The 72,089-nt window shown below is 34.6% G+C and overlaps 1 long non-coding RNA gene across 2 annotated transcripts; it reads left to right on the forward strand.

Annotated features, from left to right (window-relative positions):
- The first annotated feature begins 17,796 nt into the window (after window positions 1-17,796).
- LOC109120660 (uncharacterized) lies at window positions 17,797-36,268 on the forward strand. 2 transcript variants are annotated; one of them, XR_002028122.3, is made up of 4 exons: window positions 17,797-18,348; window positions 19,980-20,016; window positions 31,301-31,364; window positions 36,054-36,268. It is a non-coding gene; the product is annotated as an uncharacterized lncRNA (long non-coding RNA). The 2 variants fall into 2 exon arrangements; XR_002028121.3 differs by having other exon boundaries at window positions 17,797-20,016.
- The last annotated feature ends 35,821 nt before the right edge of the window (window positions 36,269-72,089 follow it).

Raw genomic sequence — 72,089 nt, forward strand, 5'->3', positions numbered from 1 at the left:
AAGGTTGGTTCTTCTTGAATTCAACTATGAAAGATATGGTACTTAGATAGTAATGCTCCTATGTTAGATGTGTGGTTGTGATGTTTGTAACAAGAATTCCTCATCCCTAAATCTTGGCACATGAATTAGCTATGAAGTATGTAGGCGTGTTATGATATGATTATTCTATGATTGAAATTTGTTCTCATGATTATAATAAAGTGATATGTGAAAGGTTTACTCAGTTGTATGGGGTTTCTAAAGTTAATGGGTAGTTCTGACTTCTGGTTACCTATTAGCTATTATGATGAGATGGTTACATATGAGTCTACTACATAATAATGTTAACTTGCGTAATAAGTAAAGATGATTACAATAGGGAATAAATACTTAGCACCTAAAGTGCATGTAAATGATATGGGGGTCTCACGTTTAGTAAGTCCGGATCCCCACATGGGTTTCCGCACGATTAGTATATTTTATGTCCCAAATTTTGTGTTCTCTCATGATTTGGAGATCTCCACGTCTACCAAGTCATGTTTCTAGTAACAATCTCCTTGAACTTTAATTATGTGCCCACATAGGAATCTAGCTTAGTGGATCAACCTAGATAGCTATGTACGAAAGGTGACACCTTAGGCAAGTGTTAACCCTCCCTTTTTGGTGTGGAGTTAAAACTGTATTCTATGTAGCTCACATGGTCTAATGTTGGTTATTGCAACTCTTTTCCTAATATTCAAGTAAATGAACAAGATAAGTGTATGAACTCTTATTAGGGCTTTTCATAAGGGAATTTACATCGTGTGGGGGAGGGCATGATACTTCTATGACACATTGCACTTGTGCGATGCTAAGGGATGGACCTATTAATATTATTGTATGATTAAGTTGATAATACGTTAAGTATGTCAAGTTATATATGTTCTTTTTGAATAAAGCATGTCATGATGAAATATGAGGTTATGTAATATGTATGAAGTAGGTGACTTAATGTGATACTAAACCTTGGATATAATTATAGGGTTCTATTCATTGAATAGCATAAGTATTCCTTTGGGGTTGCTTATATGTTGGGATAAAATCATGTTGGGTTGACTTATGACGTTTCATTATATGTGCATGTTAAGGTTATTTGATACTAAGCATGGTTTTGACTAAATTGTCCCTTTTCTAATGCTTGATGATTCTTATGCATAGAAGTCATACTTAGTATGTATAGTTTGTACTAACCTATATTTGTTGCCCTTTCCCCCCAACAATGTAGGTATAGGTTATTGAGGAATCAAGATCACTTTCCAATGGTACTTGGGACTTGCTTCACCAAGTTTGTGAGTCCTCCAATCTGGGGACAAAGCCACATATTCTAGCCTTATTAGTATTGACTATGTCTAAGACAATTGTTCTTTCCTTATTTTTAAGAATTTGTTTTAAGCCTATATGTGACATATTGTACTAGTGTAAAGGCTATGCCCAAATATTCTGATCCTATTGTAGATGGTTTACATGTGGGAAAAAATTAGACTACTACATACAAATTGACTATGTTGGTGATTGAGAAGTCTACGTACACTTCATAAACGAGAAATCTATGTAAACTTCACATATATATAATGATAAGCGAGAAGTCTAAGTATACTTCATATGTAAATTTTTTTAATTATTCCGCATTATTACCTGTGATGTGAAATGATGTTTGCCAAGGGCTTGTATAGGGGATGGTCCCTGGTCGTTACAAATAATGTGGTTACGACAATTGATGTAATTGATGAAGTAATGCCTAATGTGATCCATTTGATGTGTATGAGTGAACCTCTTGAGGTTGTTCTTGCGAATTAAGATGAGACTGAAGTTCAAGGGTATGATGAGGTGCTAGATTCTCATTTGGGATTTAATGAAAACTCAAGGAACCCATTAATGCTAGACACCCTTTCTAAATAGTCCACGGAGGAACCACCAAAGTTTGAGTTGAAAGTGCTTCTTTCTCATCTTTGATATTCAATATTGGGGAAACATAACACCTTTACCTTTATCATTTGATCTTACTTACTTGAATGGCATGTACAATTTCTTGTTGATGTATTAAGAAGGTATATCAAGGCTATAGGGTGGACTATCACTGACATTGTGGGTATTCCATCTTGCATTTTCACTCACAAGAATCAACCTGATAGTGAGTGCTAACAAATTGTCAAGCATAAAAGGCTATTGAACCTACCAATGCTAGAGCTGGTGAAAAAAAAGATAATCAAGTTGTGTAAGGCAAATATAATCTACCATATTGCCGATAGAAATGGTGAGTCAAGTGCAATGTGTGCCCAAAACGTGTGGCATCAAGGTAGTCCCAAATGAGAAATGGGAACTAGTTTCTATGAGATCGGTAACCGGATGGCGAGTATGCATATATTATAGGAAGTTAAAATAAAGGACAGAAAAAGATCACTTCCCCATGCCTTTTATGGATCAAATTCTCAATCGACTTTTGAAACGTTGATGGTATTGTTTTTATGGTTATTCCGTGTATAACCAAATCTCTACTGTATCGGAAGATCAAAAGAAATTTACTTTCACATGAACTTATTGTCCTTTCTCTTTCAAAAACTACCTTGCGGTTTGTGTAATGCTCTGACAATGTATCAACATTGCATGTTGTATATTTTGATGATATGGTAGAATATTAATTTGAACTATTAATGGATGACTTCTCAGTTGTGGACAATTCTTTTAAACATGTTTGTAACAATATAGCCATGCTCTTCAAATATGTGTAGAAACCAATCTATTCCTAAATTAGGAGATATGTTCTTTGAGGTTAGGGAAGGTATATTTTTGGGTCACATGGTATTACAAAAGGGGTTACAGGTTTACAAGGAAAATATTGAGGTAATTGGGAACCTACCAACACCAATCTCGATAAAAGGAATTCGTAGTTTCATGGGGCATGCCGGAGTCTACCCAAGATAAATCAGACTTATAAAAAATTGCACTTCCTTTGTGCAATATGTTGGAGAATGAGGAGTAATCTTACTTTGATGGTGCATTTATTGAAGCCTTCAAGTGTTCCAAAGAGAAATTAATCTCTACACCGGTGATTATTATCCCAAATTTGGCAGAACTATTTGTAGTGATGTGCGATGCAAGTAGGAATGTTTTTGAATTGTTCTGGGAAAAAAATGAAACAAACTATTGCATCCAATCTATTATGGAAGCAAAACATTGAGTGGTGCCAAATTAACTACACTGTGAGGGAGCACGATTTACTTATGGAGGTATATCCATTTGAGAAATTTCGGACATACTTGCTAGGCAAGAATTTTGTAGTTGACACTGATCATACAGTCTTGTGGTACTGAATGGAAAATAAAGATGTTAAATCACAGTTGATAAGATAGGTATTGTTATAAAAAAAATTTTGACTTTGAAGTCAAGGATAGATGAGGTTTTAAAAATCATACGGCCAATAACCTTTCTAGGTTGGAGGGAAAAAAGAAAGATGAGATTGAGTTAGACATAAATGAGTCATATCCAAATGACAAGGTATTCATGGACATTCCCATGCTGACTCATGATATGCCAATTTTTCTAACAATGTGGTATGTGGCCTAATGTTGGAAGACCTACATTTCTATGAGCAAAAATGGTTCTTATTCAATGTCAAAAGATATATATTGGATGAACTATATCTATTCAAGGAATGTGAAGATAATGTTATTCGACAATGTGTCCCGGAAGAGAAAGCCAACAAAATTCTAAAGACTTGTCATTCTTCTTCAATTGGTGGTCATCATTGCGATCTATTAACAGCCGCTAAAATTCTTCAAAGTGGTTACCATTGGGAATCATTCTAATAAGATGCTCATGAATTTTTCAAGAAATACATATAATGCAAAAACAAAGGTACGATGTTCAAAAGGCATAAGTTTCCTTTTAAGCCTATTCTTGAAGTTGAGGTATATGATGTGTGAGTAATAATTTCATGGGGCCATTTGTGAGATCTTTTGGTAATAAGTATATTTTAGTAGATGTGGGTTATGTTTTTATATTGGTGGAGGTCAAAGTTCCAAAAATGAAGGGAAGAGTGTAGTTCAATTCTTTAAATGCTACATCTTTACAAGGTTTGGCACTCTCTGGCTATTATTGGTGATAGAGGTTCACATTTTTGCAATGGATTGTTTGCATCCGCATTAAATAAATATGGATAAAAACATTAAATTGCAATACTATATCATCCTCAAATGAGTAGACAAGTCGAGGGTTCAAATTGAGAGATTAAGAGTATCTTTGCTTAGACCGCGAATGGATATACGAAGGAATGGTCTTGAAATCAAGATGATGCCCTTTGAGCATATCACAGTACTTACAGAAGACTAATTGGCATGTCTCCATATACGCTTGTTTTTTCGAAATTTTTTCACCGCATTATGGTAATTACAAGCATTAAATCAAGATTGGGAAAATGATTTTAAAGGGGGAGTAGATCATTTAGATGAAATATATGAATTCAGGTTGAAGGTATTTTGAATGTTGAGCTCTCTACAAGTAGAAAATTGTGAAATGTCATGATTTTAGAATCCTTAGGGTAGAATTGCGAGTCGTAGACTTTGTGTTGCTGTACAGTTCTCGACAAAGACTCTTCCCACGAAAGCTCAAGTCGAAGTGTTCTGGTCAATTTGAAGTCACACGAGTGTTCATGAATAGGCCATTGAAGTGAAAGTAAGGAAGTTCCATCCTTCAACGTGAATGTGAAATACTTGAAGTTACATTTTTGGTAATGACATGAGATTTAGCGATTGAAATGTTATACATAAAAGATGGTTGAAATTTTTTTTGAGAAAACTAGCATGTGGAATTGGCGATCATGACTTTGCTCGTGTTTGTGGCATCAAAGGATATATTAAATAATAGAATATTTGGTGATGTATACATATTACTCGGTTATGCGCCGAATATATTAGGTGAACCCAACTATATTTGCCCTTTCCACCATCAAGCATGGTTACAGTTTAAAATTGTTTAGCAATATTTTGCACCCACTAGGTGATGCCCCGATGATATTCGGCGTACCCAATATTGATCTCCCTTTGGAAAAAATTGATTTGGTTGTATTCTTGGTATTTTGGAAAGTTACATGTAGTTTGGTGGTACATCGATCTGTTAGGAATCTCTTTACCCTTTGCCAAATGGCCACCTAGTTAAGGTTTCTTCTCACCTTACTTTTTTTGGTTAGTGCTAGGATTCTTTTTATTTTGTTTATTTTTATTGTCTTTCGTTTTTTTTGTTGTCTTTGTATTTTGATTATGTTTAGGACAATGTTGATTGCTTTTGGTGGGGTGGCTACTTCTTGTTGTCTTGCACTTTTAAGTGTTGGTTATGGTCATTACTCATGACCCGTATAGTGATCTTAATTGAACTATATAATTATGTGGATAAAATGAAAAAAACAAAGTTAAATAGGAAATAAATGAACATTGAGCATCATATTGTGACTAGTTGATTGTCGGTGAAGTCTCTTGTGATGAACATTGCATGCTCTCTAGAATCTGTTGGTTTTTATTTGATACTTGTATCAATTCCTTGTATGGTAAGGTCGTCTTGAAAATATTATTTTATGACACCTAAATTTATCCAGTTTGTCCGATTGATTGAGTGAGGCACGCAATTGAAATGATCTTAGGCAAAAACATTCAAGAGTAAACCAATCAGACAATATACCTCTTTGTGGACACCTTTATGAGAAGTGTGAATCTTGTTTGGCAACCACTGAGCCTCACCTTCTCTATGATTAGAAATTGAACAAGTGTGACTTCTTTTTACCCATTAACCCATAACAATAATCAAGTATGGTTTTTTTAAATAGGCAACTTAGGCCAAAATCCTAAGTTGGGGGTGTGGTGAAAAGAAGGAAAGTCAAGAAATGTGAAAATCCCCCCTTTTTATCGATTTTTTTTGAAAATATGGAACCCCTCCATCTAAAGAAACCAACAAACAAGAGAATAAAAAGTCTAAATAAGTTGTGAAATAAAGTAAGAAAAATTACAAAAAAATGGGTACTCGCTAATTCATATGATGTTTAATAATGGGTTTGATAAATAGCATATTTGAAATGATAAAGAAAACAAGAAAAGTCATGTTTAAGTGATACTTCATGAAGGTAGAATCCACTATGTCTAAAAGAACATACCTTTACTGTCAATCCAGTTTCAAGCATTGAAAAAATAATTGTGATCTTTAGTAATCTCAAACAAATGTTGATTGGACAAGAAGTCAATCTTATAGGTGAAGCCATGTAGGTATTCATCTTTGTGAGTGTGACAGTTTTCTGTGATTTTGGGACTTTGAATTATTGAGAAATTTTTTGTATATATAGAATAAGTTTTGTTATGTGGTCATCTGAATACCTTTGTTGACCTGGAACTTGTATTTGAACCAAGAATTGTGAGGTTTAGTACTCTTGATAATTTTGAGTCACAATTTAAAACATTGAGTGCACAATTAATCATTGTATTAATAATTTGAATATTATTGTATGCATTTAAGTTGAGTGATATGCAACGCTATTTGTAGACATCCTTATTGAAATGATGATCTTGAGTTTTATTTGAGGATAAGAAAAAGTTTAAGTTTAGGGTGTTGATCAATCAAAGATTTTGTCTCGTTTAGAGATTTGGTTTGAAAGTATAAGTTTCCTTAAATGCCTAATTTATACTCTAAACCAATGTTTAAGTGTTGATTTGTAATTTATGAAGGCTAAGGAGCAAGGCAAGGACATGACTGGGTAAAAAAGAGTTAAAATGATGAAGAAATATAGAAAAGTGATCTTGGTGATGACTAACACGAATCAGTGAACCACCAAGTGTCTCATCATTCTGCCCAACGTTCTAGTATACCAGCTGTGAGGATCAGAGAAATTGGGCAAGGCACAAACCCTATCATCAAAGCACCGATTTGTTTGACAAATAAAGGATAGACAGCCAAAAGTTACATAATGCACCATAAAGATGCAAGTAGATTGTCAATGAATAATGACGGGTGAACATGTTGTTCATCAGTAACAACAACATAGATAGCCTAAAGGTACAGTGAATAATGGGATGAAAACATGAAGTTTGAAGGTGATGGACATTGGCATTTGGTGAGTCGTCGATCAGTCGGCAAAGCCCCACTTTGTCGATATTCCCCAAAAGTCCAAATTTTGGATCAGTCTAAAGTTATATTTTTAAGAAATAGAAGGGAGCAAAACATTGAGAAATTCTTAGTATAACAAAAAGACATTGTTTTTTCTCATTTTTAAAGCTTTCAAGCAGATCTTTTAGTTGAGTCTTGTAATTGAATTCAAGTTTACTCATTTTGATTTCTTGGAAACCAATACCTAATCATGTATCATGTAATAGGTATTGAATTTTAATGTTGACAATCTAAACCCAATCTTGGGGGTTTTACCTTGTGATTAATTTCTTAATCTAGCTCATGGGTGTTAGACATTATTGATCATTTTGCTAAATCAATGTTGGTCTGATTTATTGTTGATTTGATTTAGTTGTATTGATTGTTTAATTCATTATTCCTAGTGATTCATGATTGCTTGAGAAATAAGTTTAAAACAAAGGCTATAATTTAATACTCGTAGTGATTGGAATATTGTGGGTTCAGACAATGAATCTTAAGTCTTGTTCTACCTATCTATCTCGAGAGAGTAGATAGAGTGAGGTTGTGGGATGATTCTCATGTTTCGTCAATTGAGGTTCGAAAGTACTCAATTGAAGTTATGTAGTATTTTTAGAGAAAGCTACTTCATCTAGGTTCCATTCGATTTGTAAAGATTTAATAACTTTTAGTAATTACCCCTTTAGCGTAATTGGCAGTTGATTGGTCATTCCCCTAAGTACCCCAAAATAATTTTATCATCCTTGTTATTCGTTGTTGCCATTATTTCTAATTGATATAAAATTCCCCCACCTGACATTTGTGATTTTGATAATTTTGATTCCTATTATTAATTTAATCATATTTACGACATTATAATTGAAACCAAACATATACTACTCCCTTTGGGTTCGACCCGAACTCTTAGTTGAGTTTTATATTAATTATCATTCATTCACACCTATAATCAAATGAGGTGTACTTGAGACACTAATCACAACCACAACTCTCGAACCCTACATTTGGGGAGAACATGTTTTAGTACAAAACAATGTACAAAGATATAGCTATGCATAAACCACTCAATCAATACTAAAATAGGACATTTCATGACATGCAATTGACCAAGATAAAATATGATAAAAAAGGTCTAGTAAACATAAGTCATAAAACATGGTAGCTATCATCTATAAAGACTTTGAACACATAATTACTACTTCTTTAAGTAACCTTAGTTCATTGTTATTGTGGGAATTTAACTTAACCGACATAGAGAGAATTTGAGCTATAACACGATCCTTGGTGTCTCCCATGCCGGATATGGTTATTGATAAATCTCAACTACACCTCATCAAATACTGTGTGTAGCCAATCACAATCTAGTATAAACCCAACAAAGAGTTGGGGTTTATCCCAAAGGATGTGATAGAAGTTAGAATTTAGTTACAAAGTGAAAAGTATTTTCTAATCAATTGTAGTAATAGAAACAATTAAAATCATGATAATAAACCAAAGTGGTTTGAAACAAGTGACACATAGGGGGTGGGGGTGTTAAGGTTTGTCAATTTTCAACTATAAAAAACAAGGAGTAATTAAGTAGAGAAAGGATACTTGAGGATGTGATTGATTAAAAGTTAATTTTGCTATAGTAATTGTAATTTACTAACAATTTTCTAATGTTAGCGGGTAGGCTAGAAATGAATGTAATAGCTTTATCTCGAACAACTATTACGACACAAGCGAGTTCTCTCAAACCTCGACAAGCATTACACCATAAGTAGCCAAATACCTCAATTTATATACTCTCTCGAGATAAATAGGTAGGTTCGAGTTTAGATTCACTCTCTCGAGCGGAACCCACAACAATCAAATCACTAAAATAATTAATTAATAACCTTAGTCCTGAAATCTCTTTCTCACGATAGCCAAGAACAGTAAGTTAGAATTACATATACAACTACAACTCATGCGTTATAAAAAAACTACCATTTGAACCAACTTCAAATAGCTATTTAAATTAGCAGACAATAATACCAAAAAGCTCATTGTATAAAGTAATCATACGATCACACCCCCAAGAATGACGGTTTTAGCACACATCATTAAAAGAAGAAACCACTACCAATTACTTTTTCCATAATCTGGGTATTGCAATCCATGTATTTACAATTACCCAAATTGCTAAATATCAAAAAAACGAACTCAAAATGAAATAAAAACTCCTTAAGCAAAGTAAACCATTTCTCCAACGAAAGCTCAAAGTTCTATAGAGAAATAACTCAAGTAAACAACTCGATCCTTTTTTTTCTTTTTGAAATTCAATTTATACACTTTAAAATTTTGGCCTTCGGTATCAAGTGGTGAAGTTAGTCGAGCGATGCCGACCAAGTCTTAGATAAGCTATAGCTCTATTCTATGATCAACTTGCCTTGGATCTTCATTCCATGGACCTAATAACATTAGGTAATCCAAGTTTGTGTTGCCCATGGGCTTGACAGTTTGGCCAAGGTCGAAATCCATCGCAACATTTGTTCCCCTTATGCCTTGAAGTTTGAAACATGAGGCATGCTAAAGTACAAACGAGTTGCCGAGTGGGTTTTGTGTTTTTCAGTTTTTACTATCTTTAGGCTTTTCATTTTTTTCGCTCCTTTTTTCCCGATAAAGTATTTTCCTTGCTGGTTTTCCTATTTATCTAAAAATTAGAATTAAAATATTACTTTAGAGAACAAAATAGTCATCGAGGACACTAAATCTATGAATAACAAGCCCTAGATGAGTCAATATCCCAACATTATCATACCAAGGTAAGGATCATAAATTTCTAGCGTAGGTATCCCTAGATAATGCCTATCTACATAATAATCCTATAGGGGCACATAGGTAGGGGATAAGGGAATTGCTACTTGAAACACGACATTTACTAACGGGATGACTTCCATCTCAATATCGAGTCACTGCCTAGCATTAATCTCATGAAAAGACATATCTTTCTTGTTTTTATAATCCATGAATTGAACGGTCATCTTGCCAATCCAAGCTAAGTCATAAGTCATCGATTGAATGGTATCATTCAGTAACTAATCAAAGCTAGATTTCATGAGGATAGCGAGAAGACCTCTCAATTATAGAATCCTTATTACGTGAGAAAACATTTCACTCTCATGCTTTTTTGTACATCTAAGAAAAGTCCTTTCAACATCACAACAAAAAATCAGCATTGATACTTTATCTCAAAGCATCCTGAAAATATTTACATAGATTTAAGAACTATATGCATGATTCCATAATATACCTTTCAAGGTTCACAACCCACTTCCAATCATCAACATTAATAAAACATGGGTTAGGCATGGATTTCATCATATAGTCATGTAATTCAATCAATACATGCTTGATTTCATAAGAGACTTCCTTTCTATTTGAAATCCCATATTATATGATCATAGTTTGGAAACATGCAGATTATATGGATTCATAAAGGAATCATCATAAAAACATAGCATTTTAGCAATTCATGCACCAGAGATCATAATTTAATCATTTAAATCAATTATCAAGAGAACCCATGGAAATTGAAGAAAACCATAACTTGATAAGGGATTTCTCACTTCCAAAAATAAGAAAATTGGGAACTCCATGAATGGAAGGAATCCATTGATGAAAAATAGTCATACCTCTAAGCCAATTTCTCATCTTCAATGGAGGTATGGATACTTGACTTGAAACACTTGTTTGAATCCTTCTTCTTCAAGATTTCTAGAGAGAGAAATATTTTTGAGAGGAGTCTTTTTTTTTAATTTGAGAAAATAATTTGTCTTGGTGAAATTTGAGGGTTAAAATACTTATATTAGGGTCTTAGTGAAGGGTAAAACCAAATAGTATTAGGCTAGACTAATTTGAAAAATACCCAACTGCACCTGAAAATAATTCTCGACCTACCATCGATGCCCCTGACTGACAGAATGTGGAGTGACTGATGGTCTATCCTTCATTTAATCATCCATGGTCATAAACCTTATTTAGGGGTTCTTACCTACGAACCCTGAACCACGAACTGTGGATCCACTGACCGTTAGTTGGTCAGGCTGTGGTTTAAGGCTTCAGAGCTTTAGTTGGGGTTACCAACCATGGAGACACCTATGGTTCGTGGTCCCATACATATACCATGTGTGGCCTCCGTCAGATGACACTAACACCTTCTGAAAGTTGTTACTTTTCCTTTTTCAAATTTAAGATTTTACAATATCTTTCCATTGGGATCTTTCGTCCTCAAACTAGATTTAACCTAGTACGAGAAGCGTAAGAGAAAATAGAAAACCCCAATCATCAATGCCACCTCATCTAAATGTATATAAATGAGGATGTATCGACTCCAAACTAGGACATAATGAAAACATCATAAGCAGGTATATCTAATAGCACATCATGCATGCAATATATATATTCGAGGAGGAAACATGAACACCAAGCTCAACACGTTACAACATATCACATATTTAAATCTATATGCAACTCCTTCTCAATGCACATAAATATATTGAAATCAATAAAATTGAATCATTTTCTCAATAACTTAAACCTTTCATAAATGATGTTTAGTAAAGAAATCATGGAAACATTTAAGGCAAACGAATTCAAAGATAAAGAACAAACCGTGAAAAACATGAGGATATCAGGACTTATATTGGACTTGACCTACCAAGTACCATCCTCAACTAATTGATTCCTCCACAACATTTTCACGGAAGCAACTTCTTTATTTCTCAAACTGTGGAGTTACAAGTCTAAAATCTCAACTGAAACTTCTTCATAACAAAGATTCTCCTTGACTCCCAAATCTTCTAAGGAACTATGGATGTCAGATCACCAACACATTTCGTTAAAAGAGAGACATGGAAATTCAGATGCTTCGATGCCAACTCAATAGGCAATTCTAGTTTATAATCAACCTTTCCAACAAGTCTTAAAATCTGACGTGGGCCTACGTAATGGGGACTAACCTTCCCTTTCTTCCTAAACCTTATTACATCCTTCATCTGTTAAAATTTCAGCTAAAACTAACCTGAATCTCCAACTCAAGTTCTCTTCTTCTGTCAATATTTATTATTTTCTGACATTGATCAATTTTCAGTCCTTCTCTAATAAGTCAAACCCTCTTTATGGCCTCTTTTACTAAATTGGGACATATTATGGCCACCTCACAACGTCAAATTAACTTGTATGTAATCTACACCTTCTACCATATAATGCATCAAATAGAGACTTTTAAATACTCGAGTAGTAGCTAATGTTTTAAGTGATATATTGTGAATTCACTATATTATTGATGAATTTCACTTGGAGTTTTTGTGAGTCATAGGTATTTTGTTAAAAGATGTGTAATGATTTCATGTAAAATGACAGAAGTAGTAGTTGACACAGCCTAACGAAGAACCTCTAGTTGATGGGTCATAGGTTGGAAAGCGTAGAATTGAGTTCAAGCAAGTCTAACTACGTGTGGAATTACTGAGGAAAATGATACCATATAGCTTGAGTGACGAACAATAGATTAATGACCGTTATTTTGATAAGAGAGGTGAGTTCCTATACTAAATCCATGGAGGAACAGGACGGACCTAAGTCCAATCAAAGGACTGTAGCTAGCAACATTTATTTGAAGAGCCTAAATTTTGGGCCAAAGCACAGGGGTGACCCACTGTCACATTCGGGAAGTACCCCTTTGATGCAACAGACTTTTTTGTCCCTGAAGAGGACTAAGACTAGCCTCTTATTATTTGTTATTACATTTCATAGGTTTAAAATGAGGAAAATTTGAAAAATTTCATCTACACTACATCACGAGGTTTCATTAGATCCCTCACTTACACATAATATATTACAAAGAATATACGTAGACCCTTCTTATAGGAAGAATAAATAGTCTTCTACTTTTATGGCACACAAACACACACACACACACACACACACACACACACACACACACACAGAAACACACCCCCACCCACCCACACCACAAACACACACACTCACACACACACACACATATATGTAAGATACATAACATAGTCTTAAAACAGATTTCTCATATGAAACCATCTAAGCAAGAGTATAACAATTGGGCCCTAACCCATGCATCAATACCAATAAATCCACATATAGGCTATACAGTCATTAGTACTCAAATGAAAGTGAATGCACAAAGTGTCCTACAGACTAATCAACATCCAATGTTAGAATGTGTCAGTGTTCTAATGTGGTGAGGACCTACCCAACTTGACTAATGAGGATCCATGTCTTCTTCAAGTGTCGTCATGAATCCTTCAACAACCGGAACCTAAAATGCTTGGGAAAAAGGGAGAAAGCAGGGTTAGAACATCAGTTGTACTAAGTATTGTACCATATGCACATATAACATATGGATCATGCTAAAAAGGCACATTTTATTCAAACATGCTAATTAACATTGAAAATCCTTATGTACATTCAAGAACCAATACAAGTTAATAGTAACTATTCAATAAGTAAGCCATGTAAATCACAAACCAATAATACTAAGTCTAGTAAAGTAAACATGCATTTCAACATTATTATCCACATAATCAGGACAACTCTATCATGAAGTTATAATATCAACAAATATGTATAAGAGTTCATAACATCATAAGCAAAGCAAGATCATCACACATACACACATATTAAGTCAATGGACTAAAGGACAAGCAAGGCCCTATAACCTCACTCAACCAAGTAAACTCAACAAGAACCATAAGCAATGCCTACTTAACATACTATATATTAAGAGTAAACATCATCATACTTTAACAATAGAGACCAACCACATATTTTTAAGTGACACGAATTTCATCTAGTGTCAATAACATGTAAGATCAACATATACATATAATATACATTCATAAGCATGTAATAATCTCCCATCAAGACTAACTAGTGGAATGTATAGGTAGATCCCATACCCCTACTTAAATAAATTTGAACCCCTCAAGTTATCCAAGTTATATTCCAGTTTATTACTTTAATTTTACTTTCGGGAACATCTTGCCTTAACTAATATAAAACACATGAGACAATGTGGAATACGGTATCATGAAACCCTACACCGAGTGATGGTGTACTATTTGCCAAGGTAGTACAAAAGCATGAGCATAACATCTACGTGGATCCACTAGCTAGTATTCCTATGGGGGCAACATAGTTCAAGAACTAGGAGATACAATTAGGAACCTTTTTATGCTACATGCATTGTAGTATAGGATCTCATGAGTGCATTAGTAATATACCAACTCTATGTTTTAAGGGACAATCCTCACTCCAGTTCACTAAAAGCTAAGCTAGAGTCCCTTTTTGAAATGTCTTTTATGAATAATCATAGCTTAGTTTAGGTCATGCTACCCCTTATATAATCATAGTCATAGTTCATTAGTTATTGAATGAGAAAACCTTTTATTACAAACCTCACATGTGATATTAGCACACTAAAATCATTATATCATAGTAAGGCACATAGGCACTTCGTCACCAACCTTATATCAATACTTCTAAATATTAATATCACAACTACATAATCCAAGACATTTCAATTCAACATCATACAAACCCTAATTAATTTTATCATAAGATATACTTCAATATAAATTCATCACTAACCACAAGTAATCATAATTGAAGTAAAGAATTAAACCACAATACTTACCCCAATCTCCTTCACAAGCCATCATCATAGTCTTACCATCAACCATACAGTTCCACCCAACAATGGATGTAATATCGTAACTCAATAGTAATTAACACAATAATGAAGTCAATTGAATCACTACAGTACAATTCATCACTAGTTCATAGCCTAGGGTTAGGGACTTAGGTCAAATTCATGACGACTTCCCATCCTACGTTAATCAATCAAGAAATAGCATAATTGGATTATAAAATTTCACAATCTAATCATAAATTGGCATAATAGCAACATACAATAGTAATTCACACATCAACAAAGCAAATCTAAAACTTTTCTTTTTGAAATCAAATTGAACGAACCCTTTGGGGAAATAATCCCAAAGGTTAATGAAATCTCATACCTTACTAATTGGTGAATTTAAATGGAGAAAAATTGATTCTTTGCATCCTATAACCATTCTTTTGTTGTTCTTCTACGGAGTTTGTTAGGGAGAGGGATAAAAAAAGAGAAGGAAGAGCAATTGGGTTTGGGGAAATATGAGAGTTAGGTCTAGTTTAATTAGTCTCACTCTTTATATGAAGGGGCTCAATTAACTTAACTGAACCTCCTTTTACCCTTAATTAAATAACTATCCTTTTAACTAATTAAATGAATTAATTAAAACAACACAGCCAAACATAGACCTGACCTACGAGACACCGACTGACGGGTCGTAGGTCACTCGACGACAGTGTGGCCTCCGTGCTGCACATACGTGGTTTTTTTCAGAGAGTATGCCAAATGAACCTTTCACAAATTTGTTTAATTCTTCATCAAATGAGGCATCGATGCCCCGTCCATTCACCAATGCCAAATTGTGATGGTCCTCCTTAAGGTCCTTTGGTTTGTCCTTGGGGAGTCGTACCAGGACGTTTCAACTATAAAATAATTCTCATATTTTTTTATAGACCTTACCACAAAATTTCATTGAATTTCAACTCCTAAAACTTAGCCAAATAGGCTAAGATACACTAGAATCTCTTGAACTAGTTTCTGAACGTCATGGATGTTCCTTGACTTTTTGATTCTAAAGAATCCTAAATGAAATGTATACATCATTATTGACATAAAAAAATATTACATCTTTTAGACTCCTATGCTAGGCTCTAGGTTAGGCTTTACACATTCGGAGTGTTACAACCACAAGCCGTATGTTTATCCACGATCCATTGTTCATGTCGTTGATAAAAATTACATTTGAGACAAATCTTTCCTTATTTTCCATTTCATGCTTTGCTTATGATATTTCTAGTATAAATATGGTTTGTAATTTAAATGTTTAGGGGTAATACGTATAGGCGATTATTGTTTTTACCTTTTGGGATTGATTTGAAAACACATTAGCAATTTAATTATTCAAGCTAGTCTATGCGCTTTATTTTTAATTCTAATTCAAGATTTCTGTAATCATCTATTCTAATTATAATTTCATGATTTATCTTAATAACCATAGTATAAAATATGAATTCTGAAGCACGATTATCTAAATCCACAAGTAGGATTGTGGGAACCATGAGCAATTAATAAAGTACGAATGATATTCATGTAATTCGAGAATAGCATAAGCATGTATTGTTAATTCTATAGTTTAGAATGCTTTATTGCACTCCACAACATTAAAAATCATCTCGTTCGTACTTCTCACACAAAGGACGTAATAAATGAGAAAATGATTGTACAACAGAGATTTAGTTGAGTGTTGCCTCTATCTAATAGGCAGGCCTTAATCATTGTGATGTGAGGGCTAACGTGGTTAAAAGTAAGGGTTGTTAAAGGACACACCCATAGACTAATCAAGTTGCCTGGTGAAATTCCTTATTTAGAGGGCGAATCACTTCGAGATACCTAACTTATAAACCTTGCATGTCTACATTAGGATCGAATTACTGTTATTTTGAATACTGCATTAAGAGCTTGTTGGGAACACTTATGCCCATTTTTTCATCTCATATTGATATTTCAAATTGCAAATCCTGCTTACTTGTTACATAGTTATCTAAAGTAACAAACCATTAAAGTTGGTTACAACCCCACCCTTTTTGTTACTTTTCAAGGAAACTCTTTGACCCATCTTAAATAATTGTGAGTTTTCCTATGTTTGATAAATATTCCTCTCGAGATCGAGACTAACTTAAAAGTTAGGTTCTTTATTAGAAACTACGGCTTATATTTCTATAAGGAAGTCCAATTTAGGCGTGTCAAATTTTGTCGCCACTACCAGGAAATATGACTTTTATATAGGAATAAATTAATTATATAACCTTAGTAATGTATTTATTGATTTTGCATTTTTGATTTATTTTTGTTTTCTACAGGTTTATAATTTAGTGTACGCGAAGTACAGTGAGTAAGAGCAATCCCTTGAATCCCTATGATCCGGAACTATGGATGACCATAAATTTGACATTCATGTATGTTTTCTAATTAATAACTTGTTAAAATTATCAAATCCAATATTTTTAGTATCTTTTAAACAGTTTCCAAGACAAATGTCAAAGCATGACGTAGACATCCAAAAACTAGTCTTGTGTGTGCTATTGTGTCCTTGTATATTGTATATGTTTTTATGTGGTGTTTAGAGTCTTGGATCAGTGGAGATTACCCTAATGTCTAAATAAAAGTGTTAATGGTCAAAATGTCTGGGCACGACTCCTCAATAACCAACAAAAGGATCCTGAATAGGACACAAGTTTTTGCAAGGAGGCTGAATAGGCAGCATGCAGGCAGCCCTTTTTGGATGTTTTCTGCGCGTCGCGCACCAGCCACTAAAAAGGAAAAATAGTTTCCTTGCTACGTGGGCTCATCATGAACCATTCTAACTCAAATTAAATTCTACCACCAAGATGTCTCAGAGTTGGTCACGGTGGTTTAAAGTCAAATTATACTTTATTAAAAGGTCCAACTACTGTAGGAGTATTTTGGGTAGTTATGGTATTTATTATAAATGGTTTTTGATTAATTTTTACCCCAATTCACAATTTAAAACAAAAGCCTCAAGCTGAAAATCAAAAGATCTCCATTCTCTCTCCAAAGCCTCCATTATTGAACTTGGAAGCTCCAAAAAAAGAAGGTCAATTTTCAAAGGTTTCAATAAAAAATATTTGGATAGGACTTCAAAAAAGTGTGGTAATTTCATGCGTGATTGTTCTATCATACAAGGAGCCAATTCAAAGGACTTTCTCAAGATCTCAAATATCCTAAAATTATGATTTAAAATTCTAAACACAGTTTCTTGAATTCAAAAGATTTAAATTGATTATATATGATGTATTCAATTTTAATTTATGGTTTGATAGTAAAAAATTTCACGAACCCATGATCATCCTAATTCCCTAATTTTTTTATGATAAACTAGGTTTGATAATTGTGATTTACTATTGATGGAATTGTATTTAGATTGCTTTATGTTATTGATTCTTATTCTTATCTATCTTTAAATATATTGAATTCAGATTGTAAGGTTGAGTTGTGGTCTATCCTTATTGGAATGGTAATGGGTAAGTCCTATTGTTGTGTTGAAATTGTTTGAGATTTTAAGGGATGGTGATTTTGGCTATTGATGGTGCTAAGTCAATCTAATTCCCATTTTTAATGTAGAAATTATTTCGAATTACTATTGATTGGTATTTTACACTTATGGTGATGGTGCGTACTTGTTATAATTGTTATGAACATAGACTTGTCGGTATTATTATGTGAGTTGTGGTATGATCATTTTATGGCTTATATAAATGTAAAATGTGAAGGATGATATAGTACATGTGACTTTATGAGGTGAACGAATTATATGATACATGTCTGCTCTTGATTATATCTTGTATATAGCTATGACATATTGTGAATGAAAGCGTGTTTACTCTAAATGTGGCTATGTGATGATGATACTCTATGAAGAGTTCTATATATATATATGGTGTCTTGTTTAGAAGACCTAGTTGTCCCTACTTGATTCATGAAAGTTACGTGAATATGATCTCAAGAATTGGTAGGCTTAGGCACCCTTGTCATGAATGTGTGAATTAATGAAAGTCTAGGATCGATAAATCTAAAGTAGGTACCCTTCTGTGAAAGAATAATATGGAACATTGAATAAGAAAAGAAGGTTAGTAAAGAATACTTGAACTTGTAGACATTAATGGTTGCCCTTCTGAGTGAAATGATAGACTTAGAGGTAGGTATGCTGGAACGACAAGAATCAATCTCTAAGATATTCATCAGAGCTATATTAATTATATACCCCTTTTGGATGTGGTATTATGAGTTCGCAGGAATTAGAAATTGTACCTTCTCGAAGACTATTATATGAATGAACTTACCCTATGAGAAACAAGGAAAATAACTGAGTGGATATACTTATGGTAGTTACTCTACTTGAAATATGAGACTAGAGTAGAAGGAAGCTGTTGATATCTCTAACCCATGTGCATATATAGGATGTGTCTTTAGTTCTACCTTTGGAAAGTATAACAATTTTAATGGTGTGGTGTCTCGTATTATCGGATGACATTCCAAGCTACTATGGTCTATCTCTATTTGCCTATTCTCATTGTGGGATGAACACTCTAGTTATTGGATATGTTCTACAATGTGAAGGTAGTTGAATGGTACATTATCTACACATGACACGAGTAGGCTTTGAAGATTGTAAAGTGAGTTCCCTAGGTCTTCCAATACCATTATGTGAAGTCCCTTAATTTCAATAATGTATCTTTTAGGATCTTTAGTAATGAATGTTGACTTGTTGTGGCTGTGTTGAAAAGGAAATATTATTATCTTTTGCAGTGTTAAAGAACACTTGTGTGTGTATTGAAGAGGTTATATGGGCGGTCTATTTATGTCTCACATAGGTGGGTCTTAGGATAACCATACGTAGAGGGTTTAAATTTCTTAATAGGATACATAATGCCTATGGTCCTATCTTGCATATTATGTGAGTATTATCTTATATGGTTGATCATGGACTTGTATGATATCTTTAGCTCTTTGCTTTATTAGTATTTTACAAAAGTAGCATGAAAATAATATTTCAACTAAGATGTCTCTTTTTACATAGTTTTCTTTCATGTTCAGAATACTTAGTGTATTAATTGTACTGATTCCATTTTCTTCTTTGTGCCTATAAGTGTAGGTTGTTGCAAGGGAAGAATTCTAATAGTTGAAGATTGGTAAGTAGATTTCTCTCGAAATTGGTTTGTCCTCATATGTTCGAGGACATGAACTATGAATCTAGTTTTCTTTCATTAAATACTTTCTATTTCTCCTAAGTATCTCTTCGATATAAAGAGATGTGACACTATGATAATGAGATGTTTCTTAGGTGGGTTTGTGATGAGACTTTGTTTTCTTAAGTTTTAAAAAAGAGTTACCTTGTTGACTTTCTTGTGAAAAGTTTTAAATTCCTAACTATTTTTCATATTTATATAATTAAAGAATGCTAAGAGGCTTGTATAAGACCTCCGGGAGAACGAGTATGCCGCGTCACAACTTGGGTGTGCTCTCACGTCGTGACAAACTTGGAATTAGAGCATAAGGCTATGAAGTAGTATTTAGGGCTCAAAATCTCATGAGGCCACGTCTAGAAGAGTCTTCATCATCAGTGTGAGTCGTTACACCTCTATGAGCAGATGCTATAAGACAATAGAAATTTCACATTCTTCATTACTCTTGTGTCATGCAACAAATTTGAGTTCTATAAGTTTCTTTTCCTAATATTTTATCCTATGTTTATAGGATATGAATACAAAAAGGGCACCCGCAAGAAGAGCGAATGAAACAGTAGTTAATGAGGGAGTTGTTCCCCGAGATGATAGATTTCCTCAAGATGAACAAGTCGCTATAGCTAATCAAGGTAATAAGGCTCTGGTGGTTCCCCTTGACATGACTAATGAGGAGGTTAGAGGGGTTGTACTTACCCTAGCCCGAGCCATGACGCCTCAAGCAAATAAAGACGTTGGGCCTAGGGTGAATGCTGTTGAGGACTTTATGAGGATGAATCCTTCTACCTTTCTTAGCTCTATGGTGGTAATGGATCCCTAAGAATTCTTAGATGGTGCTTATAAGGTGTTGAGTGTTATGGGGGTAAAAACTGAGTAGAAGGAGCAGCTGGCTTTATACTATTTGAGAGAAGTTACTCAAGTGTGGTACACACAATGGAAGGACAATAGGCCGGTTGAAGTGGGTCCTATAGTTTGGGATACATTTAAGCAAGCATTCTTAAGGAAGTACTTTCCCTGTGAAAGAAAAAAGGTTAAGATTGAGGAGTTTATAAATATTAGGAAATTTAATATGATTGTGGAGGATTATTCTTTGAATTTTTACCTTGTTGTCTAAATATACTCCATAATTGGTGTCGAACGCTAGAGATGAGATGAGTAGGTTCTTGACCGGTGTTTAGGATATTGTGGAGGAAGAGTAACGTACGGGCATGGTCCATAGTAACATAAACTTCTCAAGACTCATAGGGAATGCTTAATCCATTGAAGAATCCATGCTTAGGAGGATAGTGAAAAAATTGAAGAGAGGTAGAACAGATGAGCAAGGTCAACCTAGGGTTAAGAAGAGGGATCCAAATAAATATGTTCCTAGTGCTCCTAATTATAATTATGATAGGGGAGGTTGTTCCGAAGTGGATAAACCTATTTGTTAAATTTTGGGAAGTCTCTAGCCGGTACTATTGGGTATTATGGATTTCGGAAAAAATGATCACAAGGTGAGATATCGTCTTACTATTGCTACTAGAGAGAGAGATGTCAAGCAAGCTCACAATAATGGTAAGTTTTTTTGTTTGGCAAAAGAAGAATTGTTTTGATGCATTTCAAGCTAACAAGGAAGCGAATCCGGATGAAGGTTCCGTAAGTTGTAGCTTCCTTTGGGTGTTGTGATAGGTTCCTTCTAAGTGGGGGAGCATGGTAATGTTGTCGGGATGATGTAATTTTGTCTCTTTCCTCCTATTCTATTCAAGCTTGAGAGTTAGAATTTCCTAGTAGCATATTTCATGTGTTCGGGAGTCTTTTGTGAAAATGAGTTCCCTTGATTCTTTATACATTGCATGCTTTCATTGTTTAATGTTTTATGGTAAAATGATATTTATTGACCTTGTCATTTATGTTGTTATGCCTCTATAGTTAATTTCCTAAATGTTGCATGAATATACCTGTGAGAATACTTAAAAATGAATTCTTGAAAATGTTGTATAATTGTTATTTTATGAGAAATTTGCATTTTGTTCAAAAATATTGTTGTGTCATGATATAGTGTGAATAAAGAAGTTCATCCAAGGTGAAATGAGAAATGTGCAGTATTAAGGCATAGTTAGTTTGTAAATATTGTTCCTACATTCTTGTTATGTTGTTAGGCTATATGTGTGAAGTTGATGTTCCTAATAGCATCATAAATTAAATGTAATTGTTGAACGTATGATGGTAGTTTGCTAGTCTTGAGTCTTTACCTCTTGAAAGTGTTTAAGTGTCATTTGAGGACGAATGTTTTCCAAGTGCGGGAGTATTGAAACACACCCCAAAATGAATTACAATAAATTTGTAAACACCATTACAATAAGGTAGCACAAACTAAAGCTTCCCAAGTGTTCAATTATTTGGTAATGTGTTGAAATCATGAAGAGTATATTTAAAGGTCAATCATGAAGAGTTTTGAAGTTGAAAGTCAAAAAACGACCAAGATGTTCCAAAACTAGTCTTGTGTTTGCTAGTGTGCCTTTGCATGTTTTATGCATTATTTTGTCTTAAAAATGATAGGAAGGGACCCTAGCACCTAATTGGTTTTATTTAGGGTCAAAACGTTCGGGTAGGACCCACCAAGGACCACACTAATGGTCTTTGAGAAGGACCTAAACGTTTGTAAGAAGCTGCTAAAAGTAGTCCAAACCCCGACCATCAATCAACGGCTAATAGCTTGATTGATGACGTGTTGTTGGTAGGCGTGGATTCACAATTAGTTGTGGTATCCTGCCCCAAAAGATGAGCCTATGTAACAAACCAGAGACTTGCAGGACAGTTCTTTGATTGAATGACGCCCCGTTCATGGGGTGGCCTACATTTTTTTGTATGTGTCTCAGCCAACTTAGGGTCAAATCTGGAAATTCACAACACTTTTAAATTAACTTGTAGACGGTTATTGGGTTTTTAGGTATTTTAAGTTAGTTTATACCCCTAACACCTAAATTAGACTTCACTCTGAAAAAACAAAACCCCTCCTTAAAGAAAAACTCTCTCAAGACTCAATTAAATCTTGAACTCAATGTAGAGCTAAGATTGATAATTTTATGTTGTTTCTTATACAAATGTCATGGCTTTTCTTCATACAAGGTATGGTAGTTCATCCTTCATTTTTCTCTCATACAATGACCCAATCCAAAGTCTTTTCAAGAAGGTTTGAAAATCCCAAATTCTTCTATTTTGAATTCTAAGCATGGGTTCTTCCATGAAATGGTTAAAATCTATGAATCATGACTTTTTCCATGTAAATTGATGATTTTATGATCATAAAGTCCATAGACCCAGGGTCATGCGAATTTATGAAATTTTGACGTATGAATATGGTTTGATGAATATAATTGGTTAATGGTAGAATTTTGTTTATACTATGTTGTATCCTGATTATATATTGTCCTTTCTGCCTTATTATGTTAATTTATTGGATAATTAAGAAAAGGTTATCAAAGCTTGGATGAAGGGTAATATGACCTATATTATTTAATTCTTATTAAAATGATCTTAAGTGGTATGGTCTATTTATGGTGGTGGTGTTTACTTGATGTATTCAAATATGTATGTAAATCGTGATTATTGTCTTGAAGGCATTGATTGTGAGGAAAAGTGATGTTATGATGTGTAAGTATGTGATATCTTATGATGTTAAGAATGTGCGTCTTGAAGATATTATGTCTAAATAAAGTATAATGTGAATGTGAAGTATGATTGTGAGTGGATTATGATGAGTGTTGGGTGATCATGTTTAGAAGGTCAAGGTTATGTGGAAGGTGTACTCTCATTTACTCACACACACAATAAATGAATAAATGAAGCGAATGAATGAAAATGGGAGATTTTGGGTTTGACACTCTTCGTGAGTAGTGATGAAGTATCTAGTACAAACCCTTAGATTCTTCAGAACTCTAAATAATGAGAAAGTCGACTTTGGGGTGGACATTATTCGTGAGTTTTGATTTAGTGTCTAGTAGGAATATCATCATTCATAAGAGCTTTCCAACGAATTAATGATTGGTTGGAGGGAGATACTCTTCGTATGTTGAGATAAAGTGTCCATGAATAACCTCTAGAGATTTGTACTCTTCAAGAGTCGAGATGTAGTACCTAGTAGCAATCTCTTAGGCTATAACTAATGAATGTCTAATACTCCGCGGGGTATTAATGCTTAGCACCGAGAGGATTGAAGAAGGGGTGGATAATCTTCGTGAGTAGAGATGTTGTATCCACTACACCTCTTACCATGATCACTCTTCGGTTTACTTATTGGAGATCCATGTAAAGGCTAAGAGAATGACTCTACCTTAGACAAATGGGATCCCTTATCTAGTATGGGTTAATACGGGATTACATGTCAAGCTTTCATGATGTATGTTTGTTGAAGATAGCCCTCACAAATGAATGTAATGAACTAGGCCTTCCTAAGGATGTACTACTTAGGGTAGGTGGCTGAATGGGACGCCATATAACCATTGCACAAGTAGACATTTGGAGGGAGTCTTCGTGTGCCCTTGTTATGAAAATGAATGAATGGGTCACTACGTAAATGATGAATATGATGTTCCCAGTATATGGAGATTTCTAAGAAGCAATAAATGGAAGTAGTAGTATGGAATGCTACTTTTATATTGCATTAGTATAATTTGGGGGTTGTCTATGAGGATGGTCTTTATGTGAAGTTCTTAAATGCATGTGTGTTTCCTCTAGTATCTATAATAATGAATGTTGACTTTTTCTGTTGAAATTGAGTAAGCTTATCTTTGTTAGTGTTAAGGTTTGCTTAGGCGTGTACTAAGTGGTATGTATGAGTGGTTTCTACATGTCTTACCTAGGGGAGTCTTAGAATAACATTTGTTAGGAAAGTCTAAATGTTTAATGGACTAGTTGATAAATGTGTCTAAATGTTAACAATTATGAAAATATTATTTGTTGTGTTAAATGATGACTTATATGATATCTTATACACTTAACACATGAGTTCTTTACCAAAATAGCATGAAAATTATGTTTAAATTCAAATGTCCCTTTAAAATCATGTTTTTGCATATCGTCATACCTAGTACAATGTTTGTGTTAGGCAAGTGATGTTTTCTAGAAGGTGAAGCTTGGGAAATAGATTTCTCTCAAGATTGGTATGTCCTCACATGTTCTAGGACATAAACTATGTTTCTTTTAGTTTCTTTCATGGAACACATTGTATAAGACTTAGCATATTTCTGTCAACGTAAAGGGTAGGAACCTTATGATATTATGACATGTCTAAGTTGGCTGTTGATGATTAGACTTTGTTCCTTACGTTTAATGAAAGAGTTTTATTAGTTATGTTGTGAAATTTTTTAATTCCACACTACTATTCAGACCTATGTGATGAATGAAAGCTAAGAGGGTTGTACAAGATCTTTGAAAGGTCAAGTACATTGTGGAACACAACTCTTTGGTACGTATAAACTTGGTATGAGAGCATAAGTTTTTTGGAATAAAGTATTACATTCCAGAGTCTTGTTCATATGTATGAGTCATAACATATCTATGATTGACATGATATAGGATGATAGAGTGTCACTTCCTTCATTAGTTATGATTCGTGCCATAAAGTTGAGTTCTATAACTGTCAATTCCTAATCTCCGCTCTTGTGTTTATAGGATAATAATACAAGGAGGATAACCATTATAATAGTTAATGAGAGTAGTTAATGAGGGAGATCCTCCTCGAGGTGAGAAAGTCCCTATAGATAACCAAGAGAATGTGAATGGGGAGGTTCCTCCTCAAGGGCCCCAAGGTCCTCAAGATCCCAATATTGAAGGGAATATGTATAATGTGTGGTTAAGGGTTACTTTTTGAGATTATACCCAACTTATGATTACTCAATCTCAATGTTGTCACTAATATTGCTCAAGCCAACATAACCTATGAGTTGGACTTCAACACAATGCATGTACTCCCGCTTCATTAATCTTGGATTTCATAAAGATGAATCATCCTACTTTTTATGGCACTAAGGTTGATGAGGATCCACAAGGATTCATAGATGAAGTGTTCAAGGTTGTATATGCTATGAGACTGAATTCTAGTGAAAAAGTAGAGCTAGCTACTTATCAAGTAAAGAGGTGGCACAAGTGTGGTTTGAGCAATGGAGAGATAAGAGACCTGTGAGGGCACACCCGGTAGATTGGGGAATGTTTATGGTGGTCTTTCTTGATAATTTTTTCCCTTTAGAGTTGAGGGAGAAAGATTCAGTAGAATTCATGAACCTTCGTCAATTGTGAATGTGAGTGAATGATGTAAAATTCACTCTACTCTCTAAGTATGCCCCAACCTTGGTAGCCAATTCTAGCCGATAATAAATAAATTTAAGATGGGGGTGTCTAGTTTGGTTAAGGAAAAGTTTAGTAGGCAATGCTCCATCATGATATGGATATCTCTACACTCATAGGGTATGGCCAAGGAGGATTGCAAGCTTAGGAAGATGAATAGAGATGAGAAGAGGGCTAGGTCAGATTAAACAAGTCAACCTAACTATTAAAGAGGTTTTAAAATCAAGCTTCTTCCATGAAGAACAAGGATAGGTTCCCAACAAAAATTCTAAAGCGGGGAATGGAGGTGGCTCTAGTTTTGAGAGGGATAATTGTACTACTTGTGCGAAGCAAGACTTGGGCAAGTGTCTTGCTGGTACAGATGGATGTTTTGGATATGGAAATAATGGCCATAAGATGAGATATTTTACGGTCCTCAAGAAAAATATGGATGGAGACCGACAAAGCTCCTGAAGATGGTATAGATCCCTATACTTAAAAGAAGAATTGCTTCTATATTCTACAAGCTAACAAAGGAATTTATAATAAATAAAAGCCACGGTAAGTCATAAGTCCTTATAGTTGTTTTTCATTTGTTCCTTGATGGTTTTCACCTAAGTGGGGGATAATGAATTGAGTAGTAAGTTTGTTGATATCCTTATCTTTTTAATCTATTCGTAGTTAAGGCTAAGACCTAAATTCATAGTAGTTTGTTTATGTTTTGGAGTATTGCGTATGAGTATGAGTTTCATGTCTCCTTATGTGAGTACCTTTGATGGTGTAATTTCTTGCATGTTGCTGATGATATCACAGTTACATGGGAATATTGCTAGGTAATCCATATTTCTCATGTAATTGTGTATCCAATCATATTTGCTTAATTACCTTATGAGTTGTTATATTCATATGCAAATGTGTGTTTCGAAAGTTATTAAATGTAGAACATCATAATGATCTGATGAGAATGTTTAATGTTGGAGAAGGTAGTTCCTTCATAAATGCAATGAAAATGATTAAATATGCATGTATTTTGAATTGTGGAAATAGATAATAATTGCATGTGTTGCTTAGAGTACTAAATGATTTGAAGTTTTTTTTCCTTGTATGTTTGATTCATTGAATATGATTTTTGCTTCCATATTTAGGTTTTTTGTGAGATTCAAGTTGAGTATTTTAGTCCTTAAAGATGTTTAGTGTCATTCGAGGACAATTTTTTTTCTATGTGGGGGAGATTGTAACGACCCTCAAAATAAAGTAGGACAAACTAGAGCTTCACAAGTGTTTCATGAGTCAATGATGTAATAAAATTCTAACGAATAGCTTTAAATGTTAGTATTGACGAGTTTTGAAATTTAACGTCAAATAGCGACCAAGACATTAGGAAACTAGTCATGTGTGTACTAGTGTGCCTTTTCATTTTATATGTGTTGTTTGGTCTTTAAATTGAAAGTAAGGGACCCTCGAACCTATTTTTTCATGTTTAGGGTCTAAACTTCTGGGTACGACTCCCCAAGGACAACCTTAAGGGTCCTTAAGACAGACCCTAACATTGGCAAGAAGCTGCCAAAAAGATTCTAAATTGTGACCCTCAATAAATGACCAATAGATGGATTGATGCCCCATTGTTGGGGGGTATGGATCCAGACTTATTTGTGGGATAGTATCCCTAAAATATGATCCTTTGTTAGAAACGACGGACAAGCAGGATGGTGCGTTGGTTGAGTTACGCCATGTGGATGGGTGGTCGCCATTTGCCTTCATTTTTTGCACGTGTCTCGGCAAACTTAGGGGTGAATTGAAAATTTATCCCACATCCTACTTAAGAAGTAGATGGTTACTTTAGGGATTTTTAGGAATTTTAAGTTAGTTTATACGCGTAAGACCTAAATTTGATTTCACTTTTCATAATCAAAACCCTCTCCCAAGAAAAACTCTCTCAAGACTCCATTGAAGCTTGAACTCAAGGTAGAGATAGGATTAAAGATTTTCAGTGATTTATTAATCAAATTTCATGGGTTTTCTTTATATGAGGTATGGTTGTTGAGTCTTTATTCTGCTCTCATTAAGGAGGCATCTAAAGGGTTTTCAAAATGGTTTCAAAATCCTAAATTATTCTATTTCAAATTTTAAGCATAGGTTTTTACATGAAAAGTTTTTAATGGATTAATTATGATGTTTTCAATGTAAATTAATTATTTTATGATAAAAAATCCATGGACCCATGGTAATGAAAAATTTTCAAATTTTTACACATGAATTAGGTTTGTCGAATACAATTGTGCAATGGAAGAATTGTTTTTATACTATTTTGAATTGTGATTATCTACTGACATTTATGCCTTATTATGATTATTTATTAGAGAATTGACCAAAGGAGTTCAATGCCTGGATTAAGGGTAAGTATATTTAGTTGTATGGTCCACTTATGGTGGCGGTGTTTCGTTGATGTATATGAATATGGAAGTGAATTGTGATTATGGCTTCGAAGGAAATTAATGTGAGGAAAAGTTATTGTATGATGTTTAAGTATGTATGTGATGTCTTATGAAGTTAAGAATGTGTGTCGTCAATATACTATGCCTAACTGACTTATAATGGGAATATGAAGTATGATTGTATGTGGAATATGATCACTTTAGGGTAGAGGAGGCTGCTACGCGTGCGCATCCATCACTGAAATGGAGAATATATTCCTCCATCCTATGGCCTTTGCGAACAATCTTGTCTCAAAATTATTTTCCAAAAACAAGAATCTTAATTGAGCCCACGATGCGCTGTGACTGCCCAGATTTGGTCGTGTTATTTTAAAGCCAAATTAGAGTTTGTTAAACAGTCCAGTAGGTGCATGAGTCTCTTCGGAACATTTGCAATTGATTATTGGCGGTTGTTTTTGGGGTTTGAAGTGTATTTAAGAATTACAATATCCCTTTAAACTCTACACTCCAAATCAAAACTCCTCCTTCCATAAAACACTCTCCAGAACACCATTGAAGAAGAAGAGAAATTGGAGGCGGCTTTAGGACGAAATTCACAAAGTTTTCAAGATGGGTTTGAGGATTAAATTTAATGTATTGTAATCTTATTCATCCGTGGATTCTTCCATTCATGGAGTCCCTATATTTTCCCTCAATTGTGAATCCAAAGAACCCCAATCTAGAGAGGATTGTGATTGCATCGTGGGTAAGGCTTGATTGTGATCTCAATCTAGTGGTTAACAATTAATTATGTTCATATGATGATTAAGTGATGTTTTCATGTGTTTTTCATGTGCATTGTAGTGTTAAATGTTGAAGGAGATCATGGTGATTTTCGGTTAGTAGCAAGATGAAGGTTCTATGTTGACCTTCGTAATTCAATTTTATTATATTCTAATGGATCATGATTGAATCACGTAAATATGAATTGAACTAGGCTTAATTGATCTAGGATTATCTTTACTGGTGATGTTGGAACTGAACCTATGTGATCAAGTATTCATAGACTTACCTTCTAATGATCTAAGTGAATAAAGAAACTTATAATTGAACATGAATCATGATATAATGAAGTTGAAAATCGACTATAGGGCTTCTATGTCATTGATGCTACGACTTTGGGGGTGAAGTCTTTATGAAAGAATCTGATGATGATTTATTTATCTTTTACACTTAGATATGAACAAGTTAGAAGAAGCAAGTTCTCCCACATAGATGGATTCTAGGATAATCTAATAACCTAAAACGAAACACTACATGATTAATTAGAATAACTTGATGTTGTATTGAATAATCATCTTCTTGTTTAGTTGACTTTTTATGATAAGACCAAGGAAAGATAGCTTGAGATGGTAGGTTTTCATGATAGCTTCAGATCTCATCACAGCTTGAGATGATGAATCTCATGATATCTTGGGATGGATGAAGTAAGCCCTCTCTTGTTATGCTTGGTCATGTGTTACTAGGATGATTCATCATGATAGCTTTGGAATGGTGGTTCTAATGATAGCTTGGGATCGAGTAGTAAATCTCTCCTAAGAATAGCTTGAAGTAGCATGTCTACAGTGCCTTCATGATAGCTTTACATGGTTAGGCTAAAACCATTTAATGATAGCTCTAGGGGAAGGTATTATACTCTCCTAATGTTAGATTGACCTGCATTCTAGGTGTCTTTCATGATAAATTATCTTGGATTTAGTGTCTCATGATAGCTTAGTTTGCATTTACATGCTTGGTTGCATTATTGTTAGGATGAGTGTTTCCTTCCTTAGTTGGATTGGATTCGGTTAGTCTAGAGAAGTACGTAGTGTGGATGGTAGTATGGGATGTTATCCATACATGGCACAAGTATGACTTGAAGCTAACAATGACATGACCCCTATAATATGTATGTTTCACTTTTGTAGTGACTATAGTTTCTTCCCATGTTATGATTCACTTAAAATGATAGTTTTTTTTGTCAATATGAAGTTTGTATACTAGAGACTCCTCAGCAAAAATAAAAGAGAATATGGTGACTTCATGATATGCTTAGTGTGTGAGGTAGAATGGGATGCTTCACATGCCTTGCCCAAGTATGCTTTGAGGTGGCCTAGTGGAATAGTTCTCATATATCATGAAGAACTTAGGTCTAAATTATGATAAAGAAACAAAGGGAGGTACTTATCTTTTGTAGTAGTATGGGATTCTACGTTAGCCTAGTACAAGTATACTTGGAGTTGGCTTGCGAGAAGTTCATTTGTGTAATGACGACAATGACTTAAGTATGAACTCTTATATGCTTTATGATGCTTTATTATGTGTATGATATTAATGTTATGCTTATGTTTTATGTCTTATGATTATGTCAATTATATACTAACTTTTTCAGTTATCTTATGATTTGGTATGATAGTTTCCATACTTAGTGTATTTCGTACTAACACATATTTTGCCTACATTCAAATACAATGTAGGGTCTTGAAGGGATTGACTTACTTTGAAAGTAGAGTCTCCAAGGCTTTCAAGCAGTGAAGATTGGTGAGTCCTCAAAGCATCCTAGTACATAACTCCTATGATGTCGTTTATGTTCTTTTTTATGATAAATATTTATGGGTTGTGACCCAAGACTGTAGTACTCATGATGTCATCGATGGTAGTTTAGACATGTGCTAGTAGTTTTATAAAATGATTTTGCATTATGTTTTGAAAGAAAAGTTTTAATTTAGTACTACTTATCACACACACACACACACACATATATATATGTGTGAGTGTGTGTGTGTGTGTGTGTGTGTTATTAATGATGTCTAAGGTCTTGTAGAAGACCTCCAAGATGTCAAGTACGCCTTGTTAGACTTAAGCAATGCACTATTTTCCAGGGTGTACTTTGGGTCATGAAAAACATGGTATCAGAGCATAAGGGTATGAAATGGTCCTAGGATGTCTCAAAACCACATCTAGTTTGAGGCTACAATATGCTAATGAAAATTTCACGTCTTCATTCCTCAAGTCGTGCAATAGAGTTTGACTTTATTATAGCCTTATTATAATGCTTTTCTATGATTTTGTCCAAGTTATAACTAACACTAGGGCTAATGCGAGAATGGAAGGAGATGGATGTGAGAGTAAAGAGGCTCCTCCCCAAGGGAATGAAGTCAATCCTCAGGTTCTTAATGCTCCTCAAGTGGAGAAGTTACTTTATAGGAATTTAGGACTTCTATGAATTTGTTGGCTCAAGCCTTGACGGCCCAAGACAATTTGTAGGTGGTGTCAAACCCTATAGAGAGAATGTGTTCCTAAAGAATAAGGGTGTTCTTGAGGATGAACCCTTTGGAATTTAGTGGCTCCAAGGAGAAGGAAGATACAAATGGGTTTATAGATGAAGTTTATAAGACTCTTTATATTATAAGATTGACTTCTAGGGAGAAATCGGAGTTAGCGTCTTCTAAATTGAATGTTGTGGTTCAACTGTTGTATGAGTAGTGGAAAGATTCTAGGCTGATAGGGGCTGTCCCATAGAGTTGGAGACTTTTAAGTCGCCTTTCCTTGACAGGTTCTTTCATATGGAATGGAGGGAGGCTAAGTATGGGAATTCATAAACCTTAAGTAAGGCAAGTTGAGTGTTAAATAATACGCTTTAAAATTCACGTTGTTGTCTAAGTATGCTCCAAGCATGTAGAAAACCCTAGAGACTAGATGAATAGGTTCATAATGGGAGTGTCCGAACTAGTAGAGGCAGTGTGTTGTGTGGAAATGCTAGTAGATTATATGGATATCTCTCGACTGATGGTGTTTTCTCAACAAATATAAGAGTCCAAGCATAAGAAAAAGATAAAGATAATTAGGACGTAAAGTGAATAGTCCGATGGACATGGTCGTTCTATGAATCGACAAAAGTTTTGTGGACATGGATACTCTAGTATTCCTAGGTATAAGAAGAGCAATGAGTACTCCCGACCTACTTGCCCTAGTTGCTGTAACAAACATGAGGGTAGGTTCTTAGACAATAGAGGTTGTTTTTACGGGTGTGGTGTGAGTGGTCACAGGATTAATGATTTCCCTAATGCAAAGCCTAATGTGAGAGAAGGAAATCAATGTGAGAGAAGGCAATCAAGTTGCTACTAATCAAGTGGAAGATGGTCTTCCAAAGATGAATAGGTTCTATGCTCTCCAATCCAAGGGTGATCAAGTGTGATCTCATTATGTCCCTCTCCGCTATTTGTTTCTTGAATAATTTATGAAAATTACAAGAATTTCCATGATTATGATTTTCTTTGCTAACTTTGCTGTTTTTAATGATGATGAATTGAAGTTAGAAATACATGTGTGGCTTATTTCCAAGTGGGCGGGGGGATAAGTAGTACTTTTTATAAGGTATCTATATGGTTTTGTGTATCTATATATAGCTTGTGAGTATATTTTTTCCTTGATTTGGGTATGTTCATTTAAGTATAAGTCATATAAGATGGGCTTGTAGTCTAGAATTGGTCCTTTAAGAAGTGTTTAAGAACGTGTCATTAGAGTACTAATGTTTCCCAAAATGATCTAGGTGAATATATAGACTTACATGAATTTTATGAGTTAATAAGTTAATAAAATTGTGAATATAAGTGTTAGAAGTCAGCTTGGAGAGTTTTGATGAATTTGGAAAAGAAATGTCCAAGACATCCGGAAGGTAGTCTAGGTCAAAGTAATGTGCCGTACTGTTTTGTAGTGGAGTTTTGGTGTATGGTATGAGGTTTTAATTAATTATTTATTGTTATTATGCATATTTTTACATATAAATGGTCAAAAAATTGAGTACTACACCTTGGGTACCACCCTAAGGGTCCCCAACGAGAACCCAAACATTGGCCAAGAAAGCTGTCGGGCATCCTAGATTTGGAGGATGCTGCACGTTGCACAGCCATAACTCAAAGGTTATATTTTCCCCTGAAAAATGGGGTTATCGTTAACCATTATGTTTCAAATTAATTTCAGAACCAAGAAACATAGGTGACCTTGCGACGCGCAAGGACTGCCGAGATTTGGTCGCACCGTTTCTAAGTCAAATTAGTATTTGTTAAATGGTCCAATAGGTGCAAGGGTATTTGGGGAAGTTTAATTATTAATTATTCGTGGTTATTTTAGGGGTTTTAAGTGTATTTATGCAGTACAATAGCCGTTTACACTCTACATTCCCAATCAAAACCCCTCCTTCCATAAAACTATCTCAAGAACAACATTGAAGAAGAAGAGAAATAAGAGGCAGCTTTTAGGGCGAAATTAACCAAGGTTTAAAGCTGCGTTTTGTGATATATTTTAAGGTATGTTAAACTTATTTATCCATGAATTCCTCAATTCATGGAGTCCCCATAGTTTTACTTAATTGTGAATCAAATAAACACAAATCTAGAGAGGGTTGTGATTGCATTGTGGGTAAATCTTGATTGTGATCCCAATCTAGTGGGTAGCATTCAATTATGTTCATATGATGGTTATGTGATGTTTCATGGGGTTCTATATGGTGTATTGTTTTAATTTATATTGTAGGTGATCATCGTTATTTTCGGCCATTATAGGCAATATGAAGGTTCTAATTTGATGTTATTAATTAAATTGTATTATATGTTAATCGATCATGATTGAATCACCTGAATATGAATTAACTAGGCTTAATTGATCTTGACTATTAATGTTGGACTTCAACCTATCTGATCATATATGTTTACAATTACCTATTAATGATCTAAGTGAATGAAGAATCTTGGAATTGAACTTTGATTGTGATAGAATGAAGTTGATAATCGACTATAGGTTCGGTATGTCATTGATGCTAGGTCTTTCAGATTGAAATCTTCATGAAGGGATTGTGATGTTTTTTTCTTTCTCTTTTACACTTAGTTATGAAAAAGTTAGAAGAAGCAAGTTATCTCACACAGACGGATACTAAGTTGACCTAATAACCTAAAATGAAACAAGACGTGATGAATTAGAATAACTTGAAGTTGTATTAAATAAGACTCTTCTTGTTTAGTTGACTTAGTAAGATAAAATCGAGACAAGATATCTTCAGATGGTAGGTCTCATGATAGCTTGAGATAGTAGATATCATCACAACATGAGATGATAAATATCATGATAGCTTGGGATGGAGGAAATAAGTTATCTCATGTTTAGCTTAGTTATGTGTTGAAAGGATTCTTGATCATGATATCTTCAGAACTGTGGTTCTAATGATAGCTTGGGATTGAGTAGTGAGGCTCTCCTAAGAATAGCTTGAAGTAACATCACTAGAGTTCCTCCATGATAGCTTGACTTGCTTAGGCCTAAACCATTTCATGATAACTCTTAGGGAAAGGCATATACTTTCCTAATGTTAGCTTTGCTTGCATACTAGGTGCATTTAATGATAATTTTTCTTGCATTCAAGGTGCATTACATGAATTAGCTTCGGATTAGTTTCTCATTATAGCTTAGGGTTCAGGATTCATGCTTACCTATGATTAGCTTGAATCTACATGATTTGTTTCATGGTGGTTAGGATTGGTGTTTCCTTCCTTAGTTACCTTGGATTGGTTTAGTGTAGAGAATTACTTAGTGTGGACAGTAGTGTGGGATGATATCCATACGTGGAACAAGTATGACTTGAATCTACCTATGACATGACCCCTATGATATGTAAGTTTAGCTTGGTCGTGACTGTAGGTGCTTTCCATGACATGATTTACTTAGAATGATAAGTTTTTGTGAATATGTAGTAGTTCTACAAGAGAATCGTAAGGAAAAATAAAACAGGGAAAATGGTGACTTTAAGATATTCTTAGTGTGTGAGGTAGAATGCGATGTTTCACATGCATTGCGCAAGTATGATTTGAGATGGCCTTGGGGCATAGTGCTCATAAGTCATGAAGAAGTTAGGTCTTATTATGATAGTGGATTATTATCTAGAATTACCAGAGAGAGGCACTTAGCTTCGATAGTAGTATAGGATGCTACCTTAGGCTTGCAGAAGTATACTTGGAGGTGGCTTTAATGTAATTCATTTGTGTAAGAAGTACATTGAGTTAAGTATGCACTATTATATACTTTATGATGCTTTATTATGTTAATTATAATCATGTTATGCTTATGTTTTATCTATTATGGTTATGTCTATTATTGACTAACCCTTTGAGATATCTTATGATTCAATATGATAGTTTCCCTACTTTGTACATTTCGTGCTAACGCTTATTTTTCCTACAGTCGAATCCAATGTAGGGTCTTTAAAAGATTCTTTGAATGTTAGAGTTTCCAAGGCTTTCAAGAAGTGAAGATTTGTGAGTCCTCATAACATCCGAGGACATCACTCCTATATTGTCGTTTATATTCTTTTCTATGTAAAAATTGATAGGTCATGATCCAAGACTAATGTACTCATGATGTCATAGATTGTTTTTGAGACATATGCTAGAATTTTTATAAAATCATTCAGGATTGTGTTTTGAAAAAAGACTTTTAATTCCGCACTATTTTTTGTATATGTGCAGTGAATGATGTCTAAGGGCTTGTACAAGACCTATGAGTGGTCAAGTACGCCGTATTCCGACTTGAGGGGTGCCCTATGTTCTAGGGTCTACTTTTTGTGGTGACATCAAGGTTAGAATTATGGTGGTTATGCTAAAGTAATTCTCTCGTTTACTTACACACATAATGAGTGAATGAAAATAAGGAATTTTACGGTAGACACTCTTCCAAAAGCAAAGATGAAGTGTCTAGTGCTAACCTTAATATTCGTAAGAATCGTAAAGAATGAAAAAGGATTGTTTCGGGATGGACACTCTTTTTGTGTTGACATGTTGTGTCTAGTAGCAACCTTACCATTCATAAGATCTTTCAAACGAATGAATGATAGGTTGGAGGGTCGATACTCTTCGTGAGTTGAGATGAATTGTCCAAAAGTAACCTCTAGAGATTTATACTCTTCGTAAGTCAAGTTGTAGTACTTGTAGTAATCTCTGAACCTATATAATGAATGTCTAAGATTCTGTGGGGGAGTAATGCTTAGCACCAAGAGAATATGAAGAAGGAGTGGATACTCTTTGTGAGTACAGATGTTGTATCCAATATACCTCTTCAAATGAGTACTCTTCGTGATTTGAGATTTAGTACTTAGAAGAAATCTCATTATCCCTCAACTATGAGCCCGCATAGGTTTAGCTATTGGAGATCCATGTAAAGGCTAAGAGAATTACACTACCTTAGGCAAATGGAGATCCCTTATCATGTAGGGGTTTATATTGGGATTCCATGTCAAGCTCTCATGATCTATGTCGGTTCAAATTTTCATCCACAAATGAAAGTAATGAACTAGGTCTTTCTAAAAGTGTAAAACTTGGGGTAGATGGTTAAATAAGATGTCATCTATCCATTGCATAAGTAGACATTTGGAGGGAGTCTTCCTGTATCCCTATAATGAAAATGAATTAATTGGTCACTATATGATGTTACCCAAGCATATTAATCTTATGTCTAATGTTGATTAAGTCTTTGTAAATGATGAATGTTATGTTCCTAGTATAGGCTGATTCCCAAGCAGCACTAAGCCGAACTAGTAGTATGGAATGTTACTTTCACACTTCACTAGTGTACTTGGGGTTATCATATAAAATGGTCTTTATGTGAAGCTCTTAAATGCATGTATATTTCGTCTAGTATATTTAGCAATGAATGTAGACTTTTTGAGTTCAAAATAATGTATGCTTATCATTGCTAGTCTTAAGGATCACATAGGTGTGTATTGAAGAGGTTTTATACTCTTAATGTCTTGCCTAGGTGAGTTTTAGGATAAGTTTGGTTAGGAAAGTTTAATTGATTAACGGACTACTTTATGAATGTGTCTGCATGTTGAGAATTTTGGAAATATTATTTTGTATGTTAAATGATGACTTGTAAGATATCTTGTACATTTATTGCATGAGGTATTTATCAAAATAGCATGAAAAGTATGTTTCAACAAAAAGGTTCTTTGAAAGACATGTTTTTACATATTACCATACTACTAACTCCATATTCTTCTCTATTTATCAAAGTATAGGTGGAAGACAAATGAAGTTTCCTACAAGGTGAAGCTTCGGAAGTAGATTTCTTTGAAGATTGGTGTGTACTCATATGTTTGAGCACACGAACTATGTTTCTTTTAGTTTCTTTCATTAATGATATTTTATAAGACTTAGTATATTTATTTCAATGTAATGTGTCGTGACCCTATGATGTTAAGGCATTTCTAAGTTGTCTTATGATAATGTGACATCGTTCCTTACGTTTTATGAAAGAGTTTCTTACTGTGTTGTGAAAAGTTATAATTCCACACTACTTTTCATACTTATTTGATGAATGAAAGCTAAGGGGCTTGTAAAAGATCTCCGAGAGGTCATGTACGTCGTGTAACGCCTAGAGGATAATCTTGGGTCTTTATAAAATTACAAATTCACATGTGTTTAATGTGTTAATAACTTGTTAAAATAATTAAATCCATCCATTGAAGTCTGTTAAAAGAATTTCAAGTCAAACGTCAAAGGATGATCTAGACGTTCTGAAACTAGTATTGTGTGTGCTAGTGTATCATTGTATATTGTATATGTTTTTATCTGTTTTTAAAGTCTAAAATCAGGGGTGGTGACCCTAGTGTCATAAAATGTGTTTACGGTCAAAACATGTAGGCAAGACTCCTCAAGGACCAACCAAAGGGTCCTTAAGGAGGACCCAATGTTTGCAAGGAGGCTGTCATGGAAGCATGTTGGCAGCCCCTTTTAGGAATTGTTGGCGCATCGTGCAGCTACCACTTTAAAGGCAAAAAATTGCCTTGCGATGCGGGCTTTTCACGAACCATTCTTCCTCAAATTGAATTCTAAAACAAGATATGGAAGTGCCCCGACAACGCATAGCCATGTTTCAGATTTGGTCGCCTAGTTTAAAAGTCAAATTAGACTTAATTAAAAGGTCAAACTAGTATAGGGGCATTTTGGGTAATTTAAGGATTTCATATAAATGGTTTTTGAGTCACTTATACGCCAATTTATCAATTAAAACAAACACAGAAGTTGAAAATCAAAATCTCTTCATTCTCTCTCTCCAAAACATCCATTGGTGAACTTTGAAGCTCCAAGGAAGAAGGTCAATTCTACTAGGTTTCAACCAAAATTTCATGTATAAGACTTCAGAAAGGTATGGTGATTTCATCATTGATATTTCTATCATTCAATGATTCAATTTAAAGGCTTTTCGAAAGATCTAAAAAACACTAAAAACATATTTGGAATTCTAGTCACGAATTATTGCATTAAAAGGTATAATTTGATGATTTATGAAGTCTCCAATGTTAATTTATGGTTTTATGATAAAAAATTTCCATGAACCCATGATCATCCTAATTCTCTAATTTTGGATTATAAAGTGGGTTGGATAATTGTGATTGGTTATGGATGGAATATATTTAGATTTCTTTACATTATTGATTCTTTTTGTTATCTATATCTGTATATGTTTAATTGAGATTGTAAGAATGAGTTGGTGGTCTAGCCTTATTGACATGGTAATTTGTAAGTTCTATTGTTTATGGAAATTTTTGGAGATGTTAAGAGATGGTGATTGTGTCTATTTGAGGGTGGTACGTTGACCTAAATCCCTTAGTTAATGCAGAATTGATATAAATGTCTATTGATTAGTATGGATCGTTTATGGTGGCAGTGAGTATGTCTTATAATTGTTATGAACATGACATTGTCGTCATTATGATATGAATTGTGGTATCATCTTATTATGGCTTACAATGTGAAGGATGATACATTATATATGAATGCGTGAGGTTAAGGCATTATGTGATGCATGTGCGATATAGAGGAGAACTTGTATATAACTATGAGATATTGTTAATTAAAGTATGTTTTCTCGAAATGTTGGTATGTGATGATAATAGACAATGAACAGTCTCTATATGTGAATATTGTTTCTTGTATAGTTAGAATTACGTTTCCCTACTTCATGCGTGAAAGTTACGTCAATGTGATCTCTTGACTTGGTAGGCTTAGGGACCCTTTTCTGAATATATGAACGAATGAAAGTCTTGGATCGGTATACTTAAAGTAGGTCTCCTTCTATGAAAGACTAATATGGAACCTTGATGCGAAAAGAAGGTTAATAAACAAGCCTTGAAGTAGTAAACCGAAATGGCGCCTCTTCTTGAGTGGAATGATGGACTTAAAGGCAGGTTGGCTAGAACGGATGCAAACATCTCTAAGAAAGTCATATAATCTATCCAATAAACCTTGATTGGCAGCCCTTGTGGACCCCTTGTAGTTAGTGGAATTCTGAGTTGGTATAACTTAGAAGTTGTACCTTCTCTAATATTATTATGTGAATGAACTTACTCTATGAGAAACAAGGAAAAGCCCCGAGTAGATATGCTTGTGGTAGTAGCTTACTTTGAAATATGAGACTCTAGTATAAAGAAGACCTTGATATCCCTAAACCATGAGCTACAAGGGATGTGTATTAAGTTCTAACTTTGGAAAGTAGAACTCCTTCAACGGTGCGGGGTCTTATGACATCGGATTTCATATATAGCTGGTGTGGTCTATGTCGGTTAATGCCTTTTGCCTATCTTTTGAAGATACATATGCTCAAATGATTTAACTGAAGAGTGTTTATATGAGTAGTGTGGAACAAACCGACTTAGACATGGACATAATAGGCTTGTGAATATTCCCATTTCCATTAAAAAGAGATGTTGTGTGTGGTTTTATGAGCTTCCATACATTCAATAAATACATGGGAGTAGCTGCACAAGGCGTACATGGTGAGATATTTTCTGATTTCCAAGAATTTTAATATCAAGGATAACTAAATATATGTATGGTTCTACTCGGATATTTAGTGAATAGTTCGTGGTATTTATTCATTGGATTCATGTGAAGATTACCAAACAAAAACAAAGATGATGAGTCATTCAAAGAGTACTTCTATAGAGGACATGATGACAATGGAAAGGTTGTGCTAGATGTTATTGCTCGAGGACATTACGGGAATGCACCTCTGAGGAGATTGCAGAGAAACATTAAAGGATCTCCACGAACAATAGAGCATGAAGCACTAAAAGGCAAATACTAAAAGAAGAACATTTGCTATGAACCAAGTCAATAAAATGATAATATTTGTGAGATGATTTCCCAAATGAGGATATGCATAGGATATGCATCAAAAAATGTGAGTGTAAATGCATAAAAAGTTAATGTTGTGAACAATCAACGTAGAGGATCACATTTGATAAGTAATAATATGGGGAATATACGAATTTGGTAAATAATTATACGGGGGCTTACTAAATATCGCCCAAAGATTAAACATGAAAACGTAGTGCTAAAGTCAAGGAAATGAAGACTTGAATAAAGGAAAGTACAATTGTGATAGGATCTATTTCTTTGGTGGTAACTTGAGACAATACATACTACCGATATAGTTATGCAAACAAAGATGAAAAGACTAGACCCTATGTTCCACCTTGTAATAAAGAGGTTATATAAAGCATGACTCAAATTGAAGATATGATGCAGAAGATCACGACGATATTTGATACTACTAATGAAAAACTTATGGAGACGTGAAGTGACTATTCTTGAATCAATCAAAAAGTGGATGCACATGTTGTATTGTTTAACTAACATGAGGAAAAGTTTAATCAATTATACACACTTGTCAACCCAAGAAACTAGGAACACTTCCTAGCAACACTATCAAAAATCTAAAAAATGATGGTCATTCCATGGCAGTTACTACTTGCAAAGAAAAAAGATTATACATCTTACCCATGCCATCTGAGGTGAAAAGTGTGATAAAGAAGGGTGAGTATGAAGTTGAGGATATTCAGGAATAGAAAGCTGACGAAAAAAAGAAATCTGAGGTGACCCAAAAAAAGTATATTTCCATGACAAGACCTCCACCTTCAATCCCACAAAGGTTGGTGAAAAATAGTCCAGTAGAAAAATATCTCAGGTTAATAGTTATGTTGAAGCTGTTTTCCATAAATGTCTTATTAATTGAAGAAATTTAATAGATACTAGGCTATGCAAAGATCATGAAAAAATTGGTGACCAAATAAAGGATTTTAAATTTAGAGAGTGAAGAAAAGTTGCAACATTGCAATTTCATTGCTACTAGGTAACTCATGTATAAGAGGGAGGATCCTAGAACTTTCACTATTCCATGTACAATTGCATATTGCATTTTGCAAAATCCTTGTGGCTTGAGTGTTAGCATTAACTTGATTCCATTGTCGATCAATAAAAACTTGTATTTTAGCATTAACTTGATGCCATTGTCGATCAATAAAAAGTTATGTTTAAGAGCTCCAAAGCCTATTGAGATGTGTTTACTTGTGAATTAAAAAATTGTGAAGAGACCTATTGGAGTACTCCAAGATGTCCCTATGAAAGTTGATTCATTCATCTTTTCGGTGGACTCTATGTTACTAGATTGTGAGGTTGATTTTGAGGACCCCATATTCGTAGAAATATTTCTTTTTACTTTTGGGTGTGCGTTGCTCACTATGGAGAGAGGACAAATGAAATTTTGATTGAACGATGAAAAGTTAACTTTTAATATTTGTTGGTCTATGAACCATGAAAGTTATCTCATGATTATACCGATGGTAAATCATATTATTGAGCAAGAACCTAAAGTGTCTATTGGAGAGAGGCTAGGTATTGAGGAACTAACAATTATGATGATAAATTTTGACAGTGACGGTATTGATGACTATGATGAGCTAATTGATATACATGAGGGGGTTCAGTTTCATAACAAACCAAAGTGGTAGGAATTAGAGATGAAAAATCGAGACATACTTCCATAAAAACCATCTATTGCTGATATCCGAAGTTAGAAACTTAAGGTTCTTTCATACCACTTGTGGTATGTATACATGAAACAAAATAACATTTCCCTATTATTATTGTCAATGAATGGAGTGAAGGTAAAATAAAATATTTGATATTGGTATTGAATAGATTTAAAAAGGCTATAGGATGGACTATTGAAGAGTTTATTGGGATCCCATCGGACATTTGTTCTCGCAAAATTCAACTTATTCCGGACTGCAAGCCAAATTAGAGAATCAAGAAAGGTCGAATCCCCCAATGCAATAAGTTGTGAAAAAAGGATATCATTAATTAGTTAGACGTTGGATTTATATGTCCTAATGATGACCTTAGATACGTTTCCCTATTTCAATATGTGGCAAAGAAAGGAGGAATCAGTGTGGTTCCCATTCCTTAAGCTTAAAAAGATTAGGTTGGTAACTGTTTCGAGAGTGTGTATGGACTATTGCAAGTTGAATGCATGGAGTGAGAAAGAGTACTTTATAATGTTGTTCATACACCACATTCTAGATCGTCTATCTGGAAATGGTGGTATTGTTTTCTATATTGATATTTGGCTACAATATGATCTCCAGAGCTGTGGAGGACTAACATAAGACCACTTTCTCTTCTCCTATGCATTCAAGATAATATAATTTGGGCAATGTAATGCTCCAGTAAACTCCCAGTGTTGCATGATGTCTTTATTTTGTAATATGGTGGAGGACACAGTTGAGGTATTTATGGATAATTTTTCTGTGGTAGGTAATTTTTTAATGATTTGTTGACTCATTTGTCTTAGGTGGTAACATGTCATTAAGAGTACAATGTTGTGATGAACTAATCAAAATGTAAATTCATGGTGAAAGAGAGTAATGTGTTGGGAAATTGGATTTCGCTGAAAATGGTTGAGGTAGATCGAGCTAAAGAGGATATGACAGAAAAAAATACCACCAGTAGTCTCTTTTGATGGTGTAAGGTATTTTCTTTAACATGCAGGTTTTTACAGGTGGCTCATAAAGGATTTCTCTAAAATTTCACACCCATTGTGCAGCTACTCAAAAAGGAGTCTATTTTTAAGTTTGATGATAATTCTCTTAGAGAATTTGGCGAGTTGAAAAAGAATTGATTTGCACATGTCCTTATTTCATCGGATTTGGAAAAACTATTTGAAGTTATGTGTGATGCAACTAGGGTAGAGCTTAGTGTGGTATTAGGGAAGAGGCAAGAAAAAATTCATAATCTTATTTAATATGCAAGCAAGTCTATAAAAGTTTCTCAAAAGAAATATAATATGACTTAACAAGACCTACTTTTTGGGGTTTTCACATTGAGAAGTTTAGATGCTATTTTCATGGCACTAAAGATATTGTGCATATTGATTATTTTGCAGTGAGTTATCTTATTTCTAAAAAGGATACAGAAAAATATTTATTAGATGGGTACTATTGTTGCAAAAAATTGACTTTGAGGCGAAAGATAAGAGAGGAAAGGAAAATCTGTTTCTCAATCACTTATCCATATTAGAGGAGGATGTTATGATCAATATTTATGATGGTGTTGAAATCAATTATGCATTCCCTAATGAACATGTATTGGCTTCTTCTTTTGATCTTATTCCTTTGTTTGCAAAATTTTCTAATAATTTTGCAAGTATGTTTGTGCATGTAGATTGGTCATTCAACCAAATGAGAAAGTCTGTGTCTAATGTGAAGTAATTTTTTTCCGAATAGCCTTACTTGTTTATATCTGTGCTTATGGGATAATTCATTGACGTGTGCCCGAGGTTGAGATGATGAGTATACCAGAGGTGTGTCATTGGTTCACGTTAGTGGGATCCACAGTGGTATCTGGAATGCCCATAAGATTCTTAAGTGTGGGGTAATACTGGACTACCATCCACAAGATGTTCTTGATTTCTCAAAGTCTCATGATTGTTTTCATTAAAAGAAGTAATTTCAAGGAGGCAAGAACTACTAATTAACCTAATATTAGTAATTGAGCTTTTTCATGTTTGGGGTCTTGAATTCATAAATCTTTTTATGAGTTCCAATTGTATGAAGAATATTTTGTTGCGGTTGAATATGTATCTAAATGGGTTGAAGAAGTTTTGCTTACAAACAAAAGCTAAGAGTTTCACCACATTCCTGAAAATGAATATCTTCTCCAGATTTCGTACACAAAGTTCAATTATAAGCAATGAAGGTTCTCACATTTGTAAGAGGTTGTTCAAGGTGTCGCTTGAGATGTATGGTCTTTGTCGAAGAGTAGACAATATTTAGCATCCAGTGTTGAGTGGTCATGTTGATGTGTAAAATCCAGAGAAAAAACAAATTCTTGTGAATACATTGAATGCCAATAAAAGTAGATTGGTCAAGAAATCTCAATGATTCTCCATGGGCTTATCGCACTTCTTTTACAAGTCTCATAGGTATATTCCAATAACAACTTGTCTATGGGAAGTATTTTCATTCGACAATAAAGATAGAGCATAAAGTGATGTGGGTACTAAAGAAGTAAACTTTTTATTGGTGCGCTGCATAAAGTTAAAGAATAAACTAGATGAATGTTCTTGATGAGTTTCTCCTAAAAGAATTTGAATGTTCTGCCTTGTACAAGAAGAAGATGAAAAACTATCACGACCAAAATAATGACAAGTTCAAATCTTCTCCCGGTGATCTAGTACTATTATCAAGTTTGCGCTTGATACTTGTAAAACTCTAGTCCATGTGGACTGGGATGTTCAAAATAACTCAATTATTATCATATGGAGCGGTTAAACTCGAGAATAAGGAAGTAACGTGGTTCAACATGAATAGTAAGCAGATCATTATCTAATTTGGGAAATCTAAGAGTGTCAATGAGGTGATTTAGAGTTGGGGTCCTTATGATGTCTAGGTTATCGATTTTCTCGGTCGTGCATCATTGTTAAATAAAGCGCTACTTGGGCGGTAACCGAAGATGTAATATCTAGCCTATCTTAGAATGTTTTTATTATTTCGCTTATATTAAATTTTCTTTTCTTAGTTGGATGTGTATTTGTGTTCTTTTTTGTTTTTAATGATTGGATGGAAAAGTTAGAATAGGGTATGTTCCAAAATATTGTCCAAAAAATGTTAAAAGGAAGGTAAAATGATTACTACGTGTGCAGGAACAAAATATTGAAATATTGTCATCAGTGCACTCCTCTATGGTTTCCATTAAAATTTCATCATTCAATCGACGAACCGTGAACGACATTTGTCGACCACATGTAGGTTCTCTTAAATTTTCTAAGTGTATGAGAGAAATACAGAACCTTTGGACGGACAGTCTGTTGACTTAATAACAGACCGTTGATGGGTTTTTGTTGATCCAACCTACGGCTAAATGTCAGCCCGATCCAGACCCCCATTTGAATAAAGCTCTTCATATTAAACACCCCCATTTACCTCCTTCTTCCCCAACTATTACAACTCTCTAAATTACAACCCCTACACATTCCCAACCCCTTATCTCAAAAAATTACACCCCTATTTACTCCATATTTTCCTCCCTCAAAATCCCTAACCAAGTACACCAGATTCTCTTTCTTTTCCCTCTTCTTATTCTCTCCCAAATTTTTTTTCTTTTCTCTATTTTTCCTCTCCCCTACAAGTAGAACGAGCTGAGTTCAGTATCTAGGAATGATTAAGGTACAAAGGAATCAATTGAAAACAAGCTCATAAACTTTATTCACTTGAAACAGTAATCGATTTCAAGAACTTTGAACTTGTATTTGTTTAATATTGAAATGGGAAGTTGAACCTGACCTTTGATATAAACTGCTTGCCTAAAATCTGTAAACTTAGTTCACACACACACCCTTGGGAAAATAGTCTTATGAGTGTGTTGATAAATTCAATTGAATAATATAATATGTACGTCTAGTTGGACTTCTTTACAAGGGGTTTCAATGTTTTCACTTATTGAAAAGATGAATTTCTTTTTTGATGACTTCAGAATGTTATAATACCATATAAGTATGTTGAAATACATGTACCAAAAGTTAAATTAGAGTTGTTTTGGGTATTAATGAATGCCTAATGATAATTGATATATACATGTTGTCCCACTGGTCGAAGCCTACAATCGACAGACCATGTTTCAATATACCGAGTGTTGTATTACTTTCGGAAATTGAAAAATGAAAAATAGTGACTTAAGTGATGAACCACATCATAGACAACGTTGCATCATTTTATCAAAGGACCATTCAACATGATCCTGGTTCCAACTTCAGAGGCCTTAAATTGTCTTCCTGACCTATGAAAGGGATCGATGGTCTCTCATTCAATCAATGGTTTGTAGGTACCCACTGTAGGTCCCAAAATCAAACATGTATAAAAAACTTATTTTTTCATCTAAGTTTTAATGTTGTTCTAAATTTTTTTCTTGGGTCTTTTTATTTTGTTTTATTACTAACAGTGAAATGGCTCCAAATCAAACATCCATTCACTCAATGAAAGGCAAGTCTTAATCCTTCGCACCATCTTGTGGCCTTCTCCGTTTTCCCTTGTGGATTCGTATGTCTTGGATGCCACCAGGATATTTCCCCACTTCCCCTATAAAAATGAGGCATAGGTCTAGGTAGTTAATTTCATCGAGTGATGAGGTCATTATCATTGTGACCAATCTAAAAAGGGACATAACTTGCATGAGATTCGATGTTCGGCTTAGAGTAGCAATCCGACTACAATTCTGGCGGTACACTATCTTCATTCTCAGATGCCACTAGCAATGGAGAATCTCATGACCCCCTAGGTATTAGAGTTGATATGATACATATTGATACCTAGACGAACAAGGGGTGCATCGAGGGGAGTTTTAGGATATACTTTGAAGGGAAGAGAGAAAATAAACACTGTAATATTGCCCGTCCTATTACATAGGAGCGCTATGCTTTTACAGGGATCCTACACATTTTTCCTGCATTCATGCATTCTTCCAGCAGTGCAGGTGTTAATGGATGGCTAAAAATTAAAGGTGATCCAATAAGTAGATGGTATGTGAGTTCTATGCATCATACGTGGCTACAATTACTAATACATTGCCACCACAACGCCTTTGGCTTAGCCGCCTCTACTGCCTATTATGGTGCAACGCCTCTCTCTGGATATTTCTAAGTCCACCATCCACTATTTTATTTACAACCCATCACAGATCAACCTATCAATAAGGTAGAGTACGATTAACAGATGGGATTAATTCAAGGCAGGGCATTCCGAGATTAGGAGCTGAGGGAGTCACTACTTTGCTACAGGGTCGACATATTAATGAGTAGGAAGAGAGAATCGAGTGGGTTAAGAATATGTTGTTGCCTATTAGGAAGTCAACTTCAAGTTTCGGGGCCAAATTTTTATAGTCTATCATCTGTCACAAGTTGTCCCCTACACAGGCAGACAATATTGTAACTTTTGATCTTATGGTGATGCTTGTTGCACTAATAGCGGGTTGGAGATTGATTTTGCCTAGACCATGATTTCAGAGAATTTTGGGATGAAATTTAGTAGGACTACTACTTTGTCATTTCCACGTATGATCTTCCGCCTCTGTAGAGAGTATATTGTACGAATTTGGCAATAGGTTGGCCAAGGTGGCCAAAACTGTTGATTTTGGGTTGATACATGATGAAACAAACCCCACTGCCCCATGTTTGACTACACCAGTTATAGTCCCTCATTTAAGTTCTTATTTATTTTGTGGTGTTGAGCAGGTTGAAGTGGCACACACTAATGAAACTTCCATACCCGCCACTACAGCCAAGGCACACTCTCCCCTTTTCACCACCACTAATAAGTATGTGAGATCATTATCAACCATTCCCCCCTCGGTGACTATTTTATACTTGTGGCCCCAACCCAAAAATTAGAGACTTAGATGGAACACTATTATATCATATGCGACCATGGATGTAAAGGTCGGTGGAGGAGTAAGAGGTGCGCATGAAAAAGATTATGGGCAGTAAGATTAAGGTGGTCAACAAGAGACTGTATGCATTTGATTTAAGAGTGTTGAAGAGGCCTAGGACCACTTTGGATATCAGTACATTTTTGACGGAGTTTTCTAGGCTCTGCTCCGATGTTTTCTCCTTCTAAAATTGTACCTGAGATTGTACATAGAGTAGAGGTAGATTATTTGGTTCTAAGAACTCTATTTGGTTATTAAATTCTAGCACCTAACCCTCCACGTGCACTTCACAGACTCCTGTAAGCATACTTTTGATTCTAATGAGGTTCAACGGGCACAAAAGAGACAACGGGAGTAGTTGGAGCCCACCAAGATATAGTCTCTATTCAAAGAGGAGATACAACAGCAAAAACCCATGAGATAGGTGTTGGTCCATCTAGTTTGAGGAGCAATACTTATAGTGTTCCCACTGGTGATGAGGGAACTACTAATGGCATCACTATTGTTGATCATACGAGTGGTTTGCTTCACTCTTTGTTATTCATTTTCTACATATTGAGGTTCGTAGAACCATTTTTTGGGGGTGTGGTAAATGGGTTGGGAGGGATAGGACGAAGTCGGAGTGACCTTACTCATAAAAATCCCTTGGTGTTTTCTTGCCTGTAATTTTTCACCCTAGGAATTATTTTACATTTTTGTATAACCGGTATGTTTAGGAGTGTATAAGTGTGGAACTAAACAAAAAAAAATTAAAGCATGATACCATAAGAGCATAATAATTGATAAATTTGTGAAACTTTGAAGTGAGTTATATTTGTTTTATTAATGAGTGAAGATGTTGGATCTTCATATGATATGATCGGATCAGATATGATAGCATGGCTTAAAGTAGAACATGAAATAGATGATTCAATGATTCGATAATGAGACAATGTGCAAAGTGTGCGTGAGGTGATTTTATATGATAATGTAGTATCCAACAGTGTATAACTTTTGTGTTTGGTTCTGCTAAAATAATCTAAGATGGAAATTAGGAAATTATCGTAGTCCCTAGTCAATATAATCTACTTCATGCTAAAATAATCCAATAAAAAAATAAATGCTTCTATTGATGAAAATGTTTGAGAATAATGAATACCATTTCTCATAAAAAAAAACTAACCAACCTTCCCTAAAATCTTTTTGGTCTTGGTCCATACTTGGACATTGTGTACCATAGGCCAAAATTCAAAAAAACCTCTCTGGTGATCCTAAGTCACCAATCTTGAATGTCCATGCAGCAAAAATAAGGGCAAACCTATTGTATTGACCATTTAATGTATTTTAGTTCACTTCTAAACGTGAGTATTTATTTAATCAAAATGTTAAACTATTAGATTTTGTGTAAGAAAAAAGTATTTCTTTGTGGTAATTGCATTAGATAAATTGTAGGAAAGTTTGTATCTTGGTGATTGTTCAAAGTGTGTGAAGTGATGCCTATTGGTTTTTATAGGCCATGTTTTGATCCGCATGACTTAACTTGTTGATTGTAAATGAAATGATTAGCATTAAGTGAAAGAGTTGATAATATGGGATCAAATCATTTCTTGGGTAATGTGTGTTTGCTACTACATGACTATCTTTTAGAGTACGTGTTGCTTGAGGAGAAAAAACAATTTTAAGTTGAGGGTGTTGATATACCATAAGTCTATGATATTGTTGATACATTTCACTTATATTTTATGTGATTCTTGGAATTTTGTTATTACATTTGATGGTGTTTTCTTTTAATTTTTGCATGAAATAGGTTTGGAGCGGTTGAGTGAGAAAAGAGCGAAAATTTGAAAAGTAGTAGTTGACGGAGCGTAAGCATGAATAGTTTTCTAGTTGATGGGCCATAAGTTGGGAGGAATCGGTGTGAGTTCAAGGAAGTATGACTATGTGCAGAACCACACAGATAAACAATGCCCCACAGCTTGAGTGATGGATCGTCGAGTGATGGTCGTTCTTTCGATTAGAGAGTTGAGTTCTAGTTATTGAACCCTAAACCCTAAACCCTAAACCCCCAAGGAGGAACAAGAAGGACCATAGTCCAATCAACGGACCATAGAAAAGCCTAAAAATTCAACCGATTGATGACCTAAAAAGGTGAACCGTAGATCATACATTGATCCACATTCCTTTCTTCGTGTCATCAATAAAAACTTTGTTTTAACAAAATGTAGGATCCTTCTACTATAAATATGGGTTATAATTTTCATTATTAGGGGTTAGACCCTGTTGAAGATTATTGATTTTGGCATTTGTGATTATTTTGCAAAAACTTTAACAATTAAATTTTTGAAGCTCATTTATATAATTTGTTTTTTATTTTCAATTCCGGATTTCGGTATTCATCTATTATAATTATAATTTAATGATTTATGTTATTAACCCTAATATGAATTCTAAATTCTCAAGCATGATTAACTGAATTTAGAACTAGGTTGTCCGACCCATGAGAAATTTACTAATGTATAACTAATAAATAAGTAATTAAAGAATAGTATATACATGTATTGTTAATCCTTCAGTTCAAAATGCCTTATAGGTGCTCAACATTAGAATTCGACTCATTCGTACTTGTTAGTCCAAGGCGGTAATGAATGATAAAAAGATTGTAAAGTACAAATTAAGTTTAGTTTAGCCACTATCTTATTGGCTGAACTTAATAATTGTCATGCAATGGCTAATACATGTTAAATGCAGGGTTAGAAAAGCACACACCCGTAGACTAACCAAGTTGTGTGGTGATATTCCCTTTTTAGAAGACCAGCCACTAAGGGATACCTAACTTATCAGCCATGCATGTTAAGATAGGATCAAAATATTATTGTTTGGAACATTGCATTAAAAGCTTGTGGGGAACACTTATGACCTAGTTTCTTATAATATTGATATCAGTAACTACAAATAGTGTTTAGTTGTTACTTATTGATCCAAACCAACAAACTTTTATTTTTAGTTACAACCCCCTCTCTTTTTTGTTATTTTTCTCAGAAACTATTTGACTAAACGTAGACAATTTCGAGTTAGCCTATGTTTGAACCGTATTCTTCTGTGATCGACCCTAAATTGAAAGTTGGGTTCTTTATTTGACAATGAATGTTTATATTTCTTTTAAGAGTTGTAATTTTGGGGTATTATTTAATGGAAAATGGTCATTCCAATTAACAATAAAATCAATTACACAAGATCTCAACATGCGTTACAATGTTTCGACATTATGCTCCTTGCCCATTAATTTTAGGATAAAGGTCATACTAATCTTAACACGAGAACCAAGACCCTTTTGAAAAGACTTCCAAATCGTAAAAGTGAATTGGGTTCCACGAAAAAAAATAATGGAAAACGAGCAACATGTAGCTTTACCATCTCTCAAGTACAATATAGCATAATCCTCCATCTAATAGGAAACCTTAACAGGAATAACATAAGCTATATCATCGTCTGATCTACTATAGTCTAATCGAGTTATGTTTTTGGTGAGAATGAGGAAAACCTACAATAAATTCCATTTTCAAATTTTCCCACTTCATAGTATAATGTTAATGCTTGGGACAAACATCCCGGTTTCGAATAATCAACTTTCACTTGTTGAAATTAGGAAACTTAGTCACAAATTTAACAATATCCCTCTTTATCTCATTCCACTAATAGACCTCTCATAAATCACAGTACATCTTGGTGCTCCCAGGTGAATACATTACCGAGAACTAAAGGATTCTCAAAAGATCTCCCTCAAGTCGTCAACATAAGGAACACATAAATGACCTTGATATGTAAGTATACTATCTACCCTTTGGGAGAAAGCCTTCGTGGATTTCTTAAGTACATCTTCTTTTAAGTTGACAAAAATTTGATCAAGACCTTGCTTAGTTTTCACTTCTTTCACAAAAGACAATTTCAAGCTTTATGAATCCCTACATCACCCTTGGTGGGGTCTACTAAATGGACACCCACTCCGGCCAATCTATGACAATATCTAACAAACTAATTCTTATTTTCTTCAATATGAGCAACACTTGCCATGGGTTATATAGAACACTCATGTCATAATATTTCAATAACTCAAGCAACCTTTTTTAGCAAAGATTTAGTTCTTTCTGATTAAACACATATTATAAACTCTTGTGGTCGCTAAAAATATCTACATGAGCACTATACAAATAATTTCTCCAAATCTTTAGGTCAAAAACAACTGCTACTGACTCAAGGTCATGGGTAGATTAATTCTTTTCATGAATCTTAGGGTGTCTTGAGAGAATTGACTTTCCCATTTTCCATAAGCACACAGTCAAGACTAATTCCAGAGACATCACAATAAACAACAAAACAATTATGTCGTTTCAGGTGAAGTCAACAACGAAGCAGAAGTAATCTAATTCTTCAAATTTTGGAAATTCTTCTCATATGGTTCGGACGATTTAAACTTAGCTCTATTTTTATTCTAAGCCGTCAAAAGGGAGGTAGTTTAATAAAACCCCTCAACAAACTTTTGTAATAACCACCAAAGCAAAAAACATCTAATATACAAAGGGGATAGAGGTCAAGGCCAACTCTTGACCGCATTCATCTTCTTAGGATCTACCTTAATGCCCTAACTTGAAACAATATTACCAAGCAATGTTATTGAGGTTAACTAAAACATTTCATTTACTAAACCTATAAAAGAATTTTTGGTCCTTCAGAATTTTAAACACGATCCACAAATGATCAATATTCTCATTCTCACTTATTGAATAGATCATTGTATCAGGAATGAACAGAATCACAAACATGTCAAGGATTGTCTAAATAATATATTCATCATATCGATAAATGCGCCTGAAAATTAGTCAACCCAAACGAAATTACCAAAGACTTAAAATGACCATAGCGATTTTGAAATCAATCTTTGGAATATCATCTTCTTTCACCTCAATTTTTGATAACACAACTGATGATCTATCTTAGAGAAATAACTCGCTCCTTGAAGTTGGTAAAATAAATCATCTATCTTTTGAAAGGGATACTTATTATTAATTGCCACGATGTTACACTGACAATAGTCAATACACTTACGAAGAGAACTATATTTCTTTCTAACAAACAAATCTTGAGCATTCCATGGAGAGATACTCGGGTTGATAAAACCTTTATCCAATAAATCCTTTAATAGTTTTTTAACTCTTTTAGTTTTACCACAACCATAGGTAAGGAGGAAAAGGAATAAGTTGTGTATCTTGAAGAAGGTAAATACTCAAGTCTATTTCCTTTTGGGGAAGAATAAAGGGTTAATTATTTGGCAAAACTTCCAGAAACTCATTGACAATGAGGAGTGACTAAACACTAAGGTCTTCAAAATCCCCATTCCTCACCATAACTAGATGGTAAATGCAACCCTTAAAATCATCTTTCTATCTTAAAGAAGAGAAAAACATACCCTTAGACATGTAATTCCCCCCTTACAACTATATAAAAGGCTCATTTTGAAACTGAAATGTTACTACACGAGTTATTCAATCAATAGAAGCATTAAGTTAATGTAGTAAATCCATACAAAGGATAACATCATAATCTAACGTATTAATATCTACCAAGTCAACAAGAGTAACTCTATGAGACAAGAAGATGATACATTTTCTATAGATCCTCTTAGCCACAATAGAATCACCAACAAAAGTATAGTCAGAAAAAAGGATCTAACAACAAATCCGGAAGAACATCAACCCTCGTAGACATATACGACATAACGATAGAAAACGTAGCACCGACATAAAATAAATCATAAACGTTAAGTTGAGAGATTTTCAACATAGCAGTAACCACGTAGGGAGAACCCTCTTGTTCACCAATTTTCTGAAATGCATATAATCAGTTTTACTTGGGAAAATTTAAACTTAAACCACTAAGATGAGCTTGATTTCCTTCTCTTCAGTTATCTTTAAGAATTGAGAAATACCTTATTTTATGACAATATTGACGACAACTTAGCAACCATCTATGTCGTTTAGGAACTTACCCTCATGCTTCTTTCCACATTTAGCATTAGTCGACATTGGCAATGAAGATTCGCTACCATTCCCTCCTTGTAGCTTAGTGTTAGACGCATTATCTTTTTTGAAATTAGGAGGAGCATTTGAAAAACCATGAATAGAAAGACATTGGTAAATCCTAGGACGACTATGTTTATCGGACCTTGCATGAGAGAAATTACTAACACCAATTTTAGCGCTCTTTGTCTTCCTAGAATTTTCCTTAAATTTATACTCTTTGATATATTAACAACAAACTATCATACAAGAGATGTCCATGTCATTAATTATTATGGAGCTACAACAATTTGAAACCACAATTTCTGACACATCTAAAACAAACTTACTCATCTTTTGGCTCCTTTGAAGAAGGTTAATAGACTCAGGCACCTTTTGTTCTTTCATCTCAAGGGTAAAGAACCTATTAAAAAAATCAGACTTAATTTTCTCTCAATCAAAAGGGTCTGCCTTCCAGTCTTCCTTTTTTTTGTTGGTTGTACCATATTTGAGCCACACCCTTAAGTTTATAAGCATCCAAATCAACTTTTCTCACCAGTGTCCCTCCTATGATCATTAACACCTTGTAGGACTCATCAATGAAGTCCTAGAAATTTTCTCATCCTTAGAACCATAAAACTTTGAAGGATTAATCCTAGTGAAATCCTTAACATTATAAGTCATCCTACCCACTTTTGTGTTAATCGAAACACCAACCCCCTATTTTCTTGGGCCATCACGACTTAAGCCAACACTTAAAAAATAGCCTAAACTATGCATTTTTCACTTGCTGGGCCAAAGGATTTACCTAATCTTGAGGAGCTTTAGGAGGATATTCTTTTCCCATATTCTCTCTCACATTCTATCTAGCATAAGCTCTTTGAGTATCCATATTATGTAGAGCATCAAATAAGGATTAAAAGAATCTCTAACACTCCGAAAGTCGAAGAACTAAACTACTTCCTCACATAAGCATCCAAGGATTGAACACTGTTATAAGACATAAAATAATGTTTATAAACCATTTTAGAATTTTTATAGTCCCTGTCAGGAAACATCCATGATGTCCGAAGACTAGTTAAATGAGTTCTAGTGTGTGTTAAATTATTTCACGGGGTTTTAGGAGTAATAATTTGATGAAATTTGGTAGAAAAGTGTCAAACTAGTGATAGATTGTGTTTAGGGTCGAAACATTTGGGTACGATTCCCCAAGGAATCCCCTAAGGTTCCATGAGGACTACCTTTCAAAAGTTCACGAAAACTACCATTTGGCGCAGTGTCCATCAACGAGTCATCGATTGGATGATGCTCCCTCGATGGATCCTTCATGAAAAATTTTTCAATGTGATGAATAAGGTTCAGGAAGAAATCTTTGACACCATTGAGCATGTGCAGTACGAAGGGTGTAAGGAGGTGTCAACTGACATAAAGATCGTTGGTCGGGGTCTCGTAGGTAAGACTTGTGATTTGACTGTCCAAATTTTAATTAAGTACTTATTTTGTTATTTACTTAGGGTTTTTTTAATGGTTTAAGGATTATTATTTAATTTAGTTCAATGAGTACAAAAGTCATAACTCTAATTAAACTAAACTAACTCACTTCATTTCCCAAAACTCAAATCCTCCTCTTTCTCTCTATTTTCTCTCTCCCAAAGAAGACTCCATAGAAGACCAAGATCAAAGGGTTCTAGGGAAGCAATAACATCACTTTAATGCATCAATTATCAATTATAAACAAGGTATGGGAACCTTTAACCTTTAAGATTCTTTTCCCCAAAGTGTTCAAATGATTTCGAAAAGATGATACGAGTGTGGGCTTTCTAATCCGAATTTGATCTTTCAAATTGAATGTTTCTTGATTTCTAATGCTTATTATGGTTATATAATGAAGTATTATTGTTCAATTATGGTTGTTCTTGATGTTAAACCTAGTATGTCGAAGAGGTGATGAATGGACCTCAATTCCCTAACCCTAGGTTATTAAATCATGTTGAATTGATTATTATTGATGTAATAAACTTATTTTTTTTCTAATTACTAATGTATGATGTTATCAAGACTTTTTTGGATGAATTTTTTGGTCGGTGGTTAGATCATGGATGATGGATTTTGAAAGAGAGTTGGTAAGACTTTGTGATCTTCAACCTTTACTACAATTGTGACGGCTTGTACTTAGTGATAAAGTTCAATTGAAATATCTTGTGATTGGATTAAGTAGGTGTAGGTATGATTATGAAATTTAATGGTCTTGATTATGTGATTTTTTAGATTATGATTAATATTTAATGATATAAGGTTGGTTTTGAATTACGTACGTGCCTTATTATGACATAATAATAATAATAAAGTGTTAATCTCACATATGAGGGTTGTAGTTAAAAGATATTCTCATGCTATTCCAAAAGACCTAATGACTATGACTATACAAGGGGTTAGTCTCCTATGATATAAACTATGCTATGATTTTTAATGAAAAACTTTAAGACATTTGGAAAGGGACTCTAGCTTAGCACCGAGTGAACTAGTAGTGAGGAGTGTCCCTTCCAAAGTAGGGAAGGTAGGTTCGCTATTATACTCATGAAATAGATATTACAATTCCAATGGCATAAATAGGGTATCAATCATGTCTCCTTGTCCTTGAACTATGTTACCTCCGTTTGAATAATAGCTAGATGTTATGTTCATGTTTTGGTACTAACTTGGCAAACATAACACCTTCTTTTGGTGTAGGGTTTCATCACACTAAATTCAACATTTAGCTCATGTGGTCTTTGTAGGTTAAGGAAAGTTTTGCCTTAAGTAAAATGAAGTAACAAAGTGACCACTAAATAGGGTGACTTAAGTGGTTTGACTTAGAATAGGCAAGGGTATGGGACTCTACCTTTACATGCACTAGTTGTACTTGAACGATGTCCTAGAAGGTTGTTCTTATGTTGTATAAAGTAAATGAATATCCATTTGTTAACTTTACATGTTGGTGATCTTATATGATGTGAGGTTCATTTATAAACATGCTATTGGTCTATATTGAAATATATGATGATGACTACTCTTGATATTATGCTATATTAGGTTAGGAATGTGGTCTTTTGTTTGGTTTACTTTGTTTAGTATGGTTATGGGATTTACTTGGTCATTGTACTTGTAGACTTGATAGTGGGTTATAAGTAAAGGTTTTTCATATGTAGTAATGTTATGAACTCTAATATGTATTTTGTTGTTATAGCATAATGTTGGAGTTGCTTTGTTTATGTACTCAAATATGCTATTACACATGTTGACATGGTTTTACTTCATGATGTTGGTCTTGTCTTGTATATCGTCTTGTCTTAATGAATAAGTAATTATTGGATTATATGGTTTATTGGGTTTACATAAGGCTTTTAAAAGTAAGTTTGCATGGTTTTGAACAAATTTCCCCTTTAGCATGATTTGAAATGTTTTATGTTGAAGTTTCCATACTTTGTACAAGTTGTGTACTAACCCATGTTTCAATTTTTCTACAGTTATGTAGTTTCCCGCGGTTGAGATTTTAGAAGGCTATTTGAATAAGACTTGCATTCTAATTCTAAATGGTTAGTAGGTCCTCACCATTCCAAGAGTCATGCCACTATCTATCAAGTTGATGTTGTTATATTATAAAGACATTTAGTTTCCTTCTCATTCATTTAAAGACTATTCTTGTATAATCCTATATGTGGCATTTATTATGATGAGGTATGGTTTATGCCCGAATGTCGTATTCATTCTAGATGGATTAAATGTGAGATATCCCTAGTAGAATATCTTTGTATATTGTGTATGTAACTTAAAAGTAGAACCCTATGTAAGCTTCCTATGTGAGGAGTCTGAGTAAACACATCATATGTATATATGATGTGTTAGAGAGAGGTTTATGTAAAACTCAATATGTAGATGGATATGAAAAGTTTTTAATTTTTCTGCATTTTAACATATGATATGGTATGACTAATGCTACAAGGCTAGTCTTAGTCCTATCCGAGGACGCTGACGTCAGTTACGTTAAGAGGGTGCTCCTTCGATGTTACAAAATTTGTATCAGAGCATGAGGTTGAATATACATAGGATCAATGTAGATTTTTTTTCATAATTTTGAAGCGCACTACACTTATGAATGAGAGTCCATCCGATGCTTAGGAAATTCTCATCTTCATGTATTGCTAGTTCGTGCCTCTAACGTTTTACTTTATTTGTTCTGTTTACCTAAACTTCTTAATGTGGTTATAGGTATGACTGCTAGAAGTGCATCCATAAGGAGAGAAGAGGAAGGTATTGCTAAAGTGGGAGCTCATGACAACCAAGTGCTTCTGCAAGACAATCAAGTTCCTCCAATAGAGAAAGTTCCTATGGGTGATCAAGTTTGGGTTATTTATCCACCTATGAAGGATGGAGAGATAGGGGCGACATTTCTCAATTTAGGCAAAGCCATGACTTCTCAATATAATGTTGCCAGTTCTCGATTCCAATCTCTGGTGTCTCAACTGATTGGGAAGTTCATCTTTATGCCTCCACATGCTATCACTATGGCTTCTCGTTTGAGAGACATTACTAGGATGAACAAACCTATGTTCTTTGGGTAAAAGATAATGAAGACCCCCTAGTTTTTCTTGATGTGGTCTGCAAGATCTTATTTGAAATGGGCATGAGTTAAAAGGCCGAGTTGGCCTCCTATAAACTTAAAGATATGGCGCAAACATGATATACTCAATAGAGGGAGAATATGGTAATAAGAGGTGGTCTGGTGACGTGGAGATCTTCAAGAGGGACTTTTGCTATAGGTTCTTTCCTAGAGAGTTGAGGGAAGCTAAAGTGGAAAAATTGATCAACCTTTATCAAGGAGGTATGAGTGTACTTGATTATTCTTGAAGTTTATTATATTTTCTAAGTATGATCCATCTTTTGTGTATAACCTAAGATATAAGATGACTCACTTTCTCATGGGACTATCTTATGACTTGGTAGAAGAATGTTGTTCTGCTATGCTTCATAATAATATGAATATCTCTCATCTAATGGTTCATGCTCTACAAGTGGAAGAAAGTAGACTAAGGAGGAATAATAGAGAGGCCAAGAGATACAAGTCATTTGAAAGTGGTTCTATAAAGAGAAGGTTGGAAATTCATGATAAGCCTTGAGTCAAGAAGAGGTTCTCCAATCAAGAAATCTACTTGTGGAAAATATGGCAAGAAGCACATAGGTGAATGTCCAGTTGGGACAAACAATTTTTTTTGGTGTAGCAAAAGTTATCACAAGGTTAGATATTTCCATATTGTGAAGGGGCAATACAAGGGTAGTTGAAAAGCTCAAGCAAGTGGTTCTAATCTTGATGCTCCAAGAAAGAATCTCTTTTATGCTCTCTACGCTAGGGGTGAAGAAGAGAATTCTCCCGATGTGGTGACCAGTATGTTACAAGTCTTCTTTATAAATGTTTATGCTTTACTTGATCTCGGTGCTAACTTGTCTTTTGTAACTCCTTTGGTAGCTAGAAAGTTTGATATTTTGCCTGATATGTTAAATGAACCTTTTATGGTGACTACCTACTAGGTGATTCAGTGGTTGCAAGAAGATTATATAGAAACTGTAATGTTGCCCATTTGATTTACCCATGATAAATCAATATAACTTTATATGGTTGATTTTGATGTAATTTTGGGAATGGATAGGTTGCATGCTTGTTTTGCTTCCATTGATTGTTGGAAAAGAGTAGTCAAGTCTAATTTTCCTAATTATTCCTTCTAAGAGTGGAAAGGAGCAAATTTTTTTCCTAGACGTCGTATCATTTCTTGTCTAAAGCTTGTCCCATGATCTCTAAATGGTGTTTATACCATATTGTAAGTCTCAAAAATTTAGACTCCAAAACTCCTCCTATTGAGTTAGTCCCCGTAGTGAAGGAACTTCTTGAGGTCTTTCCTAAAATATTCTCAGTATTCCTCTAGAACGAGAAATTGATTTTGGTATTGACTTATTACCGGATACGAACCCCATTTAAATTCCTCTTTAACAGGTGGCTCTGGACGAATTGAAAGTGTAAAATGATCAACTCACAGACATGCTAGAGAAAGTCTTCACTCGACCTAGTATTTCTCCATGGGGTGCTCCAGTGTTGTTTGTGATGAAGAGGGATGGGTCCTTTAGGATGTGTATTGTTTACCGTTAACTCAATTAAGTCACTACAAAGAACAAGTATCCTCTCCCTAGGATTGATGATTTATTTGATCAAGTCCAAGGTGCGGGATACTTTTAGAAGATAGATTTGAGGTCGGGTTATCACCCAATTAGCATGAGAGGTGAAAATATAAGAAAAATGATATTTTGAACTAGATATAGGCATTATGAGTTCTTAGTGATGTCGTTTTGTCTCAAAAATTCCCAGTGACTTTTATGGACTTAATGGATAGCATGTTTTAAAACTACCTAGATTTATTTGTGATTGTCTTAATAGACTGTATATTGGTGTATTCGATAAATAATTGTGATCCTATGGGTAATATGAGAGTGGTGTTACAAGTCTTGAAGGATCACCCATTATTTCCCAAGTATAGCAAGTGTGAGTTTTTGTTAAGATCGGTGACGTTTCTTAATCATATCATCTCTAGTAAGGGTATAGAGGTTGATCCAAAGAAAACAGAGGCAGTTAGAAATTGTCCTAGACCGTTATCTCCAAGCGAGGCCAAAATTTTCGTAGGTCCATCTAGGTACTATAGGAGGTTTGTGGATTGTTTTGCATCCATTTCATCTCCTTTGACTATTTTGACTCAAAAGAATATGAAATTTGAATTTTTTGAGACTTGGAAAGAAGCTTCCAAATTTTTAAGGATAGGCTTACCATTGATCCGGTGTTGACTTTACCAGAGGTAAAAAAGGATTTTTTTGTATTGGGATTGGTTGTGTCCTTATGCAACATGCGATTAGGAAATTCAAGGTTTATGAGAAGAACTATTGAACTCATCATCTTCAGTAAGCGGCCGTGGTGTTTGCCTTAAAAATTTGGAGGAATTACCTATATGATGTTCATGTTTATGTGTATGCCGACCAAAAGATATTAAATATCTGTTTACTCAAAAGGAGTTGAATCTCCGAAATGAAAGTCATTGGAATTATGGAAAGATTATGATATGAGTGTTCTCTAGCACCCCGCAAGGCCAATGTGGTTGCGGATGCTCTAAGTGGTATGACCATGGGTAGTGTGTCACATGTTTAAGAAGGCAAGAAAGACTTAGTTAAAGATGTTCATAGGTTGGCTAATTTGGGTGTTTGATTTAAAGACTCTCTTAATAGTGGTTTTATAGTCCATCATAACTCTGAATCGTCTTTGGTGGTTTAGGTGAAGTCTAAGCAACACCTACATCAATCATTGATGGATTTAAGTGAATCGGTTCTTTGTAAGCTTAACGAGTCATTCTCCTTGGGGCGGATGGTTTTTTAAAGTACCAAGATAGGTTGTATGTGCCCATTTTGGATGATTTGAGAAACCAAATCCTATAGAATGATCATGGTTCCTGTTATTTGACTCATCCACTTCTACTAATATCCATCATGACATTAGAGAAGTATTTTTGTGGGTGTAATTAAAAAAGAAATAGGGGAATTCGTTGTTAAGTGTCAAAATTTCCAACAAGTGAAAGTCGAGCACCTAATGCCGAGTGTCTTACTTCACGAAATACAAGTTCCCACTTGGAAGTGGGAAGACACAAATATAGACATTGTAGTGGGTTTGCCTAGGACACGAAGGTAAAATAAATCTATATGTGTGGCTGTTGATAGATTGACAAAATATGCTCACTTTATGCCCGTTAAATCTACTTATTCTCCGGAAGAGTATGCAAGAATCTATATAAATGCGATTGTGTGTCTTCAGGGATCCCTTTATCCATTATTTCAGATAGTGGTTCTCGATTATCTTTTTCATTTTGGAGGTCATTCCTAAAAGTGTTAGGTACTCAAGTGAAGTTAAGCACCGCTTTTTATCGCCAAATGGATGGTCAAGCTGACCTAACTAGTCAAACCCTTGAGGATAGTCTTAAAGATCGTGTTATTGATTTCCTGGAAAGTTGGGATGAGAACTTGCCTTTTCTTTAGTTCTCTTATAACAATAGTTACCATTCGACAATATCCATGGCTCCTTTTGTGGATTTGTATGGTAGGAGATGTAGGTCACTAGTTGGGTGGATCAAGATTGGCGAGTCTTCACTCTTTGGTCCCGAATTGATCTATGACACGTAGGAGAAAGTTCATATGATAAAGAACAGGTTGAAAACAGCCTGTAGCCAGCAAAAGTCTTATGCCGACAATAGGAGAAGAGACCTAGATTTTTAAGAAGGTGATAAGGTGTATCTAGAAATTTTACCCATGAATGGGGTGATGCGGTTTGGCAAGAAAGGTAAACTTAGTCCTCGCTATGTGGGTCCTATTAAATTTTTCAAAGGTTTGCAAGGTTTCATACGAGTTAACATTACCTAGTGAGCAATCTTTCATTCACCAAGTATTCCATGTCTCCATGCTTAAGAAATGCATTGGTGACCCCATGTCCATTCTTCTTATTCAGGGGCTAGGTGTGGATGAGAACCTATTTTATGAAAAGGTTCAAGTGGAAATCATTGATCGATAATTGAAAAAGTTGAGGAAAAAAAGGTGATCTCCGTAAAGGTGTTATGGACGAACCACTTAGTTGAGAGAGCAACATGGGAGGCCGAGTCTCAAATGAGGTTTTGTTATTATCATGTCTTTACTAATTAAGGGATTTTGTTCCTGTTATTATTGATTATAATAATTAATTTGAATTTGACTTGTTTTGCGAAGATGTGCATAATTATAGTAAAAGTTTTTGCTACAATGAGTTTTCATGAAAAGATGCTCTCTTGCTTCATTTGCACTTATTTTTTAATTTGGCATGTTGTTGCCTGAATGATATAATATTAATCATGTTGATGTGTTTTGAAAGGAGTTTTTGGCACAAGTGACTCTCTGTGTTGTGTTGAGCTCATGTTGATGTTGAGAAGGAAATTCCTCATGTTGTGATGTTGAGCTTTTATATATAGTAATTGATTTTTTGAGTTTCTACGTGTAAATTCCATGTTTTCATGTTGAATTTTAATTGTAACACATGTTATTGTTATGTTGTTGCTTGTTGGGCTACTAGTTTTGGGTCTATCCTTTCCCTACAGAAGATTTTTAGTGTCATTCGGGGATGAATGTTCCTAAGGAGGGTATAATGTTACATACTCAAAGTTCAAGACCTAATGTAGAGTCTCACATGAGCATCCAAGGCTTGAAACACTGTTAGATAACATAAAATAATGTTTGTGAACCATTTAGGAATTTTTGAGTCAAGACGTCAAGAAACATCAATGACATCTTGAGACTAGTGAAATGAGTGCTAGAGTGTCTTAGCCTATTTCATGGGGTTTTAGGAGTCGAAATTTGTTTAACTGTGGTGGAAAGGTGTAAAACTACTGTTAGAGTGTGGTTATGGTCGAAACGTCTGGGTACGACTACCCAAGGATCCCCCCTATGGGTCCTTGAGGAGGACCCTTACAAATCGACCAAAACTGCCATTTTGAGTAGTGTACATCGATTAGTCAATCTATGAGACGTCTATTGGATGATGCTTTGTTGATGGATCCTTCTTTGAATACTTAGTCAAATGTCTAAGAAAGTTCCAAGACCGTAGGTTGGGGTCTCATAGGTCTAGCCTATAAATTGACTGTCGAAATCTTAATTAAGTCTTTTATTTGTTTATCTTGTTAGGGGTTTAATTAGGGTTAAGGGATTATATGTTTATTTATTTAAGAGAGTTTAAAAGGTCTAACTCTCCTTAAACTAAAATAACTCACTTCAATTCCAAAAACTCAAATCATCTTCCTTCTCTGTACTTTCTATCTCACAAAGAAGACTCCATAGAAAACCAAGGTCAAAGGGTTATAGGGAAGCAAGAGCTTCGCTTTAGTCCATAAATATTCAATGAATAACAAGGTATGGAAACCTTTCACTTGTGGGATTCCTTTCACAAAAGGTTTCTTTCAAATTGATTTCTAAAAGATGATAAGAACATGAGTTTCTTTCTATTCCTTTTTAATCTTTCAAGTTGTATTGTCCTTACTTTCTAATACTTATTATTGTTATATTATGATTTATAATTGTTTAATTATGGTCGTTCTTGATGTTAAAAATGAGTATGTGGAAAAGGTGATGAATTGACCGCAATTTCCTAAGCCTAGGTTATGAACTCATATTGAGTTGATTAGTTTGATGCAATTGACTTAGTTCTTGTGTTGATTACTATTGTATGATGTTATTGCAGTTATGTTAAATGAAATTTGTTGGTGGTTAGAGCGTGGAAGATGGCTTTTGAAGGAGAATCAGTAAGACTTTGTGATTATTAATGTTTATTTCAAATGTAATGACTTGTACTTGGTGATGAAGTTCAATTGAAGCATATCTTGTGATTCGATTAAGTAGGTGTTGCTATGATGATGAATTTTAAATTTTTTATTATGTAAATTGTGAGATTATGATTAATATGTAATTATATACGGTTGGTTGTGAATTAACTATGTGCCTTATTACTATATGATGATGATAATGACATAATCTCACATATGAGGGTTATATTGAAAGGATTTTGTCAGGTGATTCCTAAATATCAAATGATTATGAATTTACAATGGGTTAGTCTCATATCATCTAAACTAAGCTATGATTGTTGAAGGAAAACATAAACACATTTCAAAAAGGACTCTAGCATAGTACCGAGTGAACTAGTAGTGAAAAGTGTCCCTTCCAAAGTAGAGAAGGTAGGTTCACTATTGTACTTATGAGATACAGATAACAATGTCAATAACATAAATAGGGTGCCAAACATGTCTCCTAGTTCTTGAACTATGTTTCCTTCATTGGAATACTAGATAGGGGATCAACCTAGATGCTATGTTCATGATTTTGTACTTCCTTGGAAAGTAGACCACCTTCTTTCGGTGTAGTGTTTCATGTAACCGGATCACAAATTTAGTTCTTCTGGTCTATGTTGGTTAAGTTAAGTATTCCAAAAAGTAAAATGAAGTAACAAAGCGAACAACTTATAGGGTGACTTAAGGGGTTTGACTTAGTCTTGGTTCGGGTATGGGACTTTACCTATACATTTCACTAGTTGTCCTTGACTGAAGTCATAGAATGTTGTTCTTATGTCTTATAAAGTAAATCATTATGAATACGTTAACTTTACATGTTGATAATCCTATATGATGTTTGTTTCATTTATGAACATGCTATTGGTCTATATTGTTAAACATGATGATTAATACTCTTGATGTTTTGTTATGTGATGTTAGGCATTGGTTGTGGGCCTTTTTTTGGTTTCCCTGGCTGATTAAGGGTATGGGCTCTACTTGATCATTGCACTTGTAGAGTTGATGGTGGGTTATAAGTAATGGTATTGTATATGTTTTAATGTTATGACCTCTTATATGTGATTTGTTGTTATAACATGATGTTGAAGTTGTTGTGGTTATGTACTAAAATAGGCTACTATACATGTTGACTTGGTTTTACTTGATGATGTTTGTCTAGGGTTATATATCGTCTTTTCTTGAGGAATATGTGATTTTTGGCTTATATGTGTTCTTTGTTGTGCATATGTATTTTCAAAGTAAGTTAGTACGGTTTTGAATAAATGTCGTCTTTAGTATTATATCAAATGTGAATGTTTCCATACATAGTACAAGTAGTGTACTAACTATATTTCTATTTTTGTACAATTATGTTGGTTCAAGCCATTGAGCTTTTAGGTGTATTCTTATTCTCCAAGTTTTGTAGGTCCTCACAATTCCAAGGGCGATGCCGTTATCTAACTAGTTGATGTTGTTATACTTTAAAGACAATTAGTTTCCTTCTCATTCATTTAAAGACTATTATTGAATAAGTGGATTTCGCTGCAATGAAGTATGGGCTATGCACGAACGTAGATGGTTTAAATGTGAGACATCCCTATTAGACTATCTTTGTATATTGTGTATATATCTTAGAAGTAGAAGCCTATGTAAGCTTCTTATGTAAGGAATTTAAGTAAAATCCCTATGTATATTTGATGTGTAAGAGAAAGGTCTTTTTAAACCTAACTATATAGATATATATATTAAAAGATATAATTTTTCCATATGCTTACCTATGGTATGTTATGATTAATGCTAAGATCGTAGTTTTATTCCTCTCCGAGGAAGACGACGCTGATTACATCTTGGGGGTGCTCTCCAGATATTATAGAGGCCTCGGGGTACCCCCTAGATATAAAATGGCGTATATGACCCCGAGAGAACCCAGTCAATACACTTAGCATAATTAACATAAGTAATAGAAAGAAAGAAACTGAAACAATGAAAATTCGTTCTAAAAGAAAGAGGACTCCCCGAAGAATGGGAACCTTACAATCAACAACTCGACACAAAACTAAGAACCTTGACTGTCGGACCCTATATTTGGGGAAATTTAAGCAAGAGTGTGTGCTAAAAAATGAACCTTTATAATGGTTATACTTAAAATATTTAAATAATGATAAAATAGGAAATTTCATGACATGCAATTTACCAAAGTAAAATATTATATAAAAGGGTTAGAAAACATAAGTTATAAGACATTGTCAATGAAAGTTGACATCTTTAAAGCCATGGAACACACATGTTATACTTATTGAAGTAACCTTAGTTCATTATTATTGTGTAAATTAGCCTAAACCGACATCGAGACCATGTGAGATATAATACGATCAGAAGGTGTCTCCCACACAAAAGGTATTTTCCTACTTGAAAATGTAAGGACAATTAACTTCTAGTTAAGATAGACCTACTAGCTAATTTATATATTGTAATGACCAGGGAGTACCTCCTAGGCGTCACATGGAGTACTCGACCTCTCAGAGGTCTTATACAATCCCTTATTATTCATTCAATGCAATTTCATAAAATGGTGCAGAAATTTGAAAACTTTTCACAATAAGGTCAATATGGAAACTCTTTTATGAAACATAACAAGAACTAAGTCTCATCACAAGCCACCTTAGAGACATCTAATTATCATAGGGTGACTGCCCTTACATTGAATTTATGTCTAATACAAAGACTTTAATGTAGGAAATCTAGAAAGAATATCCATGTCCTCGGACATATTAGAACATAACAAATCTTGAGAGAATTGTACTTCCCAAGCTTCAACTCTAGGAAACCTCACTAGCCACCACCTACACTTGTAGACATTGAGAAGAATATGCAAAAAATACAATTATGAAGTAAGTATTATGACCATGCAATAAATCATGTATAAAGAGACATTTTATTTGAAATATTCTTTTCATGTTATTTTGAAAAAGCCTCATAAACAAAATACAAAAGAAATTATACAAGTAAATCATAAGCATACAAGCTAATACTACCATAATCACAAGATATGACCAAATTCATAATGTAACCCAATTAGCTATTTAGACCCTCTATCTAAAGTTATCTTAAGACACATCTAGGTAAGACATGAATAGACAACCAATATTACCTCTTCAATACACACCTAAGTGTTCCTTAAGACTGCAGAAGAGAAGGGTATTTCATCTCCAACACAACAACAACAAGTTAACATTCATTACTAATGATCTTAAAAGAGACATTAATTTTGATAAGGGACTTCGCATAATGGTCTTGGAATACCTAAGGACCTCACATTAGAATCTCCAAAGCCTACTTGTCCCGTGTGTAGATAGTGTCCCATTCCATTATGTACACGTTGGAGAACCTATCCAATAACTTAAGTGAAAATCCCACATGAGTATAGGAATTAACCGACATAGAGCACACTATCTAGGTATGAAATCCTGTGTCATAAGTCCCCAGACCGTGGAAAGTGTTCTACTTGCCAAAGGTAGAACTAAGGACACATCTGATCTACTGCAGAGGATATCAAGGGCTTTTTTGTACTCTAGTCTCATTTTAAACTAGAGCTACTAACAGAAGTATATTCACTCGGTGCTTTTCCCTAAAACTGATACATTATGTACATTCACATAAAAGTATTTGAGAATGTACCATCCCTAAGCCCTACCAACTCATAATACCATTACCAAGAAGGGCTCCATAAGAGTTTATTATTAAGGTTCATTAGATAGCTTATTCATGAAACAACTATAATGCTAGGTCTATCCAATTCACTTAATTATAAACATTCTTTTATTATTCAAGCTTCCATTTTACTTAGGCTTCTAGACTAATCAAGAAGGGCCCAATTCTTAGGTCTACTGGTTCAAGACATATTTTAGAACACCTCATTTATCATTTATGTCTCAAGTAGAATGTAATGACCTCAGAGTAACCCTAGAAGTTATGGGACTCTCGAGTCGTTACAATTTGGTATTAGAGCATTTGGTTATGAAGTAGTACTTGGGAATCAAAAATTCTCAAAAATCCATGTCTAGTTGAGTCTTGTTCATTTGTGTGAGTCGTGACACATCCATGAATGAGAGGATATAAGTTGATAGAGTTTTCCTTTTTCTTTACTCTTGTGTCGTGTTGTAAAGTTAAAAGTTATAAGTGTCCTTTCCTAATGCTTTGTCTTATATTTATAGGAGATGAATACGATAACAACACCAACTAGGAGGGTTTATAAGGAGCTGGTGATTGGGGGAGTTCCTTCTCGAGTTGAGCAAGTGGAAAAAGTTCATCAATGTGCTCAAGTTCCTCCCCAAGGTTACCAAGTCCATATTGTGGGTGGAGGTAATGAAGTTCCGATGGTTGCCTCAGTTATAGATAATGGGGATATTATAGAAGCTTTCCTTAATCGATCCCAATCTATGACTACACGAGTGAATAGAGACATTGGTCCTAGAATGAATGCTATGGATAATACTATGACCTATAGATTAAGGGACTTTGTGAGGCTGAATCCACATATATTTCTTGGTTCTAATGTGGGAAAGGATCCTCAAGCCTTCTTGGATGAAATGTATAAGAATGTGTATGCTATGGGAGTGATTTATATAGAGAAGGTGGAGTTAGATCCATACCAATGGAAAGACGTTGCTCAAGTTTGGTTCACTCAATGGAAGTATAGTAGATCTATTTAATCGGGTCCTGTAGAGTGAAAAAAGTTTAAGGAATAATTCCTAGAAAGCTACTCTCCCTGTGAGGAAGGTTAAGATTGAGGAGCTTATAAAACTTAGGCAAGGTAGCATGAGTGTTGAGGAGTATTCCTGTAAGTTTATCCTATTTCCTACGTATGCTCCATCGTTTGTGTCTAACCTTAGGGATGACATGATTAGGTTCGTGATCGGTGGTTCGGATATTATGAAGCATGATTTTCATACGACTATGCTCCATGGTGACATGACTCTATCTAGGCTTTTGGTGTATGCTGAATCTATTGAAGAATCTAAACATGGAAGTAGAAGAAGAGATTCTAAGAGGGGAAGAGCCGATGAGCAAGTTCAACCTAAGTTTAACAAGAGGTCTCCAATTCAAGTATTTCTAGTGCTCCTAAGGCTAACAATGATAGAGGTGGTGGTTCCCAAGTGGTTAAGCATACTTGTGCTACTCGTGGGAATAATTACTTTGAGATGTGTCTATTCGGTACTAGTGGGTGCTTTAGTTGTTGTAAGGATGATAATAAGGTGAGAAATTGTTCTACTATTTCCTCTAGAAGGAGAGAGGCCAAGAAAGTTCCTACTAATCTCCGGATGGTGGTGCACCTAAGAGGAACCGTTTCTATGCTCTCCAAGCTAAGGGGGCGAATTCAGGTGCCGATGTCGGTAACTTTAAGTTTCTCTTTTTAGTTGTTATGGGTTCCTTATAAGTGGGGGATTATGGTGAGTATTTGGGTTTTATATTTTTGTCTCTTCTCTTCTATTCCATTTAAACATGATAGAGAGAATGCCATAGTAGCATGTTGCATGTCGCATTTTCTTTTATAGTCCTGTGGAAATTGAATTTCTTTGATTCCTTGCATTGTGCATTTGATGAAGTTATGTCTATGTTTTTAACAAGTCTATATTGTTTTGTTTCTCATATTGTCATGCTTCCCTTATAAAGAGCTTTAGAGTTGCATTATTAAATATTTGAGCATATTTCATTATAAATTTGGTGCTCACTATAGAGTAATTTAAATTTTCACTAAATTGTGTTTTTATGAAAAAGTATATAATATGTATAAAAATAATGTACATTTTCATGATAATATTTGGAGAAGGAATTTCCTCATATATGAAATAAAGAATGTGAGTCTTATTGCATGATGAGTCATAGAATGGCTTCTATCTTCTTGTCGTGTTTTTAGTCTTTTAATGTGGGAAATTGATGTTCATTCTTGAAAGTTCTTAAAGTATTGCAACTGTAATTCGAGGACGAATGTTGTTTATAATGATGTTTATAGTCAGTATATAAATTTTTGTAGTCTTTGGAGGTCAAACGTCCAAGAGCATCTAAGATGTCCGGATACTAGTCGAAGTTGAAATCGTGTGTCGTAGCGTTTTGTAGTGGAGTTTGAGGGATGGTTTGATAGTGAAATGGATTGTAGATGGTTCCTACACATAAAATCACATCCAAAGGGTTGAAACTTCCGATAACGACGCCCTCACAACCAGCCTAATGGTCCCCAATGAGGACACAAACATGGCCAATTCATGCTGCCGCGCCAGCCAAGATATGGCAGTGGATGCGCGTCGTGCAACTAGCAATAAAGTGGAAAAATGTTTTCCCTTCGAAGGGGACCGTCAAGAGTCATTCTATTTCAAAATTTTCCAGAACCAACATTCAAAAATGCCTCCGCGACACACAGTAAACTCCAAGTTTTCATCTCGTTGTTTCAACTAAACTTTGAATTGGTTAAAACGTCAAATCAGTGAGGGCGTCTTTTGGGTATTTGGAGATGACTTATTGAGTTGATTCCTGCCCAATATAAGTGTATATCTATGACACGTCACCAAAGATCCGTTGTTCAACAAACTGGCCATCGTTTGGTCCTTCGATTCACAATGCCAAGGCAGTGTGTCGACCAGCCTTGGGTCCTTCTTGTGGGGCCTTATGCACGGCCCTTTAGAAGCCATACCCGGAAATTTCCAATGTAAATACAACCCTTAATAAGTTTTAGACCACCCATATGATTTTCACCAAATATAAATAAACGTAACACATCAAAATAGGCTAGGCCCCATCAAGACATACATTGAGCATTCTTAAGGGCTAACTTCCGAACATCTTGGACGTTTGACCTCCAAACTTCACGAAACTCCATATATTACCTTTAAACATCATTTTAAGACATTTTAAGACTTCATAGTCTCATATCATACAGTATATCAACACGCATGGACACATAGGTGACTAGTCATCGAACATTTTTGTTGTCTCTTGATGTTTGACTTCCAAATCACCTCAAACTGT

The sequence above is a fragment of the Solanum lycopersicum genome, chromosome 7, assembly GCF_036512215.1.
Source record: "Solanum lycopersicum chromosome 7, SLM_r2.1".
NCBI classification, from domain to species: Eukaryota; Viridiplantae; Streptophyta; class Magnoliopsida; order Solanales; family Solanaceae; genus Solanum; species Solanum lycopersicum.